Source organism: Monodelphis domestica, chromosome 1 (genome assembly GCF_027887165.1).
Source record: "Monodelphis domestica isolate mMonDom1 chromosome 1, mMonDom1.pri, whole genome shotgun sequence".
Classification (NCBI taxonomy): Eukaryota; Metazoa; Chordata; class Mammalia; order Didelphimorphia; family Didelphidae; genus Monodelphis; species Monodelphis domestica.
Genome location: NC_077227.1, coordinates 84,985,523 through 85,046,470, shown reverse-complemented (window position 1 = coordinate 85,046,470; position 60,948 = coordinate 84,985,523). Strand labels below are relative to the sequence as shown.

General features: G+C 37.1%; 2 protein-coding genes across 2 annotated transcripts; one reads left to right on the top strand and one right to left on the bottom strand.

The window, feature by feature from the left end:
- The first annotated feature begins 1,242 nt into the window (after positions 1–1,242).
- RPP30 (ribonuclease P/MRP subunit p30) lies at positions 1,243–30,170 on the top strand. The gene is made up of 11 exons (XM_001375791.4): positions 1,243–1,683; positions 3,236–3,291; positions 4,546–4,602; positions 5,027–5,101; positions 9,092–9,163; positions 13,995–14,084; positions 22,341–22,457; positions 23,008–23,037; positions 23,561–23,598; positions 24,175–24,254; positions 28,688–30,170. The coding sequence occupies exons 1-11, from the start codon at positions 1,602–1,604 to the stop codon at positions 28,792–28,794; spliced, it is 804 nt and encodes a 267-aa protein (XP_001375828.1). The 5' UTR covers positions 1,243–1,601; the 3' UTR covers positions 28,795–30,170.
- Positions 30,171–38,207: 8,037 nt separating this feature from the next.
- Positions 38,208–48,760, bottom strand: ANKRD1 (ankyrin repeat domain 1). The gene is made up of 9 exons (XM_001367388.3): positions 48,649–48,760; positions 47,756–47,935; positions 45,729–45,866; positions 45,346–45,453; positions 43,916–44,014; positions 42,731–42,829; positions 42,457–42,555; positions 42,240–42,338; positions 38,208–39,102 (listed from the first exon to the last, which is right to left on the bottom strand). The coding sequence occupies exons 1-9, from the start codon at positions 48,673–48,675 to the stop codon at positions 38,992–38,994; spliced, it is 960 nt and encodes a 319-aa protein (XP_001367425.1). The 5' UTR covers positions 48,676–48,760; the 3' UTR covers positions 38,208–38,991.
- Positions 48,761–60,948: the final 12,188 nt, after the last annotated feature.

Sequence of the window (60,948 nt, the reverse complement as noted above, 5' to 3'; positions counted from 1 at the left end):
CTAATCTTGGCATGTAGTATGAGGTGTTGGCCTGAATTGAATTTATGCCAGGCTGCTTCCTATTTTTTCCAATAGATTTGTTCAGTACCTGGATTCTCTGGGCTTATTCAACATTAGACTACTAGATACATTTATTTTTATATTGATCATTGATGCTTAACAGAGTAATTTGGTATTTTTACCAGTAGGCCCTCTTCCTTCCCTCCTTTTTCATTATTTCCCTTAAGATTCTTCACCTTTTGTTCTTCCATATGAATTTATTTTCCTAGTTCTAAAAAGCAGTTCTTTGGTAATCTGATCGGTAGGGCAATGAATAAATAAGTTTAGGTAGCATTGCCATTTTTTATTATAGTGGATCAGCCTAACTGTGGGCAATTAATATTTCTCCATTTACTTAGACATGCCTTTATTTCCATAAAGTATTTTGTAGTTATATTCATACAATTAATCTATATGTGGGGGAGAGAGTGAATAGGTAGATTCCTAAGTATTTTATACATTCTATAGGTATCTTAAATGAAAATTGATTGGGAGCAGGAGAGGAAAATATTGTAACTTTTTTCAGTGAAAAATAAATAATATTAAAAAAGATGGGGGGAAGCTGTGAAAGACTTTAAAATCTAAAGAGAGGAGTTTATACTTTATCAGAGGCAAAAAGGAGCTAACTTCATTTGTAGATTAGGCACAAAGGATAACTTGTCTGGCAGTAAGTAACATTCTTGGTCAGTGAACATTCATTAAATGCTAAGAACTGGGAATACAAAGGAAAGTAAAAGACAGGCCCAGCTCTCAAGGTGCTCTGTCTAAAGGAGACAACATGCATACAACTATGCATAAACACAATAATACAGTTTGAATTGGAAATAATAAACAGGGAATTGGTGCAACTGAGATCCAAAGCCAGACTCTCTAGACTCTAAATCCTGCACCCTTTATTTCTACTACACTTAGATGCAAAGGAACCCCATAAGTTGTGTATAGCCTATTATTCCCGAATGAATGGATGTGATTTCTGCTTTTCACTTCACGAAATAAAAAAAAAAAACTCATGGACTACTTTTCAGTGCATCTCTCTAAGCTCAACTCCTCTCTTGTTCCATGCTTCTCTCTACTCAGCCCGGTAGGGAGAGCTCAAGTACTGGGGCTGAGAGTTCCAGCCAGCTCGGATCCGTTCAGAGCAGGGAGGGGTGGGGCGGGAAGACAAGAAAGAATTTGGAGTAACCTCCGGTTACCATGGAAACTAGACTTCCGGAAGCCAGAGTGTAGTAAGCTACTGAGCTGACCAATAGTTCCCGATCTTCGGATGGAGGCGCCGGGACCAGTCAGACCATTCAGGAACACGCTTTCTCAGGGTTCCTCTTATCTTCACAACTTCTTGTGATTGGATGAACGAGAAAAGTTCCCGAGCTTTGAATAATATTTTTGGGGAAGACTGAAGAAGGGAAGAAAGGAGAGAGAGGATGGAATCCGCTTTGAGACCAAACAGAAACTACAACTCCCAGAATGCACAAGGAGACGGAAGTGAAGGGGTGGGGTAAGGAAAGTACCCTGGCGGCTGCGCCGAGGCCACGCAAATACGTCATTCGTCACGTGGTACCGGTATGGCTGTGTTTGTGGATTTGAACCTAAGGAAGAGCTCAGACACTAAAGCACTTAAAGGGCTTGTGGAGAATGCAGCTCACCGTGAGTGCCCCTCGTGGAGTAGGATAGGGTGGGAGGCACACGGGGCGGCGTGAACCCTTTGCGATATTCTCTTTACAGGTTCCTAAACATTGAGGGGGAGGAGGCTCAGCCCCTGCGGGCTTTGGAGGCAGGAGAGCCACGTGGGGGGAGGGACGGGCCAGTCGGGGTGTTCGAGAACTGGGGACCTCATCAGGCCTCTAGTCCAATCCCCTACACTAGGTTGAGGCAGCACCACGTAGGGGCCAGGGTGGAAGACCAAACTCTGCTGTTCCTTCGTTGGGTGACCTCGGGCAAGTTACATACCTTTACCTTTCTTCGGTTTCCTTCTTTGTAAAAGAAGAACCAGGTGACTAAAGACCTTTCTGACCCTGACAGTCTAGGAGTCTGTCGCCAAAAATGTTAGAATCAATTTTCCTTATATGTAAAATGGGGATAATACAGGTTTTACTACCCTCCCAGGATTCTAAGGATTCAGGGATAGTACGCATGTTTTGCAACTCTAAAGCACGATATCATTGACTACCGTTATAAAGTTACAGTATGCCGATACACAGTAGAAGCTAGGGCTTCTTAGTAAAGTGATGTGCCCCAAATTACAGTGACTCTCAGCCCAGATAAGGATACTTCCATCGTGTCAGCTCGTGGAAGTCACTGGAGGATCTGGTTCCACTTTTATGCATGTCCCTATTTTTCGATTTTCTGTCTTTCTGCCTAGGTGGGCAGAGACCGCATTGTTTTCCCCTTAATTCCTATCTCCAGGAATTGATTTAGGCAACCCAGAGAGGGCAATGAATGGCCTAATTGATTCCTAGACGGCTGTGCTAAATGTAAATAGAAACTCATTGTTTGGAATACTGTGTTTTCTGGTCTTTGTTTAGTAAAGCCACCTCCTTGAGGTTACCGATTTAGAAACCCAAGAACTTGACCCTATCATTTTACAAATAAGAAAACTGAAGTTCATGGTCAACCAAAGATAAATGAATTAACCATGCTCATACTGGTAGTAAGTTACAGAGTCCCTATTTGAAACTAAATTCTTTGATTCAGAATCCATTCCTTGCCATCACAGCAGGTTCACTGGGTTTCCTCAATTGGATATCTGGCTTTATGTGTTTTTTGTCATAGTAAGCCAAGAGAATTATAAAAGAATTAATACAGAGATACTCCCTAAACTACATTTGTCTATGAGAAATGACAGATGCTTGGTTTATTCTTAGTCAACTCTTACTCATTTCTTTAAAACTAAAATTGTTCTGATTACTGCAGTTGTCAAATTTATTGATTAAACATTATGCAGAAGATTATATTTGTTGAGGGGAGTTGCAAAGTATGTATAAATATGTAAATAAACAAAACTTTTGTTTAAATAAAACCCTTGTCCTCTGGGTTTACTGTACATGAAAGAAACTTGTAGTTAAAGAAAAGGAATGTATAGTTTCTGATTGATTAGTGCTACATCAATGCCATATAATCTTTCCATATAGACATGTAAAGTTCTTTGTCACTTCTAGGAGAGGAATATGGTATTTAACCTTATGTTTATTTTTCTTAGTTGGATATTCAACTGTTGCCATTAATCATGTTGTGGACTTTAAGGAAAAGAAACAGGTAATTTCTTAGTGTTTTTGCCTAAATAACAAAGCAATACTATATTTCAGCCTCTTTGTATTTTTTCTGTGGCAGAAGCTACTTAAAAACTTGCATTTTAATTAAGCACAGAAAGCTTGGACTTTTTCTCATTTATTCAAAAAGATTATAAAAGTCCCTACTCTGTTTACTTAATTTGAGTTTCTCAAAGATTTTCTGAATACTTAAGGTAGGAATTAATTCAATACTTGAAAGTATCTGTAACATAAGCATACTTTCTCCACAAAGCTCTCTAGCCCATACAAACCCCTTCTATATGCCAAGTACAGGTCTAGGAATACAACAAAAACAGTTCCTTCTCTCAAGAAACTCAGAATAGGAAAGTGACTTTGGCTTTACAAAAGATATGCCAATGACACACAGCCTCTGGCAGGTCTTTAGGGGATGTCATCCAAAAACCCTCCTGGCTAAATTCAGAGACTTTTCCCCAGAAGATTGACTGACACATGATAATTCCCTTTTCTGGCTATAGCTGTGCTTTAAACTTTTTTCCAAAACATTAATGGATTTCAGGGCACAGTGATAGAAGGATATAAAAAGTGAACACATCTTTTGAAGTACTGAAGACTACATTTTCAGGATAGCTTCTAGCTATCCTGTGTATTAAGGTGCTGACTCTTACCTACAGCCACCCCTGTCTGTTAAAGGAATATACATGCTGAGTTATAGGAAATAACCCAGAGGTAATTCAGGATTAGATGCTCTCCTAATATGGTTTACTAACTGTGAGGGAATAGAATGATAGAACTAATTTAATAAAATTATTTCTAGCATAAACCTTAGTCATGAGAATGTGCTGAGTATACACAACTAGAAAATAGTTATTGGAATAATTTATTGAGTTAAAGAAATTTCTGAGTAAAATGTTTTGGCTTTGTATTAAAGGCTTTATACGTTTTAAAGAGCTAACTATAATTGGACTGGATATGAGTATTTTTTTCAAAATTAATACACTTTTTTTTTTAAGTTACCTTTCTATGTGTATTTAACATTCTTTATTCTATTGTGGATTGCTCTTGTAACCTGAGAATTATGTTCCTTCCATGCTATCCCATCACTTTCACTTAGGTCTAAAGATCTGTTTCATTAATTTTTCTGAAAGGCCATATGCCAATATATAACCAATATAACTTAGTAGATTTAATTTTTTATTTCTTGTTCCTACTACTTTTGATTAATTTACTCAATTTGGGTTTGGCTGTTTTTATCTTGTAGGAAATTGACAAACCAATAGTTCCTTCTGAGCTCTTTTCCTCTTTACCTATTGTCCAGGTAGGTGTCATTTTTATGTTCAGAGAACTAAGTATCTGATAGATATATTTGATCAGTATCATTCTCATCCACAGTAATTTCCCATCTCCTTTTAGCATGCTTTAAATACCACAGCACTCTTTATATTCCCTCCTCTCTGACCTCCTGAAGCAATTTTGGACCATAGTAAAGAAGATAGTTAATTATATTCTGTTCTGTCTCAACAAAATATGTTTCACTGTGTTTCTCCCACTATATTATATGATACTTGAGGATAAAAATTACATTTTATTTTTCTGTTTCTCTCATAGGGTTTAATAGTACTGTGCTTACTCAATCAGTGTAATAAAAAAAGTTCTTGATATTCTTTCTTCTGCTATTTCTTTTAGCTAATATTTTTCTCTAGTGAAGAAAAAAATAAAAAAATGAATTCTTTTACCTATAGGGGAAATCGAAACCAATTAAAATTTTAAGTAGACTGACACTAATAGTATCAGATCCATCACACTGCAATGTTCTGGTAAGTCATTCTTTTTTTCCTTTAACATTTCATAGTATACTTTTGATTTTTTTTCCCCTTCAAATGAGATTTAATAGTATTACAAGGAATAGCTTTTCATCTTCTCACAGTTTTAATATATCCTATCATACTATCTGTTTTACAAAGGTTTTTCTGATCATCCACGGTCAAATTGATGTCTAATTTTTCAGAGTTCCTGCAGCCTGCATTGTCCACACCAGTCAGAGAGGTACCTTCTATGATTCATAGATTCTCTGGGAAGAAAGTTCCTTTGTAACAAAATGGACAATTTTTTAAACACCCTAAGTCATTTTGAAGCTGTGTTAGCATGCTACCTTTGGCTTACTGTCATGCTCCTACTCAGCCAAGCATGTCATTGCAGCTGATTCCAGTTTCAGCTTGCAAAACCCAGCTGTTGAAGAAAGGTGGGAAAGATCCCAGATAGAATTGTAATGTGAAGAAAGTTTGGTTTCAGGTTCTTCACAGCATTATAAAGCTTGAAAGAGTTTTAGAAATGATTTGGTCATTTTTCTCCATTGTAAAATGGGATGGGAAATGGGTTAAAGGCCAGAGATTTGACGAAAGTTTTACCATGAAGTTTTACACCTAGAAAGTAAGAACCAAAGTTCCTTGCAGTAAAGCACCAAGTATTTATTAAGCACTGGCTGTGGTACTTATACTAGCCATTGGAAATACAGATACAAGAAATGAAATCTTCCCTACTTTGAAGGAATTTAAATTCTAAGGGAGAAAGAAGCATACATACAAATATATACAGAATAAATGTAAGTATATTATGTAGAGTAAATCTGAAAGGAATACAAATAGTACAAGGTAGCTGGAAAGAAAAGACAGCAGCTGATTTATGCCAATGATTTCAATACCCAAATCCAGTGAGACTACAATAGCCTTTATTGCCACCCAGGAAAAGAAATGAAATATTAATTGTGTTCTAGATGTGGGAGGGAGATGGCTGGTTTTCCTCTTTGATGTTTAACTCCTTGTTCAGATGCTCAATCTTAGTCTCCTATCCCCCTACATAAAATTTCTGGAAATATAGTTGTCATGAGAATAAAAAGAGGAGTGCAGAGATTTGGTAAAATATATAACATTCTGGGGTTTCTGGACTTACTACTTTATAGTCTTGGATTTAATTTTTTAGTTTCCTTTATATTTCTTATGTCATTCTTGTGTTAATACAAGAAAATATTTTAATATGCAGTTTGCAATAGGCTGCTAGGTGGCTCTTATACTTCCTATCTATGTGAACCTGGGCATGCCACTTAATCCCCACTTGCCTAGCCCTTACTGCTCTTTTGCCTTGGAACCAATATACAATATTGATTTTAAGGTATAAGGTAAGGTTTTTTAAAAATGTAGTTTGCTTATAAAATTGTTTTTCTTTAGAGATGCAAAACTTCAGAAAGAAAAGGAAGTGTTCTTGGAGTATATCTATTTGTTATGCTGGGGGTGGGAAATGCCAACAATGCAAAAATCCTTGGAAAAACTTTTCCCTTTAAGTCCCAATTTCTCATTTGACTACAGGATAATATATTATTAGTTATATATGCCTTCTCAGTTGCCTCTATGCTTCCCTTTCTCCCATCCACCTTAATTTTTGTAGATATCCAGAGTCCTGTTCTCTTAACCCTGCCCAAACCAAACTTCTTTAGTCATTTACATTTATTAATCTAATTTGTTACCACTTAATTTTAGCTATTCCTTAAAGCTAGCCCTTTTTGTTCCAGATTTTTATCACTGATATCAGAGTTGGACCACAAGCATTTATGCCAGTTAGTATACCTAGCAGTGGGGATACAAAGAAAGACAAAAGCCAGCCCTTGCTCTCAGGTGAGGAGCTTACAGACTAGTGGAGAAAATAACATACAAATAAGCAAGTACAGACAAGATATATATCAGAAAAGTTGGCCTTTAAATGAGACTTGAAAGGAGGCAGAGATGAAGGATAGAGTGCCAGGCATGGAGGACAACAAAAAAGTCTGGAGTCAAGATATGGAGAAGGCAAAGAGGTTGGTGACACTGGACTCAAGTCTGTGAGTTGGAGAGTGAGGAGTAAAGTATAAGAATACTGGAAAGGTAAGAAGTGACCAGGTCATGAATGGCTTTAAAAACAAAAGAAAGGATTTTATTTGATCATAGAGGCAATAGAGAGCAATTGGAGTTGATTGAAGAGGGGTGGCATGGTCAGATATCTAAAAGGAAGATGAACTGTAGTGGGGAGAAACTTGAGATAAGTTGGCTTCTCCACCAGGTGTGAAAAGATGAGAGCCTGCACCAAGGTGGCAGCAGTGTCATAGGAGAAAAGGTAGTGTGTATGAGAGATCTTATGAAGGTAGAAACAACAGGTCTTAGCAACTGATTGAATGGGGGAGGGGAGGCAGGGTGTGTGTGTGCACATTTGTGTGTGCACAGAGATAGAGACAGAATGTATTTGTGTGTGCATCAGAGGGATATTGAAGTAGGCATAGGTGACTGGGAGAATGGTGGTACTTTCAGCATTAATAGGAAAGGTAGGAAGAAGGGAGAATTGGAAACAGATTCTGAGTTCCATTACATGCTGAGTTGAAGATGTCTATAGGACATTAAGTTTGAATTTTCATTAAGCTATGGGAGATGCCAGACTAGAGGTCAGCAAAAAGTTAGGGCTAGAAAAACAAACCAGAAAATCATCAGCATAGAGATTACAGTTAAATCCAAGATTGCTGATATATTCACCAAGTGAAAAAGCATAGAAGGAGAAGAGGACCCAATACAGATTCCCACAAGATCCCTGTGGTTAATTGGTGTGACTTGAATGAAGATCCAGCCAGATACTGAAGAAGACTAATCAGACATATAGAAAGAGCACAGTCACAAAAACATAGAGGAAAAAAGTATCAGGGAGAAGAGAGTGATTCAGAGAAGTTAAGAAGGATGAAGAACTGAGAAAAGGCTATTAGATTTGCCAACTAAAAAGTAATTGGTGATTTGGGAGAAAGTAGTTTCAGTTGAATAAGATCAAAAGCTAGATTGTTAAGAGGTAAGAAGGGAATGAAAGGGAAGGAAGTGGAGGCATCTGTTGCAGACAACCTTCTCAAAGGCAATTAGCCAGAAAAGGGAGTAAAGAGATAGACATGGCTAGAAGGAGTGAGGATTTGTGTGTGTGTTTATAGATCATAGGGAAGCAGTTAGTGTAGTGATTTAAATGAAAGAAAGAAGAAATTAGTAAAACTTCATCCCCTGCTAAAGGAATTTTAGCCCATTTTAAATGATGAGAAAGGTTTCAGGAGGAGACAGAGGGGACTCAAAAATAACATATTTTCAGCTGACCCTGATCAACTCTTCACAGTTCCTTTTGGTTTCTTGAGGAAGAAATGTGGTCAGTAGTGATGTGTCTAGTTCTTACTTCATGACTAAACTGTTAATATAGTTTTCCTGCTTACAGTCTTTCCCTCTAATCCATCCCACTGACAAATAAATCATCCTAAAACTTTGCTTTCTACATATAGATAATTCCTCTTAGACATGAGCAGCTTTCCATTGCCTGGAGGGTAAAGTCTAAACACCTTAACCTTTTAGTTAAGCTGGTTTTCATTCTGAGCACTATCTACTTCTCAATTCTCAATGTTTAGAGCTGACTTTATCCTGAAACTCCTTTTTGACTGAATGGGCTGTATACTCCTTGGCTAAAACTGCAAACCCTTCAAAAGCAAGAACCATTTCTGTATCTCAGGCCTCTTTGCACCTACTCCAGAGTCTTCAAATTAAAATTATTCAGTTCACACTTTTTGTTGAAAACGAAGAGTTAAAAGCTGTCAATCTGTAGACAACTCATAAATAGGAGTTTTTTTACTTTACAAAAGTACTGGTTAATGTTTGCTGCTCTTTCTGTAATTGCATTGCGGAAATTTCAGTAGCACAATTCCACTGAAATGTGAAAGTAGAGCGCATATTGCTCTTATAAAGATATTTTTTCTTTTTTCACAACAGAGAGCAACATCTTCTCGTGTCAAGCTATATGACATTGTTGCAGTTTTTCCTAAGACAGAAAAACTTTTCCATGTAAGTAAAAATTTTTTTCATTATGGTTACTAAGTTTAGATATTAGTGTTAATAGACAGAATTTGTGCCATATTGGAAATATTCTTTGAATTAGGGATATTTTGCACATTCAAATCTAATTTTGACTGAAACTTATTTTCCAGTGTTTCACTTGCTGCTATAAACACCCTGAGTTTTTATATTCTAATACATTTCTCCACTTGCTGTATGAAATTAAATGTTAGTCTTTGAATGGAAAAAAATGTGTGAGAACTCAAGTGTCTAAGGGCTACCTTTTCCATCTACCATTTGCACAACTAAAAACTATAAAAATCTCTTCAACCCACTGGATCAAATGCTCCTGTAATTCAAAGCAGTGTATGATGTAAGCTGTCTTTTAAATATCCTGAGTATGGGGTTTTTACTCCTCTACACTGTTGATGGAGAACTCCTGGGCTTCAGTCTGACAGACTGGCAGTTTCTTTAGGATTCGTAGTCTTCTATTCAACTGTGCTTGAGCCTAGAAAATCATTTTACCTTTGAGGAAGCTATTGTGGATGCCATATTAGAAAAGACTAAAGGTTTAGAGTCATGGAATCCGGTCCACCATTTTGAGATGAGCTAAATTCCAGAAGAGTTGGGGCTATTCTAGAGCTTTTAGTGAGAAAGCTAGTGGTTTGACTCCTAGTCCAGAGCTCACACTGTCCAAAAAAGTGTTTTTATATTTCATTGTCATTTCCTAAATAACATTCTGCCCAGTGTAACCCTCCCTTGTAACAAGGAAGTACAATTAAGGGGGAAAAACTGCTAACATAGGCCAAGGCTGACAACATACTCCTCATTGTGACAAGGAAATCACTTTAAAAGACTGATATATATTAATTTAAGGTCGCCAAGGAATTCAGCTATGTAATTCCTTAATGAAAACTCAAGTCAGCAGTCAACCTTTTATGGAGTTTAATTACAAACAGGAGGAAGAAAAGTATGAGAGAGGGGGGGAGGGGGAGGGGAGGGGAATAGGGCTTAAATACCCCCTCTGTTTAGGCTGGGCCAAAAGGCCCAAGCCCTTAGATAGCTGAGGCAAAGGAAAGAGATCAGTCCCTATCACTTACGTGACCAAAATGGAGAACAGTCTCAGGGGCCTCCACCTCCAGCTTCCTTCAGAGCCGACTCTCCAAGCACCACCTCTCCAACCAACCACCTCTATCTTTAAGGAAACCATCCAAGTTCCCTCCCCTCAGTTCTCACATCTACCAATCACTGTCCATGTCTTCCCTGTGCCAATGGTGGCTCTAGCTTAACCCAGGACTGCCCAGAGGTCTGTGGCTTTGCACATGTCTGTTGAAGGTCATATTCTCAAATAATTAAATCTTGATCCTTTCCTACAGCCCTTCCTAAATCCTGTTACCCTGAGTAGGGTGGAGATTGGAATAATTAAATTTTGATCTATGCTGCAGCCCTTTCCATTGTTCAGCAAAAGGTTTCTGTCCTAAAGTAATCTTAAGAAGGGAGGAGGAGGAACCTCCCTTGCCAATGGGGTTCACATTCCAATAGAGTTCCCACTATCAGTAGGAAATTCCCTACAAGCATGAAACCTTCCAATGGTGAAATTTCCAACATTCACAAGTCTAAGAAATTTTAAGGTTTACATCATCCAGTACTTGTAGCACATCCCTCTCTACCAATTGGAGGATAGATAAGTCTCATCATCTGTTCTCCATACTCAAGACTGGTCATTGCATTTAACTGAATTCTCATGTTGTTAAGTGTTATTATTTTCCTTTTAATCATGTGGTCACTGTGTAGGTTTTTTATCTTGGTTCATTTTGCTTTTCTTTAGTTCTTATGAGTGTATAATTAGAATTTGCTCTCTAGGACTCTTTCCCAGCATCCCATTTGCATATTCATGCTACTAACTATTGTAGGGAAGTTAGAAGTTTTGTGTAGCTCCTCCCTCACTCTCTTTTCCCAGGAAGGTAGTTGTGGAGGTTGGGTGAGAGTCAGGCAGGAGAATTTTACCCATGTATTTTTTATTTAGGCTTTCTAATTTTGTTCTTTTATTTCTTCTACTTCAAGTGATTATTAATAAACTTTATAAAATATAATACTTGGAGTTATTGCATATTAATTTAAAAAAAATTTTTTTAAACCCTTACCTTCCGTCTTGGAGTCAATACTGTGCATTGGCCCCAAGGCAGAAGAGTGGTAAGGGTTAGGCAATGGGGGTCAAGTGACTTGCCCAGGGTCACACAGCTGGGAAGTGTCTGAGGCCAGATTTGAACCTAGGACCTCCCATCTCTAGGCCTGGCTCTCAATCCACTGAGCTACCCAGCTGCCCCCTTAAATTTTACATGAGTCTTCCCAGCTTTTTTTTTTACTTTATAGTCATTGTTTCATATGGCACAATAACTTTATGTTACATTCATATGCTACAGTTTGTTTAGCTGATCCCCCAGTTAGCAGGAACCCACATTGTTTTTGTTTGTTAAAATATTTTTTCTTTTGAACTTAACAAACATGACCATTTCAGTATACAAGACAGGAAAAGAATTCTGTATAAAACTGGACTTGCTTTTGAAAATACATATATGTATATTAAATTTAATGTAGTAACTCCTCTATCTTTCTCCCTGTTGGAGGCCAAGAAACTGGTGACATTGGCAAGACTTCAGTTAATTCCTCAGTCTACCACACCACCATCCAAGACTGTTGTGAGCAAAGAACTTAGGGAATAGATATAGAATAGTCTTAAGTTAAAATCCCCCAGATGGTGGTCCTATTTGTTAGCCCTTTGTCTAGGACCTATTTGTTGGTACTTTGAACAAGATTATAATCAGTTCTAAGACTGTTAGCAGTGATCTCTCTACACCCCAGAGAACTTCCTTAATCATTCATTGTTTTTAATCTCCACCTTGGAGATTGTTTTTACTTGGGATATTTGAATATGTTTTTATTAAAGGAATTAATTATTTAAACCCTTAGACTTTGAGAGTTGTATCAGACAAACCATGACCAGGACAATCCCCTTCAGAACTTCCTTTTGCTCATTTATGAGTATTTATTGTATTTGACATTCTGTACCTTTTGTTTTCACATGGCATTCATTTCAATATATGCTAAGATACCTTTAGCAAAAACAACCACATTTGTTATAATGTCTGGGTGACGACATATATGACATTCTGCCTTCAGTGTTAAACAGAATTACAGGCTTTGGAATTTGGAAGGACTTCCACAAACATCCAGTCAACCTTTACTCAACAACAATTCCCAATTTAACATCCCTGTCAAGCAGTCATCTTACTTCTACCAGAAGATCTCCAAGGAGGAGGAATCCTCAACCTCTAGGGGCAGTACATTAACTTTTAGCAATTTTGCCTGGTATCAAGCTTAAATTACCTTCTTTACAGTCTCTGTGAGTCATTCCTGTTCTGTCCTCTGGAGCCAAAGTCCATAAGACCTCAAGTAAGCACTTGCCTTCTACTCACTAAGCACTAGCAATGTGATGAAAGACAGAAACAATCCTCTGCTCCCTTGGAACTCATATTCTCTTCAATGAGAACGTCTAATCCCTCCTTTACATGAAAGTGATCATAATTCTCCCCAGCTGTTTTCTTCATTCTAAACATGGGGGGAGATCTTCTATTCTACCATGGGACACTGGATCATTTTAGGAAAGAAAATAGACTAGCATGTTTTTTTCTAAGCAGCATCTGAGCTTTTTAGTTAATTCCCTTTTTTATGTAATTGATGGAGCTATTGACAAGGAGTAGATGGGGTGCTAAATATTCAATTCTGCAACCACTATTCACTTAATTTTCCTTACTAGTGGAGAGCAGTAGTGATCTTGTTTACCCCAGAGTATGACATGGAAATTTTTAATGACTACTCCATGAGATAAAGTCTCAGGTAAAACACAGTTATTCCCATCACATTTCTGGTACCTCGTATAAAATATATTTTTAATAAAAGGTTTTAGTCTACTCTATGAGATAATCAAGATCTTTGGAGTAAGGCAGAACAAAAATCTAATGCCTCAGCTTGCATTGTTGGACAAGAATAGATATATTTTGTTTACATGTCAGTATTGAAGACCTTTTTCTAAATGTTACAACTATTGTTAACATTTAATTGTCCATACTAGTAGAGAATTAGAGGCCTGCTTATGCCTCTGTAGCTCAGGACACCTTGAGCTGGAGGTCCAGAGCCTCAGTTCCTCCCATCAGGGATTACAGGCAGAAGGGACCATGCCCATACTTCTTGCTAAAACTAAACCTTTTTCTAAAACTGCTGGTGTTGGAACAAGTTTCTTCTCTTAAGTTTTCTTTTATGTTTTTATAATTGAAGCCTATAGTGATATCAGGATACCTCATGTGATTTCAGTTGAATTTCATTTTTAGATTGAGTTAATAAACTAGCAAATTGGATTTTTATTGCAACCAAGTTACTTGGATAAAAAATTACCAACCCTTATGTGACATGACAGTATACATGTAGACACAATAGATATAGTGCAGGGCTATCAAACTTCTAGCCAGTGCAGCTGGAATCAAAGTAATTGGGAAACAGTTAAAAAAAGAAATAAAAATATAATACCACATTGTAGTTTTCGAAGTCAAGTAGGGCCTACAAGTGTCCTTGAGCATGGTTCAGTGGCCCCCATCCTCCAGCTCCAGGCTATTCTCTAAGACTAAAGTGCAAAAAAGGGGCCTACCTGCCTTATCCAGGAGTTCCCTAATGCCTGTGAAATGACAGTGTAGTATCTCTCCCAGCTTCTCAGTTTGAATTGGGCTATTTATTTGTCCTTTGGCATTAAAAATATTTTTTTAAAGCTTTTGTTTCACTTATATAGGTTGCTTGCACTAGTTTGGATGTGGATTTAGTATGCATAACAGTAACAGAGAAGTTGCCTTTTTACTTTAGAAGACCTCCTATTAATGTGGTAAGTATGGCAAACTTTGATCAGATCTGTATTGTTGTTGTTGTTGTTGTTGTTGTTTTTATTAAAGTAAAAGGTGGGAGTGAGCAGAAGATAATTAGAACAGAAAATTACTTTTAGAACAGATTACTTTTTGTGGCTGAAGGGGGTGAAGTTTCAGCCTTTTAAATTATAAACTTGGCTGAGCTTGAATAAGGTAGCTAATAAAGCTTCTTAAGAGATACATTTTTTCAGAAAGAATGGGATACTTATCAATATGTGCAATAGGGACCTTAGAAGAAAGTAATCAAAGAGAAAGAAATGAAGTTTAAACTATCTCCAAACAGCCTGAGAGCTTTCCATCAGCCCAGGCAGTGTGGACCAGTAAGGGAAGCCCTAAGGGAACTAGATAAGAGGATTTTAGAATCAGAAAATCTGAGCTGGAAGAAGGCTAATAGGTCAGGTGGTTTGACCCCTTTGTCTCATAGATGAGGAAGCTGAAGCCCAGAGAAAGGGGACAGTCATCCATGTGATAAGCAGTAGAGCCAGGTCCTGCACCTGATTCTCCAACTGTGTAGCACTGGACACCTCTCTGGGCCTCAGCATCTTTATTTATCGAGTGAGTTGTTGGACTCATTGCCCTTTCAAATATAAATCAACAATCCTTTGAATCCAAATCCAGTGTGTTTTCCACTTTATCATATAGAAATGACTTTATAGAAGAAAGTTTTCTCTGGCAAAGGCAGCTCATGGAAGGGCTGAGAACTAATAATGTCATCTCATGAGTGGATGACTGTAGACTCAAGGAGCTTTTGACCCTTTCCCTTGATCTGTTTCTCCTGATTTCCTGGATTGTCTTCTGTTTTGTCCTGAGAACTAATAATGTCATCTCATGAGTGGATGACTGTAGACTCAAGGAGCTTTTGACCCTTTCCCTTGATGTGTTTCTCCTGATTTCCTGGATTGTCTTCTGTTTTGTCCTGTTTTATCCTCTTACCCCAGGGTCACATTTATACCAAATATTATGACTTAACTTGAGTTATCCCATCAAATCACATTTGGTGAACCTGGTTAATTACTGCTACTTCTTAGCAGCTAGCTGCCAGAGTTTTAAAGGTGGCTCATGTAAAGATTAAAATTTAGGGGAGACTGGGGAGACTGAGACAGGTGAGGCAGGTAGAAATTAGTTTCTCTCTGCAAGAAGTATTATATTTTTTAGAGGTTTATTAAAGGTTAAATATTAAAGAATATACAAGTAAGAAACATGTGCCTAGGCCAGAGGCCTAGACAAAATAACCTCACATCACGCAAGAGACGCGCCTGCTCCAAAACGGAAGTCCAAAAAGAACCAAGAGAGAGCCTCTCAAAAGCCTTTGAATCAGCTTAAATACCTTCTCGATCTTGGCCCAGGTGAGATTACAAGGCATTCTGGGGAAGTGGAGCAAAGGCTCATGGGGATTGTAGTCCTGTATTCGAGTCTATTTTTTACACTCATTGGATAGAGTGCTAGGCCTAAAGTCAGGAAAACTCATCTTCCTAAACTCTAATCTGGCCTTAGATTTACTAGCTGTGTGACCTGGGCAAGTCAATTCATTCTTTTTGCCTCCGTTTATTCATCTGTAAAATGAGCTGGAGAAAGAAATGGCAGACTACTCCACTATCTTTGCCAAGAAAATTCTAAATGGGGTCACAAAAGAGTCAGATAGAATTGAACAACAAAGATATAACAAGGGTTTTTGTTTTTTAGCTCTTAACCTTCTTACAATTGACACAAAGTATCAGTTCCAAGGCAGAAGAATAGTAAGGTCTAGGCAACTGAGGTTAAGTGACTTGATAGGGTCACAAAGGTAGGAAGTATATGAGGGCTGATTTGAACCCAGGAACTTCCATCTGGCTCTCTATTCATTGAACCATCTGGCTGCCCTAAGCAGCTAGATGTAACCTAGAATCTATGGACTTTTTTTTTTAATTTACATTTTGATATCTGTATTTCAGTATAAGTGATTTTTCTCACAATCCTATGTAAACAGTATTCTGAAAGGGTCCATAGGTTTCATCTTACTACTTCATTTAGGAATTCCCTATGCCAATGAAATCACTGAAATACAAACAAAAAATAGTTAGAGCCCCTACAGTCGATGAATCCAGGTGTTATGGTGAGGAGGTAGTAATAAGAACAAATTAACAAAAGTGTCAGTAGGCTCTCCTGTTCTCTAAGGTTGCTATTCTGGATGGAGGATTTTCATTTAATTCATTAATTTCTTAAGTTTAGAATAACATCTAAACTAAGGGTCCCTATCCAGGAGTTTGTGAACTTTAAATAAAAAATCTTGATAATTGTATTTCATTATGATTGGTTCAGGTTATGTAAATTTGTGGGGTTTTTTGTTTTTTGCATGTAAAACCATTGCTCTCAGAAGGGATTCATTGGCTTCCTTAGACTGCCATGGGTATCCTTTATCAAAAAAGATTCAGAACCTCTGATTCAAATGGAAAATGAATGAAACAAGAATTTTTAATTTTTTTATAACTCCTGTCTTCCCAGCAAATTTTATGAAAATATAAGTCACGGTTGAAATAAAAGGTGAAGGGAGAGTTCTCTTTTGCCCTCTAATAAATTGCTCACATACTACATATGATCCTTGTTCTTTGAGAGTAAAGTAAGAGCTTTGTATATATTTGTTTGCATGTTGTCTCACCCATTAAATTATAAGCTTCTTTAGGTCAGGGACTGTATTTTTGCCTCTTTTTGCAACAAACTAGGAAAGTATTTTTATAAACAAAACTTTCTCACAAAGGTTTAATTTCCCAAATATATAAGGAACTAAGTTAAATTTATAAAAAAAATCAAGCCGTTTCCCAATCGACAACTGGTCAATCGACAAATGGTCAAGGAAAATGAATAGACAGTTTTCACATGGTGAAATCAAAACTATCAATAAGCACATGAAAAAGTGTTCTAAATCCCTCCTGATTAGACAAATGCAAATAAAAACAACTGAGTTACCACCTTATACCTATCAGCCTGGCCAATATGGCAACAAAGGAAAGTGAGAAATGTTGGAGGGGATGTGGCAAAATTGGGACACATACACTGCTGGTAGAGTTGTAAATTGATCCAACCATTCTGGAGGGCAATTTGGAATTATGACCAAAGGGCTTTAAAAGACTATTTGCCCTTTGATCCAGCCATACCACTGCTGGGTTTGTACCCCAAAGAGAGAATAAGGAAAAAGATACAAAAATATTTATAGTCATGCTCTTTCTGGTGGCAAAAAATTGGAAAATGGGGAGGTGTCCTTGGATTGGGGAATGGCCGAACAAATTGTGGTATCTGTTGGTGATGGAATATTATTATGCTAAGAGGGATAATGAACTGGAGGAATTCCATGTGAACTGGAAAGACCTCCAGGAATTGATGCAGAGCAAAAGGAGCAGAACCAGGAGAACATTGTACACAGAGACAGATATATTGTGGCAAAATCAAATTAACCAACTTTTCTACTATCAGTAATACAATGATCCAAGACAATCCAGAGGGATATATGAGAAAGAACGCTATCCACATCCAGAGAAAGAACTGTGGGAGCAGAAATGCAGAAGAAAAACTTATGATTGATCACATAGTTCGATGGGTATATGATTGGGATTTTGATGTTAAAAGGACACTCTACTGCAAATATGAATAACATGGAAATAGGTTTTGAACAATGATATGTGTATAATCCAGTAGAATTGCTTGTCAACTCCAGGAGTGGTAAGGGAAGAGTGGAGAGAAAAATCATGAATCATGGGACCATGGAAAATATTCTAAATAAATTTTAAAAAAGAAAGAAAAATCAGCTTCGTAAGTCCAAGGGTTATCTAGAAAAGATCTACATGTTTAGGAAAACTGCAGGCTTAGCATGAATTACCTCCAGTCTCATGGGGCTAGGCTATGTTGAAAGGCACAGTGTCCAGGACTAGAAAGGTGGCAATAGTCAATAGGCTACCACATTTTAGTAAGGACATTAATAACCTGTCCAGTGGGGAACAGTTGGACTGGCAAAGAGTCATTGAGTTCTAGCAAAGATGGTCACATGGAAGAAGAATTCTACTGGTTTTGGTTCTATAGGGCAAAACTAGGAGCAAAGAGTAGAAGTTCCAAAGAGGCCAATTTGGATTTGACATAAAGAAAACCCTCAAATAATAAAAGCTTTGAGTGGGCTTTTTCTGGAGAGAATAGGTTTCCCCTACCTTTAGGTCTATATTCAAAGTCTGGATGGTTGGCAGATATTAGTAGAAAGGATACTTCAGGGATCCTTTGGACCAGGTGGCATCTCGACTCCTTTGTGTAATTTGCTTTTAGTTCAGTTTTATTTACACCTAAAGATGGCTTTAAGTTGGTTGGACATTTTCAATGATTGTGTTCCTTTCCTCCTCTAGTTAATGCCCTCTTATTATCAGCTAGGATGCCTTTATGTTACTTGGTTAATTCATTTGGAAATGCCCAATGCTATTGAGGGAACAGAAGTTTAAATTAAAAGGGGAAATATATTGCCTTCCTGAATGCTGAAGGGGTCAGTATGAACTTCATTTTTAGTTACATATAATCTTTCATTTCAAGTCAAGAAGCATTTATTAAATCACCTGTAGTATATCAGGCACTTAGGGCTAAAATGTGTTATTAGATTGATTCATGACTGTTAACTTTCTCTAGAGCCAACCAACGAGAATTAAAGATTTCAAAGTAATTTGTCAAAAGAAATTATTCTTTTTTATGTAACAAACAACTAATTTCTGTTGGAATTATTGTGAAATAAGTAATCAAGTGCCCATTTTCTTAATCTCATTTTTCTCTGAAGCTTTGCTTATTACTTCTGAGAATTTTATTACCAATGTTCCCTGATTCGAAGTATGGTACACTTATTATGAGTTTATAATACCTTCTTAATTCTTACTACTCATTAGGAAAAAATATGCATTCTCAGTGCCAGAATATTTGGTCAATAGGACTAACAAAGGCAAATCATGCAGACATTACCCCTGTTCATGGAGAAAACCATTCTGAATGAATATTTGATGAGCATAAAAGCAGTTGGCATAAAAAAATTCTTAGAAGTCTAGGTTGTTAGTGGGTTTATAGTTTAACTCAATTTAACAAAGTAAGTTTATTTGAGAAAAATCAACACTATTCATTAATACTTTTATTTTCTTCATCCCAGAGTTTTCTTGAGAGTTTAAAAGTAAGCAGAATGAGTTGGTTTCCAGAACATAAATCCTGGTTATTTGCTTTCTTCCTTCAAAAATATGGATCCTATATATTAGCTTTCTAGGAAATCATATTCTCTTTTTTGTGACAACTTAAATAAACATAAGAATGTAAGGTCAGTGAAGACAGAAATGGTTTTTTGTTTTTGTTTTGCCTTTTGCTGTCTGTATCTGACACCTAGTAGGATAACAATTATTGTTAAATTGGATAAGACCAATTCGAATTCTTGAGGAATCTTATCCAGTCTTTAAATCTTCTTTTTCCCTCTTGTCTGGTTCTCAGTTTCATAGCTAATAAAAGTGATTCTTCAAGAAGGATGAGTAAACAGATCACTAATATGGCATTTTAGCTGTTTGTTATTAGGAACTGTGTTTAAAGGTTTTATGGGGGAAAATTGAAATTTGATTTAAAAGGGGGATTTGGATTATTCATTTTCCTGATATGCTTTCTTATATTTTCCTATATTTATATTTATCATTTCTTATGTCACATCTGTCTACCATAATTTATTTAATCATATCCATAGGTATTTGGGTTTTTTCCCTGCTTTTTGCTATTACCAAAAAAAAAAATGCTGTTCTGCATATTTTGTTATGAATGGGACTTTACTATGTTTGACCTTGGGTTGTTTACCTGTTGGAGCTCTGAGTCAAAAGGTAAGGACATTTTAGGCCCTTAACTAGCATAACTGTCTTTTTATTTTATTTTTAAATATTTTTCCATGTTTACCTGATTCATTTTCTCTCCCCTCTCCCCTCCCAGAGTTGACAAGCAATAACACTGTGTTATCACTTGATACCTATTTCCATGTTATTCATTTTTGTAATAGAGTAAACTTAAAACCAAAGCCTCAAATCATGTACCCATATAAACAAGTAATAAATCATATATTTTCCTTCTGCATTTCTACTCCCACAGATCTTTCTCTTGATGTGATAGCATTGTTTTTCCTAAGTCCCTCAGGATTGTCCTGGACCATTGCATTGCTCCTAGTAGCAAAGTCAAATACTTTTGATCATTCCAGAATGTTTCACTTTCTATATACAATGTTTTCTTGGTTCTGCTCATTTCACTCCACATCAGTTCATGGGGATCTTTCTAGTTCACATAGAAATCAAACAGTTCATCATTCCTTATAGTACAATAGTTTCCATCAACATCATATACCACAATTTGTTCAGCCATTCCCCAATCAAGGGACACCATAAAAAAGAAAACCCTCATAATAAACATACTAAGTCATACAAAACAAATCCCTACATTTCACTTCCTGATTTCAAAACAAGGAAAAGATCAGAATCTTTAAACTAGAGAGCAGTGAGCTTGACGTGATTCCTTGGCACATTCTAGAAAACATCTTTGGAGAGAGAGAAACCATGTGGAAAGTGGTGATTGCAGAGTCAGCGCCACTCTGTGGTAAGAATAGGTCATGCCATACTGACTTTTTTTTTTTGTCAGGGTTATTAAACTCGTAGTTGAAGTAAATTCTGTAGGATATAACTAGAGTTTAGCAAAGCCCTTGGAAAAGTATCTCATACTGACCTTGTGGAGCAAATTGGCAGATGTGGATTAATTGGCAACATAATTAGACTAGATTTAGAACTGGATTGAGAATATTTGCAGATAATTCCAAATGACTTAGTGTCTTCATGGCAGCATTTCCCCAAAAATCTATACCCAGCCCCTGTGATTTAACATTTTTATCAGAGATTTGGATAAAGACTCATTAAGTTTTCAGGTGAGAAGGAGTTAGGAGAAATAGATAACATACTGGCCTGGAGTCAAAATCTAGAAAGATGTTGACAAATGCTAAAAGCACTGGGCTAAATGTAGTTAAGTGACATTCAATAGGGATAAATGCAATGGCTTATACTTGGGTTAAAAAAATAGAGAAACTCAGAAGTACAAAATGGGGCAAGGCATAGTTAGAGCATGATCCTGAAAAAGATCTAAGGAATCTAGAGGGACTCAAAATAAATCAGCAATGTGTTGTGGTATTCAGAAAAGCTAATGTGATCCTAGGCTTTATTTAAGGAAGTATAGATTAACTCCTAAGAGTAAGGAAGTGATAAATCGTCTTCATTCTTAGCTCTAGTCAGACTCCATTGGAACCTTATTTCCAGTTCTGACAACCATAGAGAAAACAAGGACATAAGGAAGCAGGGAACACACAGAAAAGGCAGCCAGGATGATGAACCTTGAGTTCTTGTTAAATGAGGATCACCTGACGGGCCTGGCAGTGTTTATCCTGGAGGAAAATGTGCTGACAGCTGTACTCAAAAACCTGAACCACTGTGACATCCAGTCTAGCTCTCTAGGGTAAATCAAGGAGCATTACATAGAAGGTGTGAAGTTAAAAATTCAGGGTTGATACCAAGAAAAATGTCTTAACAAGGAGAACTCTCCAAAAGTGGAATGGACTATCTCTAGAGATAAAGAGCAGGCTCCTGCTCTTTAGAGACCTTCAAGCAGATGTTTCATGACCACTTGTCAAGTAGGCTAGGGTAACGGATTCCCTTTGGTTATGTTTTAGACTAGATGACCACTCATGCCCCTTCCAACCCTCACATTTTGAAAAAGTATTGGTTTGAATTGGAAAGGTTGAGTTTGAATCATGGTCATGATACTAAATGTGGCAATGGTTGTCCTATCATCTTTCTGATTCTTGGTTTTCTCATCTGTAAAATGGAGTACTTTTCAACATCTGTCTGAGTTAATAAAACATTCTATAATTCTTAAAGCCTTGTATAAGTGTGAATTCATCAACATCATCAACTTGAGAAGGAAAGAGGAGCTATTTGAATCATACCAGGTAGCTGACCCCTTAGTTCATTCATTCACCAACTATCTGCCAAACATACTATCTCTTATTCTGAGGGAACCCACTAAATTCCTTAGCATATATTTACCCTCCTTTTATTGTATAAAATATGACTTGAAATTATATACTAAATGAAAAGTAAACATCTCCACAGTAGAACAGGGGTATTAAGTATGTTCCTGTTATATTTTTTTTCTTTCATGTCCAGGCAATTGAACGAGGCATTGGGTTTGAGCTTACTTATTCTTCTGCCATTAAAGACTCCACAATGAGGAGATACACCATTTCCAATGCACTTAGTTTGATGCAGATCTGCAAAGGGAAGGTATGTTCGCAATCTGAAAAAGAATTTCAGTTCTGACAGGAAATTCTTCCCAACACCACTGGGTCAAATTTCCTGCCTCTATACAAGTAATTTAATGCAAAACAATTTCAAGGTACAAAAACAGATTATATCACATTATAGGGTATTTTCAGATTTTAAAGGGAAGAGAAAGCTTGAAAAACCTGATTCCCAGGCACAACCCTATAGACACCAGGCCTGCAGTGAGAATTTAATATTGTGAAAAAAAGTGGAAATACTAGACAAGAAAGTGCTTATCTTTAATAGAATGAATTAGGGTCATCTGAACATTTTGAGCTCTTTCAGCCTGAGTTTTTCTGTCTGGAAAAATTATTCTTATTTCCTTTGTGAGCCATCTTTAGTTTTATTGCCTTCTCTTCCTTCTCTTTGTTTTTTTACCTTATCTTCCAAAAAAGTCTGTGTTTGAGCCATGGCTTACAAAAGTCATATTTCTGCATTGTTTGAACTTGAATAATCTTGTGTTTTAAATCATTTATCTGAAATTAATTTTGATAACTTCTTTATTTTGTAGAATGTAATTGTATCTAGTGGTGCAGAAAGGGTAAGTGTCACTGTGCATTTTCTTATTTTCTTGTCCTGACATAAAGTTTTGAAATATTAGATTCTAAAGAAAAATTGTCTGCTATTGTGGTCCCCAAGTTGATAAAATGAAATAAAAAGTCCAGCATTTATTAAGTGCATACTATGGGCTAAACATTGTATGCAGATATCTTTGCCAACCATAACTTGCTATTGAACTGACAGTTATTATATAAATGAATTATTTAAAGCCCTTTAGTTTCTCAGTAGCATTGCCCAGATATTAGAGTCTGTTAATTCTCTGAATTTCATGTAATTTTGGGATCCCCCAATAGGATCTTAGAATTAGAACTGAAAGGAACCTTAGAAACCATCAGATCCAACCCTTTTATTTTGCAGTCAGAATTATGAAAATCACAACCTGCATGATGACTATATTATTATTTTTCTTGTCCTTTCTACTGCCTTTTTGATTACTTAGTTAAAGCAAATTGTTGAATTCTAATAAATTCCCTTATTGAAATTTTTAAATTTTTGTTTTTCAGCCTTTAGAAATAAGAGGACCGTATGACATAGCAAACTTGTATCCTTTTCTAAAATCGTTGTTTTATTGCAGATTTTGGCTCAGTAGTTAAACAATAATGTAATCTAGAATATTTCTCCTTCATCAACACCTTATTTTAACTCAACATTTTTCTAGGATGGTTATAATTTATTGATTCTTTGAGTTATTTAATAGTTACTGTTTTGCTTAATTTGTAACATTTTTAAACTATGGTATACATTCACAAATAAAACATTTTAAGAAGCCAAATAGTTCTAATCTAACCTCTGGTGAAACTGTTGATCACTAGAGGAAAATTAGACCAAAGAGAACAAGGATAAGTACTTCTTAAAATAGTTTTGTTTCCTAGACTTAGTCATTCTCTTTCTTCCAAAGAATCCAGGGTTTTATTTGGGATCTGAGTGGAGTGTAGATGGATGGTGAGTTGTTTATATCAAAGCCTGCCAGTTATAGTTTAAAAAAAAAAAACTTAGAAAACCAGACATTTCCTTTATGACTAGATAAACTCACATTTTGAATTATATTTTTGTGAGTTCTATCCCATGTTAAGGCATCTTGTTGGTGTGATATTGAAACCCTTAATGAACCTGGCAGAGGCTTGTTGTTTGGACTCTCTGAAAGTGATGCCAAAGCAGCAGTATCCACAAATTGCAGGGCAATACTTCTTCATGGAGGTAAGTGGTGTGCTGTTTCACACAGACTTGAAATATATTTAAACTTAAATTTCTGTATCTCTTGTTTTGGTCCAGTAAGAAACATGTATTTGCTAATAGTAACCTGTTAGTAAGCATTTATTAAGTACTTACTTTGTTTCAGACACTGTGCTAAGTGCTAGTGATACAGAAAGAAGTCAGAGGTAGTCTCTCCCCTGAAGGAGCTTCAACACTGGCCTCCTGGCTGTTCCTCACACAAGACTCTCTTTCCTCTCTTGAACTCTGGCTGTCCTCGATATCTGGAATGCTTTCCCATCTCTGCTCTTACTACTGACTTCCTTGTCTTCCTTTAAGTCCCAGCTAAAATCCCATCCTTTACCAAAAGCCTTTCCCAACTCCTCTTAATTCTAGTGCCCTCCCTTTATTAATTATTTCCTTTTAAAAGCTGCATATAGTTTGCTTTGTATATATTTACATGTTGTCTCCCCTATTAGATTGTATAAGTTCCTTGTTTGTTGATTGAATTGAAAGTGAAATAGTCTTTGCTTGACTCTATATTCCTAATATATCTAGGCGTTTTCATTTGTGAGTTCTTGAAATATCATGTCTTTTTTAATTATTAACATTTTTAGGGAGTCTGATACTTCTTAAGTTATATCTCCTTGGGTTTTTTTTCTCTCTCAGTTTTTTAATATCAGATATCTTATATTTTTATTTTTTATTTGATTCTGATATTTCTTGCTGTATCATGAAGTTATTGATCCCTTCATTTCTTCTAAATATTCATATAGCTCTTGTGAGAATTCATTTGTTTCTTCAAGCCTTTATTTGCAGTTATGAGGAGTTATTCTTCTAGGCTATATTTTTGGGGCATCTCAAAACATAAAATAATGTTTTTCTACCAGCCAGTGTCTTTTTTTGTTTTACTCATCTCTCCAGCTTTTGTTCTTGAAAATTTTGTCTTGATGCTGAGGCAAGATTTGATACCATGCTACATTTTTGGGTAGGATGGTTGCCCCTGTTTGGTCTTAACTTGGTTTACCTGGGTTCTTGCCTTGACCCTCCTAGCCTGGAATGCTCCATGCCTGGAATGCTCTCCCACTTCTGCTCTGACCACTGACTTCCTTGTCTTCCTTGTCTCTTTGGTGCTATGAATTTCAGGATCCCCTCTGACATCTCAGGACAGAGTTCGGGGGCCCTCAAAGTTCTAGCACTTAATGTTTAGGACTGAGTATTGACCTCCATTCTACACTGCTCACTGCCATTCCCTGATATTTCTAGGATTCAAGAGCTGTTTGGGTGACAGGAGTCTCTTGCTCTGTCTGCTCCCACTGAGACAGCCAGCTTTGGCATCCCCATTCCTATTCCCCATGGCTTCTCCCCAACATCTTTGTCACGTCACATAGTGAAATCTTCCTGGTTTTCTTGACCATTTTCCAGTCCAGTGTGAATTTCGTGTTTTTGTTAGAATTGGTATATGGGAGCTTTCTGCCTTCCTTATAGGGAGCCACCTGGACCAGAAGTCAGTATTCACTAAAATTAATGAGCCATTGACTCGAGCCTGAAAAATAAAGCCAACTTTTTTAGTCTTCCTTATTGGAATAAAGCTCTGCCTAGGTGAAAGGTGGAATTTTCATGTACTCATAGATTTAGAGTTGGAAAGAACCTTAGGGGTAGTTATCTGATCTAGTCACCCCCTCTCATTTTATAAATGAGGGAACTGAGGTCCAAAATCATAGATAGTGACAGCACCAGAATTAAAATCCAAGTCTTTTTACTATTGATCCGATGCCTTTCCACTACACTGAATATATTTAAAGAGTTCTTTTAAAAAAACCTTTCTATCCATAAACCTCAAAGCCAATATTAAAGAGTAATGTTTAAGAAGGTGTTGTTTTACATAGAGACTTGCCAAGATCTGAGAAGGTAAAGGACTTATCCAGGGTCATACAGTCAGGATGTGAGAGGCAAGCTTGAACTCAGGCCAAGATCTAAAACTTTAAATGGCAGAACATTTGCTGATCTGTATTCATAGGAAGAGTTCCCTCATCAAGAATCCTCTAAAACAGGAGGCCAGCTAGCAAAACCATATTCAAATGTAATTGGAAAAATGTTTTTAAAAATAAAAATACAAAGTTTTATGCTAATCTGAAAGTTTCTAAGTCAGTCTGCTTAAGATGATCCATTTCTATGTGAGTTTGACACCATTGGTCTGTGCTATTGAAATTACATATCTGGATACCTCTTCCCCCCAAATATAAATAAATAAATGTATGCTCTCTAGAACATTCAACCTTTATTTTGTTTGTTCTCACAATGGCTTTGAAAACTTATTCATACTAAATGTTTTGTTGAAGTTTAATATTTTAATTCCAAAAAAAAATTTTTTTAATTTGCTAACCCCTGACATCTTAATATAATTAAGTTGTTGTGCAAATTAGCTTAAGTTAATTTCATATGTAAGAAAGCATTTTAACCTTTTTTTCCTACATAGTATGTAATGAATCTTGATTATCATTCAATAGTTACTTGTTGATAAAAACCAAGGTAAAAACCATTTTAAAATTGGCCGTTCTGTTTTTTTTTCACTCTGATCATGCAAGGATGCTATCCAAACCTGGAAGCACTAGCACAACAAAAAAAGAATCTTTTCTGCTCCATAAAAAGCAAAGTTCTTGCAATATTATTTCATTCTCCATGAACCTTTTCAGAGTAACTTGTTTCCAGGAGATTCTTCACAAGAATATTCCTTAGACAAAAAATTTTAGTGTGTGGTGAAAAGCTGCTTTTTGTTTTATTTGCTTACCTGCAATAACACAGTTGGTTGAAACATGAGAATGAAGGAACTGTTCAGATGCAGAAATGGAAAAGTCATACTGACAGAAATCTTCCTGCAGAGCTATATAGAAAAAGAAGTATTGCCTCTTGGTGAGTTAGGTTTTTTCTAAAATGGAATTATTTTTAAAGGAGATAATTTTTGAAATTTCTTAAAGTAATCAGTTCACATTCAGTAGTTCTGTTGGCATTAAATCAGTTTAGGTTAAAAAGTAAGTGTTCACAAGTTAAAAAGAGAACCATTTTAAAGAAAAACATATACGGTAATGTTTTGTTAAAATGAATCTTGCTTTTTTCACAGATTTTACTTTTATAGTTTTGGTTTTATATCCATTTATTTAGCTATTTTTATTCTATTCCTCATGGTCTTGATGTTATGTATAAACATTTCTAAATTCAACATTATTTTTTTCCACTTAGGAAAATGGGAATCATTAGTACTTTCCATTTATTTAAAAACTCCAATCCATATTTGTATGTAGTATTTAATGCCCTTGAATGAGATTGTTTCTTGTGTATAAATCCAGGTCTTTTCAGTGGATGAAGGTGTATTAGATTAGATTCAAATAAGTTAGGCATGATAAGTGGTAAGAAGACTCTAAAAGTTTTTCTTTGTCATTTCTTTTTATCTCTTCATTTAAAGAATAACATTTTAGCAGGTCTGTTGTTATTAAGAGCTTATATTTATTTACTGTAAGCTTACTGTATATAAGGCATTCATTGGGTTGGATTCTTGGGAAAACAAAGTATAAAATAGGCAGGTAGAGAAAAGAGTAATGCAAGGGAATGTGTTCATGCTAACTGCTTGGGACAAACAGTAAATGCGCTAGGGGTTGCTGATTGCGAAGGATTGCTGTGGCTGGGGTAGACCTCATGATGAAAGTGGAATTGTAGGTAGGCCTTAAAAGGAAGGAATGTGGTTTAGTAAGTATCAAGGAAGACTTTCCCAGCAGAGGAAATAGTTTAGCCAGAGAGAGAGAGTAGTAAGCTTCCCATTGCCAAGAGGATGAAATCTAATTTCCTTAACTTGGCATTCAAAGCCCTTTAAAACTTTTATTGTTATTCAGGCATATCTAACTCTTCATGAACTCATCGGAAGTTTTCTTGGCAAAGGTTCTGGAGTGGTTTGCCATTTCCTTTTCCACTTCATTTTACAGATGAGGAAACTGAGGCAAACTTGCCCAGGGTCACACAGTTACTAAGTGTTGGAGGACAGATTTGTACTCAGGAAGATATCTTATTAGATTTCAGGCCCAATGCTCTATCCATTGAATCACCTAGCTGCCTCATTTAAAACTTAGTCCCTATATTATCTTCTACCACTTCCCTCCAAGAACCCCACACCGCTGCCAGATTTGTCTAAGAAAAAAAGATTGGACTTAGAGTCAGAAGCCCTGGATTTAAGCCCCAAGTGCTGGAATTTGCTGTCTGTATAACCATGGACAAGTCTCTTAACCTCTCTGACCTTGTGTATCCCCAGTATATGACACAGAGATGGCACTTCATAAATGTTCGTTGAGTAAAACTCTTAGTAGCATCTTGATATTTTATCAGCTGTTTCATTCACAGTTTAAATTTAAATGTCAATGGTAAATTTTGTTGTTTTTCTTTCTTTCTAGAAACCAGAAAGACTGCTTTTGGTATTATTTATACAACAAAGAAGCCAAGAACAACTGAAGAGGATGACAGTGTTCCAGCATGCAAAAAAGCCAAATGTGAGGACTGACAAAAAAGTGCCTTGACTTTCATCAGCCCATCATTCTCCTTTCATCGATTGACACCAACATTCGTGAAGAAAACACTTTTCCTGGATTCCTGCTTGAATTTTATCTTGGAATTGATCATTTTATAAACTTTCATATTATAGTTAATAAAAATAGGGAACAGACTAATGAACTACCAGTAATAACCTTAGAATTGATTAATTTAGATAAACTTTGTTTAAATGAAAAACAGAATAATGCTATTGTTCCTGCTTGCCAAGTAAGACATTGTAAAGAACATAGTTAACAAAATGTTTTAAGTAATTGAAATGTCACCTTATCTCTATCTCTTGTTCTTTAAATATTTTAATGCTCTTTTATACAATAGTTTTAATAATTTAGAGCAGCTATGTACTTCGGGAGATAGATTGTTCAGGCCTGAAGTCAGGAAGGCTCATCTTCCTGAGTTCAAATCCAACCTCAGATACTTACCAGCTCTGAGATCCTGGGCAAGACACTTAAGTCTGCCTTGGTTTCCTTATCTGTAAGATGAACTGGAGAAGGAAATGACAAACTACTCTAGTGTCTTTGCCAAGAAACCCCAAATGGGGTCACAAAGAGTCCCTAAACAATAAATCAGCAACTTAATTTATTTTTTCCATATTGATACTCAAGATAAATAGTATAGTTAGGGGAATATTAAAATTTGCCCTTTGAGTAAAACAGTTGTAATATTGAATTTGAGGTAAACTTGTCCTTTTTCCGGAGGTGGAGCATCTTTTTTCTTTTAAAATTTTGTTGCAGGGGGCAGCTGGGTAGCTCAGTGGATTGAGAGCCAGGCCTAGAGACCGGAGGTCCTGGGTTCAAATCTGGCCTCAGACACTTCCCAGCTGTGTGACCCTGGGCAAGTCCTTGACCCCTATTTTCTAGCCCTTACCACTCTTCTGCCTTGGAGCCAATGCACAGTATTGACTCCAAGAAGGAAGGTGAGGGTTTTTAAAAAATGAATAATGAAATGAAATTTTGTTGCATAAGAAAAAAATATTACTGTATTTGTTTTTATACAATGGATGTTTCCTAACAAATACTTAAATGAATCCCTTTACGAAATATATTCCCCCCACACCCAACAAGCCGGATTTCTTAACAGAAAGGAGAACTATGTTTGTTCACTGATAGTATCAACATTGATCATTGATTGTATTTTAACAATTTGTGGCTTTTCATTGTTGACTTGATATATTTTGTAGGAAAAATCATGTAACTTGTTTAGCTCTGCTTTCTTCACATGACTTCTTAAATCTTTCATGTTTCCCTGAATTTTTCATATTTGTTATTCTTTACAGTGCAATATATTAGGTCATTATATTTATACACCATAATTTGTTCATTCCCTAAACATGTGGTGTGTGTTTTATTTCTAATTTTTTGTTATCTTAAATTATTTGACTCTACACATATTTTTTGTATATTTTGCTTCCATGAACTACATGGGAATATAGTCTTCATACTGGAATCCCTGGATCATGAACATCTTAGTGTATGAACATTTTAGTAACTCCCATAATTCCAAATTGTTTCCCCCAGAGACAAATTCATAGCTCCATTAACAGTGAATTAACCTGCTGAGATAAGTTATCTGAGAACTTAATGATTTAGGTATGCTGTCCATAGCCAAGTCAACAATTCAGAGATGGTTATTATCTGCAGAGTTTTATTACATTCAGAGTACTGGTTTGTCTGTATTAAAGAAAAAGTCAGAAAGCCTAAATCATCAGCTTCAGCAACCTCATATAGAATATGAATGTTTAAGTAGCACAGGCAGCTAGGTGGAGCATTGGATAGAGTAACTTGGGAAGGCACCTCTTCCCAAGTTAAAGCTAGCCTTTTATACCCTTCTTAACCATGTGACCCTGGACAAGTCACTTAACCTTGTTTGCCTCTGTAAAATGAGGTGGAGAAAGGAAATGGCAAAGCACTCCACTATCTACCAAGTCACCAAGAGTTAGTCATAACAACTCAACAACAACAAGGGACAGTGGAAGGATAAGATAAAGGTATACATGTTTGGAAACAAGTAACAAAAAGGACACCTGCCAGCAGGTCAACACAGAAGCTTTGGCTTTCCCAACTTTGACTATACAGGTATTGTGACCTGAGCTTCCAGGAACAATGTCTGGAAGCTAGAAGTAAAGACTGGGTCAGGGTCCTCTTTTTCTCATAGTGGTGACAAGAAACCTGAGCTAGAGTTTCCCACCACAGTCTTTCTCTTAGCATGGTGCCACCAATCAGCCGGAGCCAGAAATTCTCTTGCCATACTCCCTTTCTACCCAAAACAATCTGTCAGTGAATTTTCCTACTGTTTAGGACTTGCTGAGTAATACTCCATAATGTTTTTGCCTTCCCCTGTTTTATAGTGATTTTAAACATTTTGGGGACAATTATGATAGTTTATATTTCTTTTTGAAAATTATTAAAAGAATGGTTCCTTTATCATATAAATTTATGGCGATTCTCTGGATTTTTACTATTGGGATTTGATACAGAGTTTTTCTTTATCTTCTGATTTTGGCTGCATTGCTTTTATCTAATACATTGTCAGTTTTTTTCTTCACATCCTCATTTGGTCATAAACTTTTCCTCATAATTATGAGAGAGGGAACTCTTCATTTTTGTGATTCGATATTTTGTATTTAGATTCCTTATATCATTCTCATATATGCACTGTGCTCCAACCAAACCACTGACAATTTGATATGCACATACCACTAGATCCTATATCTGCTTTTATTTACAACCAATTTGCATTTAGTAAATCAAATCAATCAGCAATTAAGTGCCTACTGTGTGCTGTGTGCCAAGTCCTGGCATTACAAAAAAGGTTCCAAAAAGTCCCTGCTTTCAAGCTCATAGTCTCATAGAGAAAACGCCATCTGCTATGTACAAACATGGCATATACTGGATAAATCAGACTTGGTCTCGCAAAGAAGGCATAGGCATTGAGGGGAATCAGGAGTGGCATTGTAAAAGGTGGGATGCTGGCTGCCACTTGGAACCAGGAAAACCAGGGGGTAGGGATGAGAGAATTCCCCTGTTGGGGGTGACAGCTGGTATAAAAACCTGGAGCTAATATATGGAGTTCCTTTTTTGAGGGAACAACAAAGAGGCCATTGTAACTGGATCCCAAGATGTAAGAAAACTGGAAAGGCAGGAGAGGGAGGAGCAGTCTATGAAAGGCCTTGAACAAAGGAATTTGTATTTGATCCTGGAATTGATAGTTATTGGAGCTGGTTGAATTGGGGTTGAGGAAGGAGGTAACATTTCTAGGAAGATCCTTAGTGGAGACTGGACCACAGCAGGGAGAGATGAGTCAGGGAGATCAATAAAAAGGTTGTTGCGACAGTCCAGGAGTGACCCACTATTTGACAAAAACTGCTGGGAAAAATGGAAAACGGTATGGGAAAGATTAGCTTTAGGTCAACATCTCACACCCTATACCAAGATAAATTCAAGATGGGTAAATGACAAATAAAAAGAGGGAAATTATAAGTAAATTAGGTGAACATAGAATAGTATGCCTGTCAGATCTATGGAAAATGAGATTTTAAGACCAAGCAAGAAAGAATATTATAAAATGTAAAATGAATTTTATTATTATTATTATTATAGTAGTCTCTCGGTAACCAAGGATGACGATTGTCTTTGTGCGTTTTCATCTATGATAGATGAGTGTGCACAAAGACACTTGTGCGTGAAGGAGATTTAAGTGGAAAAGCCGATGCACAGAGACAGTCCCACTCTCTCGGCGTTGGAAGCCTGGGTCCAGTGGCACGAAAAATCGTTACATCTGGAGACTTCCTCAGCTGCATTGGATGGCCGTGTTGTACTTTGTGCTCCAACACGCCCTAAGCACTCAACAGTGCTTTGCTGTGTCGCCCTCTCAGCCGTTGAACCTTCTTATTGGTTTCTTCTGTCTGTTCAGCCGAAGCAGTCTTCACATGCTGGGTGAGCAAGGCCCTGGTTCACCAGGGGTCAATGACCCAATGGCTACTCTCACAAGGTTTAGCTGGCCCGGGGTGTGGCCGATGCCACTGCCGCATGCTAGCAGCTACTGGGAGCCACAAGTGAGAGCTGGGTGTCAGGTGGGGGTCAGAGGCTGGAGAGCTGCCCTAGAAGGGCACGACAAGCCCTCCATACCAGAGATACTACCCCTCCCTGAACACCCCATATACCCCGTAAAATGAATAATTTTGATTATATCAAATTGAAAAGATTTTGTACAAACAAAGCCAATGCAACCAAAATTAGAAGGGAAGCAATAAATTGGGGGGAAATGTAGCAAAAACCTCTGACAAAGTTCTAATTTCTCAAATATATAAGGAGCTAAGTCAATTATATAAAAAATCAAGCCATTCCCCAATTGATAAATGGGCAAGGGACATGAATAGGCAGTTTTCAGATAAAGAAATCAAAGCTATCAATAAGCACATGAAAAAGTGTTCAAAGACTCTCATAATTAAAGAAATGCAAATCAAAACAACTCTCAGGTACCACCTTACACTTAGCAGATTGCCCAATATAACTGTAAAGGAAAGTGATAAATGTTGGAGGGAATGTGGCAAAATTGGGACACTAACATTGCTGGTGGAGTTGTGAATTGATCCAACCTTTCTGCATGGCAATTTGGCACTATGCACAAAGGGCTTTAAAAGAATGCCTGCCATTTGATCCAGCAATACCCCTGCTGGATTTGTACACCAAAACATTAATAAGGAAAAATATGTGTGCAAAAATATTTATAGTTTGCTCTTTGTGGTGGCAATAAACTGGAAAATGGGGTGTCTATTGATTGGGGAATGACTGAACAGATTGTAGTATCTGATGGTGATGGAATACTATTGTACTAAGAGGAATAATGAACTGGAGGACCATGTGAACTGGAACAACCTCCAGGAACTGATGCAGAGTGAAAGTAGCAGAACCAGGAGAACATTGTACACAGAGACTGATACATTATGGCACAACTGAACGTAACAGATTTCTCTACTATCAGCAATGCAATGATCCAGGACAATTCAGAGGGATTTATGAGAAAGATGCTTTCCACATCCTGAGAAAGAACTGTGGGAGTAGAAATGCAGAAGAAAAACAACTGCTTGATCATATGGTTTAATGGGGATATGATTGAAGATTTTGACACTAAATGATCACTAGTGCAAATATTAATAGTATGGAAATAGGTTTTGAACAATGATACATGTAAAACCCAGTAGAATTGCTTATTGGCTCTGGGAGGAGGCAGGGAGGATGGAAGGGAAAGAACATGAATGATGTAACCATGGAAAAATATTCTAAATAAAAAAAAAACAGTCCAGGAGTGAGATGATGAGGGCTTGCACCTGGAGAGAGGTTACAAAGGTAGAATTAACAGGTCTTGGCAACTGATTGAATATAGAATTGAAAGAGAGTGAGAGAAGTTTCTGAAAGATTGTCAGCCTTTGTGACTAGTAGAATGATGGCACCCTCAACAATAAAAGGAAAGTTAGAAAGAGGGGAGGCCTTAGGGATAAGGATAATGAGGATAAATTAGGATAAAATGTTCTGTTTTGAACATGATGAGTGTGAGATATCATTATCCTAGCCAGCCCTAGATGTCTTACAGGCAGTTGGAGAGTTGAGAGTGTGGAAGAGAGAGAAATTGGAAAAGCATGCAAAAAAGACAGGAGCAGCTGAGAGTTAGGAGGGAGGGCTAGATCCCAATGAATAAGTCTGAGAATCTTTAGTATAGAGATGATAATTGAAATAGTTCTGAGGAGATCACCAAGCCAACCAGCATAGAGGAAGAACTAAGAAGCCTTTTGGGGCTCTGAGTTCTAATCTGCACCACTCCCCACCCCCAAGCTCTCATACACACCACTGTAAGATTACTCTCCCAAATCAGTTCTGATCAACCCATTCCCTTACTGGGAACTTTCAATGGCTCCATTGCCCTTAATGTGGCTAAACTACACCATTTGATCTCTATTAAAACATCATGTCTTTCCCTTCCTCTGCACTTTCAATTAGGCATACTCTTCTGCCTGAATTGTCCACATATGGAAACCCTACCGGTCCTTCAGACTTAGCTCCAAATCCACTTGCTCTTCAACTGGGATGTGCATTATCCCCTACCAAGTGACAGATGGTTTATACCTTTCTTGTGGTGCAATTCTGCCCTGTAGTTTGATCTAATCTCCCCCAAAAGATTAAAAAATCCCATGAGCACAAAGACTGCCCTCTTCATATTTGGATATCTCTCAGAGCCTTGAATATAGTAGGTATCATAAATATTTGTTGTGGTAGAAGAATGGCTATTCACAAATTAAAGATAATAATTGAAATAATTAAGAATTGGTGGAATTTGGAGAAATCCCCAAAATGAGACTTTGGTATGACAAAAAGTTTACAAATCGAATACTCTTCTCATTTCTTTCCATATATTACTCTCCATTGTGTTGATATGTAAACAAACTCTTTTACTTTAGAAATATCACTATCAGAATAATTGAGGAATTTTCCCTTCTATACTGAAAACATGAGATGTTTTGTAAATGAAGAACTACATAATAGCAATCATGAAAATTGGTATTGATTGTCTAAGGGCCAAATTTTGTGTCCATCTCAAATTAGAATCCAAAGAAAACAAGACTGAAAATAATACTTCCTCTTCCCCCCCCCATTAAAGCGAAAATAATACTCCCTCTTGTTCTTGTGCCCAAGATGCCCCAGCTTTACTCAACACATCCTTTATTTTATTTTATTTTATTTGCTGAGAATAACACTAATCAGGATCTTTATCAGACATAAAACCTGTTCAGAGAGACCATTTAAAATTTAGGTTAACTAAATGATATGCTCAAAAATAAAATTTCCCCTAGACTATGGAATGAATCTGCTATGAAAAAAGATATATTTCTTAGAGGAAAAAAAGTCATGTGAAGTGAACCAGAGGAGACTGAGGTGAATAATCCCTGCAAAATTATGCTAGACTTCTAGAGTCAATAGTAACATTAGAGATTATGTAATCCAATCATCTAATTTTTCAAACAAGGAAATAGAGCAAGAGGCAGAAAGTGACTAACCCAAGGATATAAAAGAGGATTAGAATCTATCTATGTCTTCTTTCTCCTGGTGCTGACCTGGCTGTAAAGGTAGAAGATAGGATTTTAGAAATCCTATGATTTCTAAAAGGATCAGAACTTTTGAGTGGATAATAGGATGGATAGTTCATGGAAATTTTCAAGTGTAAATGAAAGAAAACTATTATTCATTTGAAATACAACTGGAGATTTTGTGAATGTGCTATCTCATTCATGTTTCCACTAACAAGAGTAATTAGTACTCTGTCACTCATAGATTTAAGTGTTTGTAGGATCATACTTCTTGAGCTAGTAGTCATAGGACCATAGAATTACAGCTAATAGGGTCTTAGAGGCCATTTTGTAGATGAGGAAAATGAGAGAAAAAGAAGATGGGAAACTTGTAAAGTCACAACTAGTATGTATATGAAGCAGGATCCAAACCCAAGTTCTCAATTCGGGTCTAGTGTCCTAGCCACAAGGCAACCTTCTCATTTCACAAATGAAGAATGAGACTAAGAAAGGTTGTGACTTGCCTAAAATCCTACTGGTGGGGTCATCCATTAACCAGGTAATTCTATAGTTGAGACTGATGGGAGTATGGATATAGTGGAAAGGGTGTGGCTGTGTTAATAAGGAGACTCTTAGTTTAAACCTGGCTCAATGGCATAAATCTAAGAAAACTACTTAATTTGCCCAGACTTCAGTTTCCTCATCCACAAAATGTGATGGTCAAAGTTAAAGGGATTGTAGGAAGTCAGATAAAGGATTCACCCTGGTGGGCTGTGAAATGGCCCTACCAGTCTGGAAAACAACTTGCATTTATTTTATTTTTTTTAAACCCTTACCTTTTGTCTTGGAGTCAATACTGTGTATTGGCTCCAAGGCAGGAGAGTGGTAGGGGCTAGGCAATGGGGGTCAAGTGACTTGCCCAGCATCACACAGCTGGGAAGTATCTGAGGCCAGATTTGAACCTAGGACCTCCCGTCTCTAGGCCTGGCTCTCAATCCACTGAGCTACCCAGCTGCCCCCAACAATTTGTATTTATGTGACAAAAATCACAAAACATTTATTCTTTGATCCAAGAATCCCAATGTTGGGTTTATGTTCTACAGAAGTCATTGACTAAAAAAGTAAAAAAAAAAAAAGATCCAAAGGCTTCTTATATACCAAAATATGTACAGTGTCATTCCATAATAAGAGAAATCTAGAAATATTGGGGAATAGCTAGACAAATTATGGCATATGAATTCAATGGAATGTTATTGTACTATAAGAAATGACAAGGATTCAAATAAACAGGAAGACATTTATGTGATCTTGGGAAAGTCACTTGAGATCTCTCCAAGCCTCATTTTTTTTATCTGTAAAATGAATGGAAAGGTTGGACTAGACAAAAGGAAAAAAAAATGTACACAGTGACTACAATAAAGTAAATTAAGCTCACACCAGAAGAACATGGAATTCAGGTTAAATATAGTGGTCATTTTCAGTTCTAGATGACCGAAGTTAAAACAATCCACATTTTCTGTTAAAGTATAAAATCACATATAAAAATGTAAAGTTATATATATAAATTATCAATCAGTTGCTTATTCAATATTTTAACTTCATTTTGGGAGTGGGCGGTTGTACTATACAATGGCTGTTTATTGGGAAGTGAATAAGAAGTTCTAATAAATACTATTTTTTTTCTATCCAGAGGAGTTTGAACTCTAGAACTAAATGGTCTCAAAGCCCCTTCTACAGATATCATGGGTTCGTGGAAAAGAGCACTGACTTTGGAGTCAGATGACCCAGATTTAAATTACAGCTTTGCAACTGGCCTGTACCTTTTTTTAGTACTTTGGGCCTCAGTTTCCTTATTTGTCCAATGAGAGCTTTGGCCTAGATTCTTTCTAAGACTCTGTCCAACTCTAAATCCAAGGCTATTTTTTTTTCTACACGTTTTATTCTACACATTTTAATGCACATAAGCAGCTAAACATGATACAGCCAAAAGGGAAGTATGTCATTTTCTCCAGGTATCCCATGCCAACTTCTTCTGCCTCTTGCTTGTCCCTTTGCTGTGTTCAGCTAGACCTTGATTAACTTTGTCCCACTGCAAGAAATTCCATTCTTCTTGATTTTTTCCTCCCTCTCTTTCCCCACCACTAGATGCCTCCTGCTACCCAGCTCTGAGGCTGCATTGGGTCATTGTCATTCTCTGCCAGCTTGTTAGAGTGAGAGAGACGGGAAGGGGGCTGCTGCCTCGAGTTCTCTGAAATGTCCTTTGGCGTTTAATTTTTTCCCAGGTTAACGAGGAGCCCAAGCGAGGATTTTAAAAGAGCATTTAAGTTTATTGTTTGAATTACGAATACAAAATGTACATACAAAGCAATAGAAATTTACAAATTTACAGTGTGGGTGCACATTCTCGAGGTTTGCGTTGCATTCCCTGTGTATTACGACACATTGGCTTTGTTCCCTTCCCGGCCCGACGCTCACATTCATAACAATCTCTGAATGCAACACTCTCCTGATCTCACTCCAGAACCCCTGGGCTTGCTCAGAATACCAGTCCGGCCAGTCCAAGGAGCAAAACGGCATACTTGACTTTGAATTTTCTTAAACCTTTCATCACTTTCCTTTTCCTTTTCAACCAGCCTCCTTTCACTGTCTTTTTGCTGAATTTAGCGCCAGCAGCAAAACTTCAGGAGAGAAAAACAGACCACAATGCCCGCCTGTAAGTTCCTTACACTCATGTTGGCCAGGAAAATGGCCACTGTCTAATATCAATGGGCATTTGTAATCCTGCTGGCTAATTAGATTTAACAATGATGTGCCGGAACTCTCTGGAAATCTTACACAATAATTAAACTTTGACCACTAAAGCAGCGATTTAAAAATCGGTGGCTCTCACTAGCAACCAAATAAATAAATAGGAATAAATAAGAAAAATAAATAAAGCAAATTCACGTTGATCTAACTGGAATTTGTACATGTTTCTGTTTTCAAATTCTGTTTGTGCATCTTGTTCACATTTTAGCATTTTCCCTAAAGCAGATACGTAAGGTGAAATAGGTTTCCGCGGGGTCCCCTCCCTCAACGGTCTGACAGCTGTTAGAATGTGGATATGCGGGAGGTTTTGTACGAGTTCTCTTTAAGACTGTCAAATATCGCCTTCGTGCCGTTCTGCCACTGAAGAACGAGATCCATTGGGGTTTTCCCATCCTGTTCAGAAGAGAAAGGAACGTTTTACTTCCAGGTGGAAGGAGCTGATCAATTCCCGGCTAGGAGAGTTGTTTGTCGCTTAAATGCAGCAATGGATTATGGTACAACAGAGATACATTGCGTGTTTTTCCTGCTGTGTATTTCGCAGCTAATGATGTTGAACCTCATGGTCCTATGTGTCTACATGGCTCCTTTATTGTAAATTAGGTACCCCGCCAGTACTTTTGAATTCCTCCAAGCCATTTAGGCAATATTAAGGAAGAGGAGATCTTCTTTATTTCTCTCCTTTTCTGTTGAGTATTCAAAAACCAGTACCAGAATTGTGTCGTTAAACTGTATTAAAATGAACTTTTTGTTTTGCACTTGCTATCAACTTCAATTATACATTCAGAAATTTGCTTCTACCCTGTAATTCACAGATATGTTTTCATTTTCGCTGCAAGGGGAAAAAAGTAGCACTTTTCTAGTCCTACTATTTATTTCTAAGCCACTATATCAAACCGTGCTTTAAGGAAATCTAAACTTAATAAAAATAGGTAAGAATACTTTGTGAGAATTGTAGCTCGTGTAACCCACCATCATGTATGTCTTTGAGAACAACCTAGAGAAGACTTGCTATCTTAGAGAGTATGATCTTCCTTTGTGGTATCGAGTTCCAAAGGTTGGACTCGATCCCAGAACATCTGTAGTTTTTCTAATCTTCCTGGATAGCTGGGATTATAGGAGTGTCACCATGCCTGACTTGTGAAGTAATTTTTAAAAATATTTTTTATAAATTTGCTATATAATTTATAATCCTGGGTATTTTTTTCTGCTTTTAAAAACATTACTTTGAGAAGGGATCCCTCGGTATCACCAGATTTGCCTCCCCAAAAAAGAATTTTCTTCCCTTCCAAAAGATTCTTTGAAATAGTGAGTTCTGTGAGTGCACTTATACATGTTTTTATTTCCAAAAAGGCAATTTTCACCTAACTTTTCTGGAAGGAATAAATCCATTATGTAAAGTGTGATATACCTGTGGTTTAGGAACTGGAAAATATTTCTGATAAATATTAAATTTAAGGCATGTTATTTTTAGTTAATTTAGACAGAATAAAGCTTGAAAAGGTAGCTCAGGGATAGAATCATTCAATTTATTTTGAACAAATAAACCTATGTAAATTTGGTTTCAATATACCTATTTTTTATGTACATCTGCCTCAGGATTTGTGGTTTGCAAAGAAAAAAATTAAATCTAGGCCTTTTTAAATGACATTTTTGTCTTATAGAAATGTTATGTCCTCCTTTTTCAATATCTGCTTTCTAGGTGGCATTTTGATATCTAGGTTTTTGAGGGCAGGAATCAATAAGCATTAATTTATTGTTTCCTTCTCACAGAGCACTGACATAGATTCTCAAGGAGATACAAAAGTAAGATACAGCCTTTGCCCTACTAGAGCTTAGGAGGGATATGGCACATATTCAAATAACCAATCTACAAAATAAAACATAAGAAACATACAACATGCTGTGCACAATGTATTGTACACAGAAGCTACATAATAAGTGTTGAATGAATAAATTGTATTTCCCTTTGCAGAAGGTGATTCTGGGAAGACATCAGATGCTCAATTTTGCTCAGTGTCAGGAAAATGGAAGGAGGGATGATTATATACCCAATCCAGAAATTAAATTAATAAAATACTTGTAAAGAGAAATATATTTGAATATATGTAAATATATTCAAATCGGTTTTTTTTTTTACATAAGAGCATTTATCCTCTTAAAATAATTTGTAGAGTTGTTTTTTTTTCTTCAGAGCTATTATTTTTAGCATCTTATTAATGGAATATTTTAAGGGTTACCTAAAGGCAAATCGATGTGAAGAGTTATGATAGTTAACTCAAACTATAGACAAATAATATGACTTTTAAAAAAATAGAGAGAGGGTTGGTGGAAGGCAGGAAGAGGAGGAGGATGGAAAATGGTACCAAAATGATCCACCTTGGCTTTTACAGTAACTGGACTTCATTGCATCATTGCTCTGCTCTCTATTCTAAAATTTCAGAATACTTCAGGAAGGGAGCAAGAGTGGGAGGGGTAGCTACCTCTCTAAATGCCCCTTGGGCTTAACTCAGCTGTTGGTGTTCAAGGCAGGTGGCATTTCAATGACTCATCTGTCTTACTGTGAAAGTGAATGCTTCTGATTGCTCTCTTGTCTTGAAGTCCAAACTTAGAGTTGGGAAGGAAATATTTTGCATAGAAAGGAAGCAACTTTGAAGTGGAAGCAGCCACTGTATTCCAAGAACAGGGCCTTGCACTCCAGAGCTATTCTTTTGTTGAGTAAAAGAGCAAAAGAAAAAAAAATCGTCTAAATATCAAATGAAGGATTCACTTTACAGAAGTTTTTTCAGACCTCTGGTCAACTGACCCAAGGCTTCCCCACAGCCACTGGGGGATTAGTGATTTTTGCAAAGAATATCAACTCTCCTGAGAGAGTCACAGAACCACCTAAAACCTGTGGATACATGAATTTTTTGAAGATGTATTTAGTGCAGAGCCAGAAGAACAAGGTATTCATCCATCCTAGGAAAAGTTTGAAAATTGTGCCTTTTCTGCATTATTGTTAGAAGTGTCGAGCTTTTATAAATGTATGTAAAGTAGCTATAACTCATGTTACTTGACATGCCACAAAATAAAATATCTACATGCCACAGGGAAGATAAGAAGGCATTAAAAATGTGTACTTTGGAGGACAGCTGGGTGGGTCAGGGAATTGAGAGCCAGGCCTAGAGATGGGAGATCCTGGGTTCAAATTTGACCTTGGGCACTTCCTAGCTGTGTGACCCTGGCCCCTATTGTTTGCCTAGCCCCTACCACTCTTCTGCCTTGGAACCAAAACCTAGTATTGATTCTAAGACAGAAGGTAAAGGTTTTTTTTTTTTTTTTATGTGTACTTTTATACAAAAAGAAATATGGAAAGATACCTTTAATTGTTCTTGCCCTACCTAACCCACCCCCAAATATACCCACTCCGTGTATTACAATTTAGTTGGCTATCTACTCTACTCTAACCCTAGTCCCATTTCTCATTAAAGGGAATCCTTCAGGAGATGGGAGCATTCAGCAAATGATGTAGCTGGCTATTAGGAACTTACACAGTTCTTGACATTGAGATTTGCTCCATACATAATCAGCAGTCTTATCATTTTGTAACGGTTCAGCCTTACAGCATCATGCAGAGGTGTGTCTCCTTCCTGAGAGAAGAAGAAGAAAGCAGCTAAAGGAATAACTCAAGAACCCCTTAGTCAAGTGCAGGTAGTAAATACTGGAAAGAACAATGTTTGGCAGCAGAATTTTGGAGCTTTGACTTACCCTGTCTTTGGCGTTAAGGTCAGCTTCACATGCAATGAGATGCTCCCCACACTCGTACCTGCCAGTTCTCACGGCCACATGCAGAGGGGTACTGAGCAGCTAGACAATCATAATGGTTGACCGTCAAAGACACAAAGTAAGAAGAGACCCTACACAACCTTCCTCCTAGTCTATCATAACTGGGAAAAGGAGGCAAAATTGACAATGGAGTTTTCCTATAAGTAATAGGACCTCACACTAGGATTTCCATTTCCGAGCCAACAAAGAGTTTTACCTTATCTCGAGCGTTGACATTTGCTCCTTTGTTTAGCAAGATCTTCAGAACATCCAAGTTCCCACCACGACATGCCCAGTGAACAGCAGTGGACTCAAGCTATAGTAGGAAAGCAACGGAATATGAGATGCTCTGTGCTAGAAAGCAACACACAGGGACAGATGGGGCACAGCCCCCCCAAATCAGTGAGGGCAGGAGTGTTTGGGGGAGCAGAAGTCGGCATGCAGCGGGATGGAGTCTCTTTGTCACAGTTTCTCCAAGTAATTTAGTTCTTATTTAGTTTTGTTGTTGTTGTAGTGGGCAATCATTTCTTCTCATTTTTAGTTTTAAAAAATATGTAAATTTATCTTCTATGGTGTGGTGGATACAGTGTAAGATCTGGAGTTGGGAACTCTCACCTTCCTGAGTTCAAATCTCACCTCAGACACTTACTAGCTGTCTGACTCTTAGCAAGTCACTTAACCCTATTTGCCTCAGTTTCATCATCTTTTTAAAATAAGTTGGAAAAGGAAATGGCAAACTATTCCCAGTTTCTTTGCCAAGAAAACCTCAAATGGGTTTTCCATGATGTTAGACACAGTTATGTTGACTGAACAAGTTCCTCCTAGAGCTTAAAATCTGCTGGACAGGTATTATTTCTGTTTTTGTGTATCCAAACAATCTACAGGTTCTTCATAAATGTTAATGATACAGGGGGCATCTGGGTAGCTCAGCAGATTGAGAGGCAGGTCTAAAGATGGGAGATCCTAAGTTCAAATCTGGCCTCAGACACTTCCTAGCTAAGTGACCCTGGGCAAGTGACTTGATCCCCATTGCCTAGCCCTTACCACTCTTCTGCCTTGGAACCAACACACAGTATTAATTCCAAGATGGAAGGTAAGGGTTTAAAAAAAATGTTTATGATACATAATTAGGCAGAGTGTACACTTCCTAAAGAGCTAAAGCTAAAACACAGTAGAAGCTTAAAACAGATCTTAATTCTAATCTGACACATTGTGCTTCACCCAATCTTTTAATACACTTTTCAGTAGTCATAGATGCTTGACTTGAGGGAGGGAGGGAGGGAGGAAGGGAGGAAAGAAGGGAGGGAGGGAGGGAGGAAGGAAGGAAGGAAGGGAGGAAGGAAGGAGGGAGGGAGGGAGGGAGGGAAGGGAGGGAGAGAGAGAGAGGGAGGGAAATATTTACCATATCACGGAATTCAATGTGGGCTCCATTATTCACTAATTTCTCCACGATGGCCAAATGTCCTTGAGAGCATGCTCGGTGAAGAGCTGTCCGTTTGTACTTTTGAAAAAAGAAGACAGAATAAGGATGGCAATAAATATGAAAGCTCTGCAGAAAGCCATCCTTTCCTTCTCAAAGTGATAAAGAACAGGTTGCTTAACTATTGGATTTTCTAACACTTATGATGTTGATATCTAGTTTGTTAAAGTTTCATAGGAAACTCTCAGTGCCAAGCTGCCTATCAGGCATATAACTGAAGTATGGAGCTCTGTAGTGTGACACAGCCATTTAAAAGGTTCAGAAGCACTTACATTTGGAGTTTTTCCTTTATTATATGTTGTAAATTCATTGTTTACTCAACACTTGCCATAAAAGATCAGACAGTTATCTTCCATCTTGGGATGTGGTTATGTCAGATGGAAGATTCATTTTTGTAGCTGAGCTCGAAGACTCATCTGTTTCATTTCATAGTCACAATATATAGAGTTTTGGAGAATTTTCATAAATAAAAATAATTTACATGTGGGGCATTATACATACAAAGCAGGCATTGCAAGTATAAGGTGACCTCAAAGGTTCCTTCCTTCTCCAAATCTATGATATTATGATGCCATTTTCACAAAGGAAGAAACTAAGCCTGAAAGAGCTTGAAAGTTGTGGCCAAAATCATAGCTAATAAATAGTGCAACCAAGCCAGACTGTATGCTGTCTGAGTTCAGATACATTGCTCTATCCATAGTGACTCATTTCCTTTGGAACCATACAAAAGGGGTCTAGTACCTTTGGTGAATTTGTTTCAATTGGGTAGATTTATCTTTCTAGGGAAGATTCATATGTTTTGATCCAAATGATCCCTTTCAAACAAGCAATATATTGCTTTTTATATATTTTATATATTGCAAAATATGTTTTACTATGGTTGACTTGATTGGTCAGAATAATGGAAATAAGTATTTTTCCCTCCCTCTGGAAGGACTTTTTAATTAGTTTATCTGCATAACTGTTTTATTTTGTTAGATGGAATAGCGTGTATTATGGGGGTGGTAGTTAATGACTATGATGGAAAAAAACAAAGGCAACAATGGAATATTAATTTTTTAAACATCGAACTATTTCTAAATAATCAAAGGCAAGGAAGACTAAAAGAAGAGATACTGGAACAGAATATGGTGCCTGGAGGAGAAAATTATTTGGGCTTTCCAAGTTCCCTGTTGTTGCATGCAGCCCGGCTCTTCCATAGATGTCAAGATCTGCTGGAAGTGCTTCCAGCTGCTAATTTGGGGATACTTCTGAACAAGCTGTAGTAAAGCATCAGAACAACAAAAGGGACAAATGCCAGGGAAAGAGGAGGGGGGTCTTGATGCAGGCTGGAGCATAGCTAATGGATTTACCTCATCACATACATCTGGATCCTTCTTATCAGACAAGTATTTTTCAATGACTGGCAGCTTGTTCTCCAGTGCAGCCTTCAGAAATCTCTGCGTGTCCACAGGTTCTGTCTAAAGACCAAGGCAATTGTAGTGTTACTTTGGATGCACCAAGAGTCAGCCAGTTCATAAGCAGTTAGTAAGCCCTTTCTATGTGCCAGGCACTGGAGATGAAAAAAAAAAGGCAAATAAATATATGGTCTCTGCTCTCAAGGTGTAAGAAATATATTGTATAAATGGGAGGTAATCTTGTAGGAACAGATAACAGCATAGACTTTCCATATATTAGCCTAACGACCATTCAGACATTAGACCACAGTTCTTAATATAGTCTCTATAATCCTTACTATAATTTCTGGTTCGGGTTCCTTTAAAACTGGGACTTTGATTTTCTTGTATTTTTTTCTTTTCTTCAGTTGAATGATAGTTTCCAGGTCTTGTAAATTTTCAAGCTTTGATCTTTGTTCCAGTTTTTTCTTTTTGAGCTGAAAACAAACAAACAAACAAAACATCATCCACTCTGGTGACCCATCTGCAAAGAGCACTCTAAGACAGATGTTCTTCACCTTTTTGGGGTCCTTGTTCCCTTTGGCCATCTATCTGGTGAAGCTTACCTTCCCAGAAGGATTTTTAAATGCTTAAAATAGAATATATAAGGTAACAAAAGGAAAAGATTATATCAAAAGAGTGATCAAATATATTAAAAAAGAAAAAGTCAAGTCCATTATCTAGGCTATATCTACATGCACAATGTGAATGACTGGGGGAAATTATTTATAAAGTTTGAGGAAAAGGCGTTTTTACCTTAATATAGACATTTCAGATTAAAGTAGGAGTCTGAACTAGATTTATTCAGAAAATTGATTCCATTTCCATTTGATTCAACAGGTTTGTGTAAGTGTAGAAACAGTCTAAATGCTAACTGTTTGTACTCCCATGGTAGGGAAACCTCAGGTCTTTCGTAATTGTCATCATCAGGACACAAAGTATGATGTGATGGGGAAAACAGATTTAGGAAGTCAAGCAACCTAAGATAGATCTCTGGTTCTATCACTCTGGTGGGATTCTGGGCAAATCATTTAATCTTTCTAAGTTCCAGTTGGCTTATAAACTAAAGTGGTTGGATCTCTTTAGGTTCCTTCTAGCTCTAACACTAATACTCTGAAAACTCACATCTCTTTCCCTTTATTATACATACATTAATCATTTGAATAGAATTATAGATATCAGTAAAAATAAATTTCAGATAATTTTGAAAAGAGACCAAAAGAGACCTGGTGTCTGAGAACTGGGTTAGAACCCCCATTCTGTGGCAATGTTACCTTGGGCAAATCACCTAACCATGGTTGGCCTCAAGTTTGCTCATCTGTAAAATGGGAGAATAAGCCTAGATGATTTCTAATGTCTCCTCCAGTTCTAAGTCTATGATCTTACAACCTATTCTTTGAAATATGAGCAATCCTCCGATTCTAACATTTCCTTATGATTACACATTTTACTTCTTTACTAGCAGATTAGTCACACTTGGAACTCCATTCTGTAGGCTAACTGTGTACACAGGCAAGGAAATCTGAGAAGGTAAAGGCAATGAACTAGGATCTTTCTCTAGAGGACAATAAACTTTAATTGAGGGAAAAGTGATTGTCTTGATTTGAATGTCAGCCTCTAAATCTTATTGTCTGGCCATTTCATTTTATTGTGTTCATAGAAAACAAGGATTAACTTGGGATCTGGTGTTGATAATCTTGTCAAAGACTGCTTATTAGTTGTGAGGGAGATTCTTACAATCCATTTCTTTGACTAACTTGACTTATTCAGACAATGACTTCCATTTCCATTTCACTCTGCATGTCTGTGCAATTGTAAAAACAGATTAAAGATTAAATGTTGGTATTTTCATAGTAAAGAGACCTCAGGTCTTCACAGTTATTATCATCAGCACATACAGTGTGATGTGGGAGGGAAAAAAAGCTGTTTGAGGAAATCGAGTAAACCAAGATGCATCCCTGGCTTTATCACTATCTAGATTTGGATCCTGGGCAAATCATTTAATTTGACAATTTCAAAGAGATTGTTTTTCAAAAGACTTCGTACTATCTTAGATATGGGATTTGGGTCATAGGGAACCTTAGAGATCATCTCATTCAACACCCTCCTTTTACAAATGGGGAGACTGAGGCTAGAAAAATAAAATGACATTCAATTTCACCCACCTAGTAACAGAACCAGAATTCAAACCTAGATGCTCAGACTCCATACTCAGCACTCCTACTAACCCACACTGAATCCTCAGTTTTGATGATGTTCTTAGCCCCCAGTGAGATTTGGGTAGACAGGGGAAAAAATCACAGGGTACCACTAATTCTTTTTTTACCTCTGCCTCTCGCTGTTTCTCGTTTTGTAATGTTTGACTTTCCCAGTTCAATGAGTGTCTTGGAAGTGTCTTCAGGTCCTCCTGCTTCTCCAATGTAACAGCAGCTTCATATTCTCCATTTCTGAAGTCCTCTGGGAGGAAATCCCTGGTCTCTCCACTGTCATTCTTCTTCCCAGTTACCTAGAAAGGGAAATGCAAAATCAAAGGCAAAAGGGTATTGTCTCAGGCAAATTCCTGTGAAGGATGCTGAATTCCCCTCCAGCTGCTGATTCTACCTTGACAGAAAAAGAAGACCTAGATTCAAGCTATAATCCTCTGATTATAAAATCTGATTATGAAAGCCACAGGTATTCTTGGGCTGTCATGAAGTGATTTTTTAAATACTGGACAAATAAAGAATTAGTTTAAGTAGATACATTTTTATAAATATCATTTTTGTTTACTAAACCAATTCCCCACCCGCTCCCCAATTCTTAGAAACCCATAAATCTAGTTCTTTCAAACTTTTGTCATTGAGGTTTTTTGTTGTTGTTTTTTAATGTTTGAGTATTTAATTCATCCCAGTATTCTTGGCTTCCATCAAATCTATTCATTCTTCTCATATATTTTTCTGGATATGACTCCAATCAACTTTCAGCCATAAATCAAAAGAGATAACCATGATTCAAAATATTGTCAAAAACTTCTCCATTTCCAGTGAATGACAAATCCCATCAGAATATCATGAACTCTTTTCACATGTGGTTTGGATATGTAGAAGAAAATGGCATCCTCTTTTCCCAATAGCAACTGGAACTAAGTCTTTATTCTACACAAATTCTAAAACAGGTTTTAAAAATACACACACATACACACACACATATACATACATATATATGGAAATCTGTACCTACCAGATCCTGGACTCTCAGCACCATCATCTTTGCCAGTCCTTGGTCTCTAGATACTCTTACTAATGGCACCCCCAAGTCAGTTCTGCTGAGACCTACTAACCAATTAGGCCTATATATATGATGGAAGGAGGAAGGCTGAGTGAGATAATCTTCCAACCTGGGAATCCAAACAAGCCTCTCGCCCCTCCCACCACTAGTCAACTCAGAGGCAGGTGAATGTTCATTCCAGACCTAGAGTCTGGGAGGGAGGGGCATGGCAGTCTAAGCACTGAATATGTGAATTGGGGGAAATGTGAGATGCCCATTCCACTGGCAGTGACCACATCGCTCAGCAATGCTAGTCATCTGACCCATCAAGTGCCCATGGGACAGCTGTCTGTTGATATTGCACCATATCTCTACATTTTTTCCCCTTCCTTGCCAGCTTTTGTGTGAGTAACATATCAAGAAAATGTAAATGCCCCATGTGTCACACTCACAGTAATATCTTTCTGATAAGCAGACTTATCAGCACTTCCCTTCAGGGAAATAGGACAGCCTTTCCCTGCATGTAAACAGCTTACAGCTTCGGAGAACAGGACTTGAGTTCCTGATGGCACTTGTCTATATCTGTTTGGAATTCTCTTGAGGGTTATTGAACCAGAATGATGTCTGGGGCTAAAAAGACCCCATGACATGATCCATCGCCATCATTAGAAGAGCTCAGAAGAATCCAACCATGCATTTTGACTTAATGTTGTCACTGAACCTAATATAGCACAGGGTGACTCTCGATCTCTGTATTTAAAAAAATAAATACAATTATATCCTTTAAAATATATTTTCAGAGCTGATCCAAATGATCCATGCTGCCAACAAAGAAATTAGGGTCATAAATTTAGAGATGGAGAGGACCTTAGAGGTTATTCCAATACTCTCCTTTTAAAGATAAAGATACTAAGACCTAGGGTTTAAGTGATTTGTACAACACTCACACAGGGAATAAGTAACAGAGATAGAATTAGAATCTCAGACCTTTGACTTCTAATCCAGCCCTGGAGCCACTCTACCATCCTGCTTTCCTACAGGGACAATTATGTTTGTAGTGGGAAGGTATGAATTGTTCCTTTTGGGAGTATTCATTTATGCCTTGGTGGAGAATAAATGAATATTCACCAGCAAAATCAGATCCTCAAGTGATTTTAAAATGACTTACCATTTCATATGTTCTAGAGTAGGAAAAGACCTTTGATATAACCTAGTCCAAACTTTCTCAGTTGAGGATGAAAAATCTGGAGGCCCAGAAAGATCAAATGAAAGTAATTTACTCAAGGTCACGCCCAAAGTAACAGTGATGGGTTTCAGAACCAAACCCTTCCTTTTGCTCCAATACAGGATTCTTTCCACTTTCCTACATTTCATTCCTTGTTGCACATACTCAAATGGAATCAGGGAAGCCTCAAATAAGGGATAGTAAACTCATCCTAGGCCGGACCAGAGCAGAAAGTTTAGGCTAGGCAGTTGTGAGTCATGGATGGGTAAGGTGAGATTAGTTACTGGATACCTTTGACTTCCTAGACTATAACTTCATGAGGACAGAGACCGTGTCTTACTTATACCTGGAATCTTCTTCACACACAGTAGGTGCAAAATAAAATGCTTGCCATTACAAAATGTCAGTCTGAGGGAATTAGACTTGAACCAGTACGTGGAAGAGAGCCATTGTAGTATTCGACTTCTTGGACCTCTTCTAGCCCACAGTAACTTTCCCAGGTATCCTAGAAGAGGTCCAAGAGTTTCATATATTTAGAAGAGTCATCAGAAGTCATCTTGGCTAACATACTAGAATAAGATTCTCCCCTGCTCCCCCTACGCTACAAAATTCCCAAGGAGTACCCATCCCCTTCACTTTTCTTGAGGACCTCAACTTTGGAGAATGTCCCAAAATAGCCTATTCCATTTTTGAATAGCCCTAATTCTTAGAAAGTTTTTCCTGCTCTCCTGCCTAAATTCACCCATTCTTAACATTTAATCATTATTCTTTGCCTGCCTCATAGAACTAAGGCAAGAAGTTTAATTTTCTTCTCTTTGAGAACCCTTTAAAGATTTAAAGACAGCAGCCATGTCCCCCTGGGTATTCTCTTTTTCAGGCTTATTGAATTCCCTGTTCCTTCTACCCATTCTTTGATAGGAAGGTCTTGAAGCCTTTCACCATCCTGATTTTTCCTCTCTAACTGGTCTCTTTTCAAGCCACACCTATTAACTATATTCCAGGAATAATTCCTATTGGAAGAATTTTGTCCAATGTTTACAGCTTTTAATTTTGTACAGGCAAGATGATGCATTAGGAATGATTTCTTAGTGCTAATTTTTGGATTATAAAATGTTTTCCTTTAACAATCATGTGAGGTTACTGGTGGAGGACTTGTTATCCCAATTTTAGAGGTGAGGAAACTGGGGCTCTGAATTATTTGACAACCTACCCAGAACTCCATAGTTAGAAAATGGCAGAGCTGGATTTTAAACCAAGATCTTTTGACTCCCAGTCTAGAGGTTTTTTTTTCCTTTTATTATGCCTTGTTGCTTTCCTAAGGAATAATTTTAAAAGTTTTTTTAAAAAAATCATTATGAATAGGAAAACAGGATCCAAGTTAAAACTCACCTCTGCTAATTAACCACCTGTATAAATTTGGGCAAGTAATTTGACTTCTCTGAGCCTTAGTTTACTCATCTGTCAAATGGAGGGGCAGGAGGGTTGGATGAGGTAATCACTAAGGTCCCATCTAACTATGGATTCTAGGTATGAATACCCTGCCATGAATATTGGGATTATTGGAATTTAATGGATCTTTGAAGACACCAAGTACAACCTCCTTATTTGACTTATCAAAAGGGTGGCTCATGTTGATGCAATTACAAAGAACCCTAACATGTCTGATTTTGTGATTTATTGGAAGAGGCTGCTCAAGAGTTGTATAGAAATGCTGCTGTGAAATTAGTGTAGTGAGGCATAAACATGTGATTGTAAAGGAACCATATAGTCCCTGGAGACACTGGAGTTCCAGGCCCAGAAAAATAATGTACTACATCTCCTCGCCTACATATCTAGGCACATGCGTGCTGCAGCCAGTTAGGACCTTCAGTAGAGCCAGTTGTTAAATTTTTGGTTTGAGCATTACACTTCGGAAATTGACAAATGATACAAATCAGGACCTGATTTGTTGTTTTCTTGCTTGTCTAGACCTAAGAAAATGATGGAGGAAATTTTAGTAATGCAGATTACACTTAAAAGTGTGTCATGCCTACATTTCCTGCCCTAAAGAGCTGGTTGTTAAATATTTATTAGCACACTTCTGTATCCCAGGGAAATTAAGTTAAAATTAAATTAAATTAATGAGGAAAGAAGTCATAAAATATGCAACCATAGGGGACTGTTATGCTAGTCTGCCAATTTTGTCTTATTCAAGTGAGATGGGGAGAGGTTATGGGATATGAGGTATTTGATGAGTCTAGGATTTGGGGTTTGGTGGTTGTTGCTTTTTTAGCATCAGTGGGCAGAACAAACTCCTCCCACCAGCTGTTTCTCAGACTCCCTGCCAACAGATTGGGGTTATCTTCCTATTTATTATACCCCAGAGAAAGCTCTGAATGGAATGATTTTACCCAGTAGTCAATGCTTTACAAATGATATATGTTAGAAGCAATTGTATTAGAAAGAACAGTGGTTTGGGAGGAAAGAGACCTGGATTTTAGTCCCCAGTGTGACCTTGAGCAAATTTCTTAACTTCTCTAAGAAGAGAAATTAGGTTTCCTCACCTATAAAACAGGTGTTCTATTATGATATAAATTACTGTTGACATCTGTTACAATTATGAAGGTGTAAATTATTTTTATGACCTGTTTACCTCTCAGGGTCATTGTGGATGTAAGAATAAGACACACAGGGTTGTCCGGGTTTCCCTTACCCAATTCCCTACCTAAAAATGTCCTGGGCATGATAACAGCCTGCCGGATGGTTTCATTTTTCATTTCTCAGATTCCCTAGCCTAACCCTTCCCTCAATGGCTGCTATTCACCTCTATGTGTTTTGTCCCTCTTTTAGAATGTAAATTCCTTTAAGGCAGGGACTGTTTCTGTTTTTCATTTGCATCTCCATAGCATGCTTAGTTACTTAAAGGATGTTTTTCATTGGTTTATTCATTCATTCTTGGGGAAGCACACTGGGTTTCTGAGAGTTCTAAGGGGTTCAGAAAACCTCTGGGGGAAAAGTAGGGTGCTCTTGTTGCCTAGGTACATCCCTGTAGAGTGAGAAGTCTGCAGAACTAGATGACTGAGGAAGGGAGAAACCTTAATTACGGTACTTTTTTTGGACAAGACAAGAGGTGGAACCAAGGAGTGGGGAAGACAAAGGCTGAGACAAAGGAGTCAGTGGAGTATTCCCCACCCATCTGAGATAACTTTGAGGATAAGCTTGACAGGTAGCCCACTGCTTGAAGTGGTGGAAGAGGACCAACTACAGGAAGAACTGAGGAGGACTTCCACACAGAGTGGAGGAGGAAAGGAAACAACATTGCTCACACCTAGTTGAAGAACTTGTAGGAAAGCTGTTGACAGAATGATTTGGAAGTTATAATACCTCCTGAGAAAAAGATCCCTGACACCGTCAGATGGAATTGTTCCAAGGATCCACAATAGAAAGGAGCATTTGGGAGAAGCACAAATAACTAATATTCAGGTCTCTGGAGCAGGAGTGTTTACTGACGAGGATGGTTATCACTAATTGACTATAACACTGGTTTATTTTCATTGACATTTATTCTTTGAAGAGAGAAAAGAGAAAGGAATGAGCATTGATTAAATGCTTACTGTGTGCCAGGCACTCTGCTAAGCACTTTACAAATATTAATTCATTTGATCCTTCTAACAGCCCTGCACAGAAAATTCTATTACTATCTCATTTTACGGACCAAGAAATTGAGGCAAATGGAAGTTCAGTGATTTGCCCAGTGATTTGTCACACAAATAGTGCTGGATTTGAACTGAAACCTTTCTGACTACACACAGTGCTCTATCCACTGTGCCACTTGGGTGTCTTAGACATGTCTTTTTGTCATATTCATTGTATCACAGCTTCAGAAGTGATGGATCCATCAAAAAACTTTTATAAGTTCCTACTGTGCTTAGTCCTGGAGATACAAACAGAGGCAAAAGACAGTTTCCACCCTCAAGGAGCCTGCAATCTAGTAGGGGAGACAATGTGATCTTTTATTTGAAAAACTCAGGATTGAAATTAGTTACCCTTCTTCATAGTGCTACTTCTGTCTCTTTGAGCACTTTCCAGCTAAGCAGCTGCTTAGCTTGACTGCTATCAAAGCTTCACTCCATTGTATATGCCTTGAAATAAAAAAAGCAAGACTCATCTGGAGCAAACTCTGGCTGGGAAATAGATCTTTGTCTACTAGCGTAGTTAATGAATCACTCCCCTTGCCATACCTCTTAACCTCCTCACCACCAATTGCCATCCACTTCTCTTGGCTTCCATGTGGAGCTGACTGTGCTTGCCTTAGCTTTACCAGGAAACCAAATATCCCTGAGGACATGAACCCAGGGCAGACAGACATTCGTCACATAAATGACAGTCATAAAAGCTAACATGAACATTGTTAAAGGGGTTTTCATCATATGTTCCTGGGTGTGAGGAAGTTGGGGGAGAACCAGAAATGGAAACTTGCTTGTGGGAAATAGTTTGGGCAATCCTGGGATAGCATCCCTTCCCAGTCTCCCTTCTTAGTTCCCAAAAGCCAGCTGATGTCCCAAGCCAATGGGAATCTGTTCCAGGATTTAGGATGAGAAGTGAAGTCTTTAGGGGAACTCTAGAAATATCCCTCTTTCCCTCTCACCTCTTTACTTCATTCATTCCCTTGAAGTGAAGGCAGGGTATGGGTAGAAAGATGGCAGAGTGACATATAGTGGTATAAAGAATATTGAATGAGGGAAGTTTTAAATGATTTATTTTTTTAGTTTTAGGTGTTTTTGATGATTTTAAATGATTTAGAGTTTTACATGATTTTGAGATTGACTTGTTAACTAATGTTGGGTAAAAATAATGTAATATAAATGATAAGTACATCATTCACCTAATGCCTATTGTCAGGCAAAAGCTAGTCCTAAGAAGGTATGAATACACAAATGGAACAAACTCCTTTTCTTCAAGGTGCTAAGAATCTAATAGGGAGTTGAGTTTGTTGCTGTGGTTCAATTGTGTCCCTGACTTTAGGATTCCAGTTTTGAGGGTTTTCTTGGCAAAGATACTGAAATGATTTGCCATTTTCTTCTCTAGACCATTTTACAGACAAGTAAACTGACACAAACTGGGTTAAGTGACTTGCCCAGGATCACACAGCTAGTTGTATCTGGGGCCAGATCTGAACCCAAGAAGATATATTCCAGACTTCATGCCCAGCACTATATCTTCTGTACCACCTAACTACTCTAGGAGGTCAAGATAAGGGTACAAATAACTATAATACAAAATTGATTAGGGAGATGGGGGGATATGATCATAAGCAAAAGAAACTTATATATACTGATGGGGGAAAAAGTGGAGGGAAATAAAAGAACTAGATTCTAGTGGGGTTCCTATTTAGATAATTAGAGAATAACTGAACAAATTGGATATGAATTAATGAAAAACTATTGTACTATAAAAACAGTAAAAGATGATATCAGAAAATCCTAGGTGGTACAAACTGATGCAGAATCAGGAGAACAATTTATATAAGGACAACATTGTAAATAAAAACAACTCTAAAACTTAACAACTCTATTTAACAAGTAACAACTCTAATCTCATCTCCAAAAGACCTATGATTAAGCATGTTGTCACTCCACTGAAAGGTGATCAATACATGTTATAAAGATATAGTTTTGAAAATGCCTTGAACCACTATGTGGATTCATTTTACTTGATAATGTTTATTTTTTGAGTGTTAAAAAATTTTTTTTCTTTTCATTCTCTAAATCAATTGAGTGGGGAGAGGGGAAGTGATTGATAATAATACCTTAAAATAAGAGAGGCCATTAAAAAATAAACACAGAAAAGAACAGAAATTCGAAAGGGAGCACAGATAAGCAGGATAGTTTTGAAGGTAACATATAAAATTTAGTCTATACTTTTTCTAAAAAAGTAAACAATGTGAAATGGAGATTCATAATTTTATAGATATCTTTTTTGTTTCTGCTTTATTAGAATAGAACTACTTTTTCTAAAAAAAATTAGATGGAATTAATGAATGGAAGATGTGTATAAATTGCACAGGTAGATTTTGGGGTTAGATTTGTCTAAATTTATAGTGATTCTGAATTCAGAGGAATAACTATCAAATGACTTATGCTTAGCCCCTAATTAGAAAACAAAACTGTAACAATGGATTGAGGTTAGAACTCCAAGCACTGTGCTAGGAAAAGTCCCTCTCTCCAAAATGGATCTCATTACACTCTTCTCCTATAAACAAAGAAAATATTAAGCGAATAAAGACAGGTCAACCACAAACATTTATGAGAAATCAAATTAAAATTTGGAACATTTAATCTTTTATAGAACAAACTTAAGAAAAACACTAACAAAGTAAGTCTGGAGCATCAGGAAAGGTTCATCTTTTCTTCTCATCTGTCTTGCTTCTCTCAGTGTTCCTTTCCCATGATCAGCACCCTCCCAGTCACAGACATCTCATCCATTTAGATGAAGGTTTTCTTGTATAGTCTTACAGAAAGGAACTACCAATGTGGCCAGCATCTACTGATACCCTTGTCACACCATTGCTTTGGAACTACCTCTCTTTTTCTATTCTTGTTCTCCTCAAAATCCCCCATGATCCCCAACTGTGACAAAAAAAAAAATCTCTGTCCTTCCCTTTTCTGAGTAATGATCTCAATTTGGTTTTCTCTCTTCTTAAAGTGGGATGACCTACAATTCCCAGAGTTTTGTGGCTACTAGTGTAAGTGAGGCACTAACAAAATCTGATGAGAGTTTGGGGAAAGAGATTCTGACCAGTGAGAATCAGGAAAAGCTTCGTATCAAATCAGACCTAGTCTCTGAAATGACCTTGAAGGAAAGGGAAGGATTGGTGAGTTATTTCACACTTCTTTGGATCTCAGTCTCTTCATCTGTCAAGGGCAGCTAGGTTGGTGCAGTGAATAGAATGTTGGACCTGGAGTCAGGGGGACCAGAGTTCAAATCTGATCTTAGAAACTTATTAGTTGTGTGACCATGGGCAAGAAAATTAACCCCATTTACCTCAATTTCCTCATCTATAAGATGAGCTGGACAAGGAAATGGCTGTACCTTTGCCAAGAAAACCCCAAATGAGATCACAAAGAGTCAGAAATGCCTGAACAACAACAAAACTTCCTCAACTTTAAAATGAAAGGCTTAATTATTAAAGATTTTCCTCCTCTTAAAATGGTTTGATTTTCTTAGTTCCCCAAGTTTGATGGATCAGCAGACAGGAATAATTCTCTTCTTTACATAATTTTTGCTGGCAGGAAGCAAGTTAGTGCAATAGAAAGAGGCTCTGAGTTCAAATTCTGGGCTCCACCACATCCCACTTCTCTTAATGTGACCCTAGCTGAGACCCTTAACTTCCCTGTGGCTTCAGTTTCTTTGTTTGTGGAATAATAATGGCTTTCATTTATAGAGCATTTCACATACATTACCTCATTTGATCCACAAAACATCCCTGTGAGCTAGGTGTGATTACAATACCTACTTTACAGAAAAAGAAGTATCAGAGAGATTTAGTGACTTTCCCAGGGTCGTATAGAGCTTGGATTTGAAGCCAGGTCTTCTTCCGGACTCCAACTTGAGGACCCCAAAAGTCCCTTCCAAATTTTATTAAAGCTATGATCCCATTATTTTGAGTTTCCTAAAGCTGAGAAAAACTGAAATGGTCTATCAGACTTTCCTTGGCCCTTCGTCCTTTGCCAGTGTCAGTGTGGTGATGGCAGTGAGCCCAGCTCAGCAGCCTGAAGAACTAGGGGAGTCTTGTTAGTGACTTTTTATTAAAATTCTCACTCTCTCACACAATGGTTTCTTTGGAGCCCTGGACCATTGAGCCTGGGACCTGCACTAATTTCCATAACTTCATTAAGGCAGAGCCATCAGGGGTGGGAGTGGGGGTGAGAGAGAAGTGGGGAGAGGGACATGGGGCAGGGGTGGGTGGTGGGGAGGGACTTTTTCTCAGCTATCATAATACTTTACAGTGAACAAGACTAGTAAGTCCCAACTGTGTATGGAAACTGGGGGAAGGAGGGAAAAATCACTTAGCATGTAAATGCAAAATGATTTGCTTCCCCCTTTCTGAAAAGCTAAATTTGCTTCATGAGATGAAGTTTCACTGCATGGGCAATGAGATGATACTGCATTTGTATCAGGGCTATTTTTAAAAAGTCTCTCAGATTGTCATAGTAACGCTCTGAAAAGGCTTTGATGCAACTTTGGAATTACTTCACATCCAATTACGTGTGGCACCCACTTGGGATGAGCGATAAGTATTTCTGTGACTGCAAACAGAGAAAGAAAATCCATTTAACCTTTTTAGCCAATTTGTTAAAGGTAGAGTAGATATATTAAAAATGTAATTTTTGATTTCAACTTTAGGGGAACTGGTAAAAATATTCATCAGTTTGATTTGTAGTTTTATAATTGAAGGCAAAATACTTGAGAAAATCTCAAAGATGAATTCCTCAAGAAACAGCTAGAGCTAGAAAAACAATTTAGGTTCAACTGATCAATCTCCTTGCTTCTAGAAAGACCTAATCACTCACGAGAAGATAGTATATATATTTTACAATGTGTTTTTTTTTCCATTATAGATATTTCTCAATGTACTTCCTCAACTCTTCATTGAACTTTCCTTTGTAACAAGGAAAAATAGTTGAAGAAAAATTAACCAACAAAAGAACTACATTTTACAGTATATGCAACATTTTGTACTGTTATAATAATTTAGGAAGGGGGTAAGGGTTTATACAAAGGGAAAATCACATGTAAATAACTGAGTTTAGGGAAGATAAGGGGAAGGGTTTGCATCTGACTATTTACCCTAACCCATGATAGTTAATTTCTAAGATTAATACTTTTCTAAGCTAAGCTAAACTAAAGATTAGTAAGGGTTACTAAAGTTAAGTCCTAACAGGGAGCCCAAATTCTCACTTAGAGTCCTTTGGTGGGTCAAGGAGCAGGAATCCAAGTTATGGTGTCTTTAGATGATCCAGACAAGGTAGAGATTCTTTTCCCCAGTCAATCTGTCCACCAGGATGACTAGAGATTTCCTGTCCACCTCTTCTAGTTGATCCTCACAGACAGGCTGCTTGATAGATGGTTTTTCCAAGGGAGTCTCAGATCCACAGCTTTAGCCTTCACTTTCAGCTCCAGACTCACTGTTGGAAACCTTCTCCTTCAACAGCTTAGAACTTTTACTCACAGCTCTTGGAGAATTCTAGGCTGTCACTCAAACTCTTGCTACAGTCTCCCCTTTGCACAAAGCCGAAATCACGTTGAAAACACTATTTTGGCATTTGTGCACTAACTTACTTACGTATTACTTAAACTAAAATATCCACCCAAAATAACAAAGAACTTACACTCAACTATCTTAACCTATTTAATACTATCCTATTCTAGGGATTTAATCAAGGAAAGGAAAAAGGGAATTAAATAATGAACAATTACAAATTTCAAACAGAGATCAAACATATGCAAAACAACAAGTAAATAACATCAAAAGCAAAAATAAACTCAGCATTCATGCAAAACATTAAACTCATAGATACTACTCTTATCAACTAATACTAAACATTCTACTATTGTAATGCATTAACATCAAACTTAGAGAAAAATTTTTTGAAAATTACAATAAACACAACATGGAATAAGTTTTACACAGAAAATTAAACCAAACCATTAAACTCACTTATGCAAACTACATGTAACAATAGATAAAATTAAACATAAGTGATCTATTTACATAAGTTGTACATATATACACATATAATACACACATACAATATACACATTATGCTATACTTATAGATATAGAATCCTATTTATACATATGTCACATATATTTTACATATATACATATGCATACACTATACTAAAATTAATTTTACAATCCTAACTATAATACATACTATTTACATGTACTTACATTTGTATTTACAATTTTGTATGATATGTGATGTTATATGTCATTTGTGTTATGTAATGTATGTTATGTATGTTGTAATGTATTTTGTAATGTAAGTTAGTATCTTACCTTATCTTATCTACTTTAATCCTATCTAACTAAAAGCCCTATCTTCAAAATTCTCCTGTCTACCTATGTTCTTATACTAAACTAAGCATCTAACTATTTTTTTGTTAGTAACTAATTTATAGTTAATTATAAAATTGTTAGTACCCTAGCTATATATTGTTTCACTCATTCAACTAGTGAATCAATGTAACCTATGTTTATGTATTTGTGTTTATGTTTTATTATGCTGTTATTTTTGCTATGTTATGTTGTTTTACTAGTGTTATGTCAGTGTTACTGTTCTGTTAGTGTTATGTTACTGTTGCATGTAATATACTTACCACTACTTCAGATCTTTCCTTTTCTTCTCATCTCATCTTGATTAAAGCATTCTTCAACTCCATGGTAGTAAATGTATTTATGAATGTTTGTGTGAATATATGTTATGCTATTTTGTGTTATAATACATTACCCCAAATTTTTTAATCCATTAGTCCATTAAATACTTGATCCTCATCATTGCAAATTTCTTCAAAGTATTTAACTTTATAAGTTTTTCAGCCTTTTAACAATGTCCTTTAATTTCTGAATTCTTCTCTTGATCTGCATTGTCCTCTTCCATCCAAATGTCCTCTTCCACTGGAATGGTCCTCTCCTTACTGATCTTTATGACTGCAGACTCAATTTGACTGATGATTCTCACTTTCTACAATCTCTTCTCCTTCATGTTCTTCCTCAATAATGTGTACATTTTCATTATTAATATCCTGTGCTAATTTTATATGTGAACAATGAAACCATCTCTACTTAAAACTTTTACTGAAGTTGGAGAAACTAACCCAATTGTATAAGGTCCTACCCAACTCTCTTGTTTTGATGATGTTTTAGCAAAAATTCTGACATATACCATATCTCCTGGTTTGAAATTATGGTTCTGTAAGATGTTGTTGTAAAGCACTTAAGTATGAAGCAAGTTGACAGTCACCTCTTAAGAGAGATATATAGACTATCTTTAAAGTCTTTG

Excerpts from the sequence above, each read along its gene's own strand:
- RPP30 (XM_001375791.4), top strand. The coding sequence starts at position 1,602 with ATGGCTGTGTTTGTGGATTTGAACCTAAGGAAGAGCTCAGACACTAAA. Across the intron at positions 5,102-9,091 it reads CATCACACTGCAATGTTCTG|AGAGCAACATCTTCTCGTGT; the intron begins GTAAGTCATTCT and ends TTTTCACAACAG. Across the intron at positions 9,164-13,994 it reads AGACAGAAAAACTTTTCCAT|GTTGCTTGCACTAGTTTGGA; the intron begins GTAAGTAAAAAT and ends TCACTTATATAG.
- ANKRD1 (XM_001367388.3), bottom strand. The coding sequence starts at position 48,675 with ATGATGGTGCTGAGAGTCCAGGATCTG. Across the intron at positions 45,454-45,728 it reads AACCCGAACCAGAAATTATA|ACAGAACCTGTGGACACGCA; the intron begins GTAAGGATTATA and ends CTTGGTCTTTAG. Across the intron at positions 42,556-42,730 it reads ATGTCAACGCTCGAGATAAG|CTGCTCAGTACCCCTCTGCA; the intron begins GTAAAACTCTTT and ends ATGATTGTCTAG.